This window comes from Carcharhinus amblyrhynchos, chromosome 12, assembly GCF_965287045.1.
Source record: "Carcharhinus amblyrhynchos chromosome 12, sCarAmb.v2.hapA, whole genome shotgun sequence".
NCBI classification, from domain to species: Eukaryota; Metazoa; Chordata; class Chondrichthyes; order Carcharhiniformes; family Carcharhinidae; genus Carcharhinus; species Carcharhinus amblyrhynchos.
In genome coordinates this window covers 7,214,493-7,274,497 of record NC_137335.1, presented here as the reverse complement: position 1 = coordinate 7,274,497, position 60,005 = coordinate 7,214,493, and the positions used below count along the sequence as shown (strand labels likewise).

At 46.2% G+C, this 60,005-nt stretch overlaps 2 protein-coding genes across 2 annotated transcripts; one reads left to right on the top strand and one right to left on the bottom strand.

Annotated features, from left to right (window-relative positions):
* The first annotated feature begins 311 nt into the window (after window positions 1–311).
* On the top strand, window positions 312–11,190 carry LOC145350759 (D-beta-hydroxybutyrate dehydrogenase, mitochondrial). The gene is made up of 4 exons (XM_080200023.1): window positions 312–706; window positions 5,080–5,232; window positions 8,592–8,725; window positions 8,806–11,190. The coding sequence occupies exons 1-4, from the start codon at window positions 331–333 to the stop codon at window positions 9,163–9,165; spliced, it is 1,023 nt and encodes a 340-aa protein (XP_080056149.1). The 5' UTR covers window positions 312–330; the 3' UTR covers window positions 9,166–11,190.
* Window positions 11,191–21,476: 10,286 nt separating this feature from the next.
* ankef1a (ankyrin repeat and EF-hand domain containing 1a) lies at window positions 21,477–55,281 on the bottom strand. Its single transcript, XM_080200024.1, has 10 exons — window positions 54,971–55,281; window positions 51,982–52,373; window positions 38,831–39,030; window positions 37,995–38,144; window positions 34,727–34,850; window positions 30,969–31,791; window positions 28,774–29,000; window positions 25,603–25,778; window positions 23,303–23,437; window positions 21,477–21,751 (listed from the first exon to the last, which is right to left on the bottom strand). Exons 2-10 carry the CDS (start codon window positions 52,328–52,330, stop codon window positions 21,593–21,595), a joined length of 2,343 nt encoding a protein of 780 aa, XP_080056150.1. The 5' UTR covers window positions 52,331–52,373; window positions 54,971–55,281; the 3' UTR covers window positions 21,477–21,592.
* Window positions 55,282–60,005: the final 4,724 nt, after the last annotated feature.

Sequence of the window (60,005 nt, the reverse complement as noted above, 5' to 3'; positions counted from 1 at the left end):
CTGCAGAAACACTCACAACGCCCTAAACTGCCCTTGTGGCTCAAATTTCTCTTGTGCACGCGATTTTTTATTTCACTCAATTGACTGATCTGTGTGTTTGAAAACAAAAAAACCAACTGTTTGCACAAAGGAGGAAGAGCGATCTTTCAGCTCAAGATTGATTAACAGAATAGCTCAGTTGAAAGATTGCAGTACATACCAGGGGATTTTTTTTTATATCGCTGCTGAGTCTTGGACAACCCCTCAAAGACTGGGTAGCACCACGTACACCTGACCCACCGGACGCCGGAAGAAAGTGCAGACGTACACCCAACTTGCGAGCGACTGAGGATGTCCATAGCTGTGCAAATGTGCGCTGTTTCCGTGCTGCTGGGGGCTCTCTATTGGTATGGCTGGCTGACTTTTCCCCTGATCCCTCTTCTGATCTGGGTGGTGTCTCGGAGGCAGACGGCCGCTGGCGTCGAGGGCAAAGGCAGAGCTGTGTTGATCACCGGCTGTGACACTGGCTTTGGGCAACTTTTGGCCAAGCAGCTTGATGGGCTGGGCTTCCGTGTCCTTGCAGGCTGCTTGTTCCCGGACGGAGAAGGGGCGCAGAGCCTCAGGAGGCAATGCTCCCGAGAGTTGAAGGTGCTCAAACTCGATGTCACCCTGGACGAGGATGTGGCCAAAGCGAAGGAATTTGTGGAAGCCAATCTGCCACCTGAAGGTATTTGCTGCAATTGTGATATATTAAAAATTTATAATCTGTTTGTTTTTTTAACGTTGCTATTTGGGAAGGCAATGGCCTTATTTCTAGACTATTGCTGTGACAAGTGGTGTTCCTCAGGGATCAGTGCTGGGACCTTTGCTGTTTGTAATATATATAAATGATTTGCAGGAAAATGTAACTGGTTTGATTAGTAAGTTTGCGGATGACACAAAGGTTGGTGGATTTGCGGATAGCGATGAGGACCATCAGAGGATACAGCAGGATATAGATCAGTTGGAGAGTTGGGCAGCGAGATGGCAGATGGAGTTTAATCCGGACAAATGTGAGGTAATGCATTTTGGAAGGTCTAATATAGATAGGAAATACACAGTAAATGGCAGAACTCAAGAGTATTGATAGGCAAAGGATCTGTGTGTACAGGTACACAGGTCACTGAAAGTGGCACCGCAGGTGGAGAAGATAGTCAAGAAGGCATATGGCATGCTTGCCTTCATCGGCCGAAGCATTGAGTTTAAAAATTGGCAAGTCATGTTGCAGCTTTATAGGACCTTAGTTAGGGCCACACTTGGAATATAGTGTTCAATTCTGGTCGCCACACTACCAGAAGGACGTGGAGGCTTTGGAGAGGGTACAGAAAAGATTTACCAGGACGTTGCCTGGTATGGAGGGCATTAGCTATGAGGAGAGGTTGGAGAAACTTGGTTTGTTCTCACTGGAATGATGGAGGTTGAGGAGGGACCTGATAGAAGTCTACAAGATTGTGAGAGACGTAGACAGAGTGGATAGTCAGAAGCTTTCTCCCAAGGTGGAAGAGTCAATTACTAAGGGGCACAGGTTTAAGGTGCGAGGGGCAAGGTTTAAAGGAGATGTATGAAGCAGATTTTTACATAGAGAGTAGTGGGTGCCTGGAACTCGTTGCCAGGGGAGGTAGTGGAAGTGGATACGGTAGTGATGTTTAAGGGGTGTCTGGACAAATGCATGAATAGGATGGGAATAGAGGGATATGGTCCCTGGAAGGGTAGAGGGTTTTAGTTCAGTTGGGCAGCTTGGAGGACTGAAGAGTCTGTTCCTGTGCTGTAATTTTCTTTGTTCTTTGTATTAATCTAGAAACTCAGCTAATGTTCAGGGACCCGGGTTCGAATCGTGCCACGGCAGATGGTGCAATTCAAATTCGATTAAAAAAAGTCTGGCATTAAGACTCTAATGATGACAATGAAACCATTGTCAGGAAAACTCATCTGGTTCACGAATGTCCTTTTGGGGAAGGAAATCTGCCATCCTTACCTGGTTTGGTCTACATGTAACTCCAGAGCCACAGCAATGTGGTTGACTCTCGTCTGCCTTCTGAAATAGTCATACACTCCGTACAATGCAGAAGGAGGCCATTCAGCCCATTGCATCTGCACTGACTATAATTCCACCCAGTCCCTATCCTCATAACACCTCATATTTACCTTATTAATCCCATGATACTAGGGTCAATTTAACATAGCCAATCCACCTAACCCACACACCTTTGAACTGTGGGAGGAAAACACAGCAGCTGGAGGAAACCCACGCAGACATAGGGAGAATGTGCAAACTCCATTCAGACAGTGATGCAAGCCAGGAATTGAACCTGGATCCCTGGCGCTGTGAGACAGCAGTACTAACCACTGAGCCACAGTGCCACCCCATTGCTTGGGGAAGGAAATTGACGTCTTTATCTGGTCTGGCCTACATGTGACTCTTAGAGCCACAGCAATGGGGTTGACTATCAACTGCTCTCTGAATGAGGACAACTACGAATGGGCAGTACATGCTGGCCAGCCAACAATGACCATGTCCCATGAATGAATTAAAAAAAAAATTTTTTTTGCTTCTTTCTGGCGGTGGGAGTATAAGTAATTAAGGGAGAAAAGCGGACTTGAAATGTTTTTGAGGACAATGTAGTTGACTCTCAACTGCCCTCCAGGGGTAACTAGGGATGGGCAATAAATGCTGGCCAGCCAGCGATGCCCATGTCCCACGAATGAATGAAAAAAAACACATTTCATGTTGCAACACTTCAAAAAATATTTAATTGGTAAGGCATTTTAAAATGCTCATCAGACACAGAATCAGAGAACCCTACAGTGCAGAAAGAGGCCCTTTGGCCCATAAAGACTGCACCGAACACAATCCCACCCAGGCCTCACTCCCATATCCCTACATATTATACCCACTAATCCCTCTAATCTATGCATCCCTGGACACTAAGGGGCAATTTCCTAGCATAGCCAATTAACCTAACCCGTGCATCTTTGGACATGAAAGATGCTGTATAGAATCATAGAATCCCTACAGTGCAGAAGAAAGCCATTCAGCCCATAGAGTCTGCACTGATAACAATCCCACTCAGGCCTCATCACTGCAACCCCACGTATTTACCCCGCTAATCTCTCTAACGTACGCGTCCTGGGGTATGAAGGGTCAATTTAGCATGGCCAATGCACCTAACTCACACATCTTTGGGACTGTGGGCTATATAAATGGGAGCCTTTGTTTTCTTTCTCACATCATTCCTGAATGGCTTGGCTCTGAGTTTAACGGCAATTCAGATGAATTTGAACGCATTTAAATTTTATTAATGGGCTGCCTGCCTGACTTTGCCAGCATTTCCCCCTTTACCCCATCCAGATTCGGTGCAAAACAGATATAGTCGGGGGGGAGGGAAGAGAGAGAAGTGGAGGGGAATGTGGTGGGGTCAGCGGGGGGAGAAGTGGAGGGGAATATGGTGGGGTGGGTTGTGGGGGGGGGGAGTGGAGGTGGAGCGGTGGGTGGGGGTGGAGGTGGACCGATCATTCTCTGGCGGGGGGGAGGGAGGAGAAGGAGGAGGAGGTGGGTATCTCTGGAGGCTGGGGAGCTGGGGGGGAAGAAAAACCAGATCATTTCCCCCCACCTCCCCCCCCCCCCCCTCCCCCCCCCCCCGACAATCATTCTCGGGGTGGGGGAGACCTGATCACTCTCTGGTGGGGTGGGGGAGACCTGATCACTCTCTGGTGGGGGGTGCCCGATCACTCTCTGGTGGGGGGCAGGAGGGGGGGTGGGGGGGAGGTGGGAGTACGCTGCCACTCTGCGGGTGATCGATGGGAGGAAAGGGGGCAGAGGATCGTGATCTGTCTGGGTGGGGAGGGGTAGTGGGTGGATAAGGGGGACAGTTATGTTGTGGGGGTGGAGCGATGTCTGTGGGGGCTAGCACTCCCGCTTTTCACTCCCAGACCGCTTTATCTGGTTTTTGCGATTTGGGAGCGATGTGACAAGGGTGCGTTTTTCAATTTTTTTTCCCCACTGCGCGTGCGCGGTTCAAAGCTCTGATTAGAACAGCGGCGTTTTGGGCGCGATAAGCCCCCCCCTCCCCCCACAGTGCTATTATTTTCTCGCGATTTTTTTTGCAGGATAGGTGTGTATGGGAGTGTCTTGAGAACAGATTTCCAAGTTGGATCTGAATTATGCCTAGATTCAGCACTTCGAATGAAAATGGTAAAATCGGGCCCCTAGTCTCTATCTCTCCTTGTAACAAAGTTTGTACTTTTTTTCATAATTATCCATGGGCAAAAAAATGTGATAAATTTGTCTGGAATTTGGAACTGGCCGTCCTGCTGTGAAAATGTCATGATAAGTTTAATTGTTTCTTGGTTTCAGCGACAATGACATTATCCCTTCTAAACAGACTCACACTAACACTGCCTCTGCACAGCGCCAGGGAACCGCGTTCAATCCCGGTCTCGGGTCACTGTCTGTGCAGAATCTGCACGTTCTCCCCCGTATCTGTGTGTGTTTCCTCCGGGTGCTTTGGTTTCTTCCCACAGTTCGAAAGATGTACGGGTTAGGTGGATTGACCGTGCTAAATTGCCTGTTAGTGCCTGGGGGACTAGCTAGAGTAAATGCATGGGGATAGGGCCTGGGTGTGATTGTGGTCGCTGCAGGTTCGATGGGCCGAATGGCCTCCTTCTGCACTGTAGGATCCTATGATTGAATGATCGTGCACCCAAGCTTGCTCTGGTTTCTTCTCACAGCCCGGAGGACGTGCTGGTTAGGGTGCATTTGCCATGCTAAAACTTACCCTCAGTGTACCTGAAAAGGCGCTGGAGTGTGGTGACTAGGGGATTTTCACAGCAACTTCATTGTAGTGGCACCATGAAAGGTGCAATATAAATGCAAACCTTTCTTTCACCCCCCACCTGTGTACATTTTTTGAAATAATTGATTTTACGATATGAGAAATACCAGCAAAGCAGAATTTACTACATATCCCTAGTTACGTTAAGTGCCCAAAACTTAGTAACTAATAAATAAATTTAAAACAAAAATTAACTGAACTATATTGACATGCTGAGGTCTTGTTTCAGGTCTGTGGGGGTTAGTCAACAATGCTGGCATTTCTGGATGGGGCGAGGTGGAATGGAACAACATTCAAGTCTATCAAAGATATGCTGACGTTAATCTGTGGGGAAGCATCCGGATGGCTCAAACATTCATTCCACTCCTTCGACAGTCTAAAGGTCAGTTCAGATATTGTGGTGCTTTCACTTTCACTCAAACACACATGTTCAAAGTCCCACTGCTTTAATTGAGACCTGTAGGATCACTGTGGTAGCTACGACACTTCACCTAAGTGTTTGGAATTACCCCCTGCCCACCTGATAGCTTGTTAAAAAAGGCTAGTTATCCTTATAGGCAAATATATAGGTGGCACAGTGGTTAGCACTGCTGCCTCACAGCACCAGGGACCCTGGTTCAATTCAGCCCTTGGTGACTGCCTGTGTGGCGTTTGCACGTTCTCCCCGTGTCTGTGTGGATTTCCTCCGGGTACTCTGATTTCCTCCAGCAGAAAAAAGTCTGACAACACCAGGTTTTAGTCCAACCTATTTATTTGACAATATACTCGCAAGCTTTCGGGTTAGCCCCTTCGTCAGGTGAATGGAGAGTTCTGGCCTCAGACCTGAGGCCAGAACTCTCCATTCACCTGACGAAGGGGCTAACCCGAAAGCTTGCGAGTATATTATCAAATAAATAGGTTGGACTAAAACCTGGTGTTGTCAGACTTTTTACTGTGTTTACGCCAGTCCAACGCCGGCATACCCACATCATTCCTCCAGCAGTCCAAAGATGTGCAGGTTATGCGGATTGGCCATGCTAAATTGCCCCTTAGTGCTCAAAGATGTGCAGGTTAGGTGGATTGGCCATGCTAAATTACCCCTTAGTGCCCAAAGATGTGCAGGTTAGGTGGATTGGCCATGCTAAATTACCCCTTAGTGCCCAAAGATGTGCAGGTTAGACGGATTGGCCATGCTAAATTGCCCCCTTAGTGTCAGAAGATGTGTAGGTTAGGGGGATTAGCGGAGTAATTATGTGGGATTATGGGGATAGAGCCTGGATGGGATGTTCTGTCGGAGAGTTGGTGCAGATGCGATGGGCTGAATGACCTCTTTCTGCATTGTCTGGATTCCTTGATTCCTCTTCACAGAAGAGTCACAAGGATTTGAAATGTGAACTATTTTTCTGCCTTCACAGATGTTGCTAGACTTGCTGAGATTTTCCAGCAATTTTTTTAATTCACTCGTGGGACATGAGCATCAATGGCTGGCCAGCATTTATTGCCTGTGTCTAGTTGAGAAGGTGGTGGTGAGCTGCCTTCTTGAAATGCTGATACAACAAAATGGCTTGCTGGGTCATTTCAGAGGGCAGTCAAGCCACATTGCTGTGGCTCTGGAGTCACATGTAGGCCAGACCAGGTAAGGATGGCAGGTTTCCTTCCCTAAAGGACATTAGTGAACCAGATGGGTTTTTCCTACAGTGGCCCCATGGTCATCAGTAGATCCTTAAATCCCACTTTTTAAAATTGAATTCATATTCCATTATCTGCCATGGCAGGATTTGAACCTGAGTCCCCAGAACATTAGCTGCATTTCTGGATTAATAGTCTAGCGATAATACAACTAGGCCATTGCCTGCCTGTTTGGTTTTTATTTCCAGCATCCACAGTATTTTGCTTTCATCTCATCAATAGGTGCATAAGGCACATTGCATTGACCTGAACAGGCACCAGAGTGTGGCAACTAGGGGAATTTCACAGTAACTTCATTGCAGTGTTAATTTAAGCCTCACTTGTAACTAATAAATCAACATAAACTTTTAGAGCAGCACAGTGGTTAGCACTACTGCCTCACGGTACCAGGGACCTGGGTTTGATTCCTGGCTTGGGTCACTGTGCGGAGTCTGCACGTTCTCCCACGTGCCTACATGGGTTTCTTCTGGGTGCTCCGGCTTCCTCCCGCAGTCCGAAAGACGTGCTGGTTTAGGGCGCTTTGGCAGTGCTAAATTCTCCCTCAGTGTACCCGACCAGGCGCTGGAGTGTGGTGACTAGGGAATTTTCACAGTAACTTCAGTGCAGTGTTAATATAAGCCTTTCTTGTGACTAATAAATAAACTTAAACTTATCTGCCAGGATTTCCAGATAGAATAGGACGCCACAAGTGATGTAGGGGAATGCCGGAGAGACAGAAGGATTGCATTTTCCTTCTTCCACTGGATTAGGGCAGTGAGCTAGCAATAGAAGCCTAGTGGAAATAAATCGGTCGTAATATCTTTCTCCTCCCTTGATGTGGAGATGCCGGTGTTGGACTGGAGTGGGCACAGTAAGAAGTCTCACAACACCAACAGTCCAACAGATTTATTTGGTAGCACGAGCTTTCGGAGCGCTGCTCCCCCTTCAGGTGAGGGGAGAATGGGGTTCACAAACTCGGAACCTGTTGGACTTTAACCCAGCACTGTAAGACTTCTAACCCTATGATAGCCAAGTTCTGCACACATGAGGACAGCCTCAACCGGGATCTTGGGTTCATGTCACACTACGCATAACCCCAGCCATTTAGCCTGGGTTTGAGAGAATTCATACCCCTTTAACCTGTGATTATCTCCCTTTCCACTCGCAATCCCTGCAAAGACTTCATTTTCTGTAAAAACTCACATTCCAATTATCTTGCAATTGGGTCTATCTATATCTATCAAGTAGATAAGGTTGTTAAGAAGGCATACAGTGTCTTGGCGTTTATTGGTAGGGGGATTGAATTTAGGAGTTGCAGCGTCATGTTGCAACTGTACACAACTCTGGTGCGGCCGCACTTGGAGTATTGTGTGCAGTTCTGGTCCCCACATTATAGGAAGGATGTGGAGGCTTTGGAGAGGGTGCAGAGGAGGTTTACCAGGATGTTGCCTGGTATGGAGGGGAGGTCCTATGAGGAGAGACTGAGGGATTTGGGGTTGTTTTCGCTAGAAAGAAGGCGGCTAAGAGGGGATCTTATTGAAACATATAAGATGATTAGAGGTTTAGATAGGGTGGATCGTGATAGCCTTTTTCCTCGGATGGAGAAAGCTAGCACGAGGGGGCATGGCTTTAAATTAAGGGGGGGTAGTTATAGGACGGATGTCAGGGGTAGGTTCTTTACCCAGAGGGTGGTGAGGGATTGGAATGCCCTGCCTGCTGCAGTTGTAAATGCGCCTAGTTTGGGGGCGTTTAAGAGATCCGTGGATAGGTTTATGGATGAAAAGGGATTGGTTTAGGTTAGAGGGTCATTGTTTTTTAACTGGTCGGCGCAACATCGTGGGCCGAAGGGCCTGTTCTGCGCTGTAATGTTCTATGTTCTATATGTACCCTGTTTGTGAACCCAACTCTCCACTCACCTGATGAAGGAGCAGCACTCTGAAAGCTTGTGATTCCACATAAACCTGTTGGATTTTAACCTGATGTTTTGAAACTTCTTACTGTTTCCCTTCCCTTGGCACAGCTTTCCTTATTGTACATCCAGACTGTTTACTTCTTGTTATTCTGAGAAGTAACTTTCATTTTAATGCGTTTCAGGTTGCTTGATTTTTATGTCTAGCATGTCTGCATTTATTCACGTTGAAGCTACCAGCGCCTATGTGATCACTAAGTGTGGCATAGAAGCATTTTCAGATTGCCTGAGGCTTGAGATGAAGAAATTTGGAGTGAAGGTAAGCTACCAAGTTTTCAGTTCGGACAACCAGGAAGAGAAAACCAAAGATGTTTTACTAAAGTGCACTATTCCCTCCAGGTTAGTCTCATTGAACCAGGGAACTATGCATCAGCAACAAACATTCTGAAATTACAGACATGTGAGGAGATATGGAATGGGTTAAATGATGCTGCAAAACGTGCCTACAGCCAAGAGTACATCCAGCTCTCCGTTGATTCCGTACAGAAAGCTATGAAAGGCGGTGCCTGCAATCCTATGGAAGTCACAAATACCATCATTGAGGCTTTGGTGTCCCCTAATCCCAAGGCAAGATACCTTGTGGTTTCCATGGTTGAAAGAATCGTTATTTTTTTGTGTGTCCACTTCCCGGCCTGGTTCACGGATGCTTTTTTTCTGTTATGTCGGAGATGTACAAAGCCTTGGTGGCTTCTCAAATGAAAAATTAGGATGAAGCAGCTATGGCGTTTAAAATTGGGTGTTGGAGGTACCAATGTGGTGGGGTTTGGTAAAATCAGTGATAATCTTGTTGTCTTTACTTCAAATTGTGCTTGTACATTTATGTCAAAACTATAAGAAATCTTTTTAAAAATCATGAATAGTTTTCATCAACTTTGCCTTCCTTCAATCACGCCCTATAACTAATTGTTATTCCTACTTATGTTATTTGCTACTTTAAAACCATAGAAAAATGACAGCACAGAAGGAGGCCATTCAGCCCACCTTGTCCATGCCAGCCCAATAACAGCCAGGTGCCCTTTCTAATCCCACTTTCCTTCACCCGGCCCATGGCCCTGTAGTTTACAACACCTAAAGTGCAAATCCCAGGTACTTCTTTTAAAAAAGACTTGAGTCTCTGCATCCACCATCAACATGGCAGCGAATTCCAGACCCCCACCACCCTCTGTGTAAAAAAGTTTTTTCTCGTGTCCCCTCTATCTTGAATCTATGAGCCCTGATTCTAGAATCCTCCCAACAATTTTATCCTGCCCACTCTATCTCTTCCCCTCATAATTTTGTACACCTCTATCAAGTCACCCCTCAGCCTTCCTTGTTCCAAGGAAAATAACTCCAACCTATCCAATCTCTCCTCATGGCTACACTTTTCCATGCCTGGAAAAGTGTAGCTATTCTTGTAACCTTCCTCTGTCTGCACTATCTACAGAGCAATTATGTCCTTCCTGTAATATAGTGACCAGAGCCGCACACAATACTCCAGTTGTGGTCTCACCAGTGTTTTCCAGCTTCCAACATTATATCCTTACTTTTATATTCAATACCTCTGCCAATGAAAGAGAGCATTCCATCTTTACAACCTTTATAAAATATTTTGCAAGACGCTGGAAGTATTTTATTTTTATTATTTTGAGCAGGTAACTAAGGTGGTAGATGATGAAGTATCTAGGAATTTTATTTATATGCATTCCAGAAGGCATTTGATAACTTTGATATAGGAGACTACTGACAAAATAAGTGTGTCTGGAATTACAGTTAATCTGTTGACCGAGACTTAGGATTCATTAAGTAGGAGATATAGAAACAGATTGCAGAATGTGGCTAATCATGTTCTCTAGAGATTGGTACTGGAGCCTCAGTTTTTGCACTATATTTATAAACTATTCCAATGCAAGAATTGCTGTCAAGCACTGCGACCTCACAGTGCCAGGGACCCAGGTTCAATTCCAGTGTTGGGTCACTGTTTGGAGTTTGCATGTTTTCCCAGTGTCTGCGTGGGTTTTTTCCAGGTGGTCCGGTTTCCTCCCACACTCCAAAGATGTGTGGGTTAGGTAGATTGACCATGCTGAATTGACCCTAGTGTCAGGAGGATTAGCAGGGTAAAAATGTGGGGTTACGAGAAGCGGCCTGTGTGGGATTGTGGTCGGTGAAACTCGATGGGCCGAATGACCTCCTTCTGTACTGTAGAGATTCTATGATTCAATGATCCAATTAGGTGACAAGGTAAATAATGTACTAAATCATGCCATATACCAGTTCGATTCCAGGCTTGGGCCATTGTTGTGTGGAATTTGCATATTCTCCCCATGTCTGTGTGGGTTTCCTCCCCTGGTCCAAAGGCGTGCTGGTTAGGGTACATTAGCCATGCTAAATTCTCCCTCAGTGTACCCAAACAGGTGCTGGAGTTTGGCAACTAGGGGATTTTCACATCACTTCGTTGCAGTGTTAATCTAAGCCTACTTGTGACTAATAAATAAATAAACTTTTATAAATAAAATTCGACACCCCTGGGCGTAAGATTACCCCATTTTCTTCTGGCTAAAAATCCTGCCTTTGCCTGCGATCAGAATATAACTCAACCCATATTTTTCTGTTAATAAAAGTCCTCGCTCTGCCTGGATTATAGTATGTTTGAAAATTTCCCACTGCATTGAGGCACATCCACCAGAGGTAGAAGGGCGCAAGTTGATTTTTTTCACATCTACCAAATAGCAATAGTGAAAAAACAAGAAAGTACAAATCCATGTTCCGTGGGAGCATTGAAGAGAGGCTGCGATTTGAGAGTGGAGAGCTGTGGGTGAGTAAAAGCGACTTTTTCTTTTAAAAACTAACTTTATTTTTTAGTGAGTTTAGTGGTTTTTTTTTTATTGTTTTTTTTAAGTTTGACCCCGGAAGTAGTTGCGAGGGCACTCGGGTCGCGTTTTTTTTCCACCCGACTATAAATTAGACCGGAGGGGATTCCCGATACTCTACACGGGTAGAGTATCCCAGCCCTCCCCCCTCCCCTAACCTAAAAAAAAAGAGAGAGAGAGAGAGCTGGTAAGACTGCTTTTGTATTTGTGTGTGCTGTAAGTGCTTTGGCTCACAGGGCCAAAGAGATAAGGTAAGTTGTAAGTTTTTTTTTCCTTTTTTCCTTTGGGTTGCTATAAGGGGTAAATATGAGTGTGAGACCTGTATGTTGTTGCCAATGCAACATGTGGGAGGTCTTGGAGGCTCCTGGCCTGCCAGACATCCACACCTGTGCTCGGTGTGTGGAGTTGCAGGCCCTACGAAACCAGGTTAAGGAGCTGCAAATGCAGCTCGAGGACCTTCGGCTAGTTAGGGAGAGTGAGGAGGTTATAGAAAGGAGCTACCAGCAGGTAGTCACACCAGGGCAACGGGATGATGGCACTTGGGTTACTATTAGGAAGGGGAAAACACGGGTGATGGGGAGCACTCCGGTGGATGTCCCCCTTCAAAATAAGTACTCCGGCCTGAGTACTACTGGGGGGGACAGCTCATCTGAGGGAGGAAGCGATGGCCAGCTCTCTGGAGCTGAGCCAGTGAGCCAAAAAATCAAAAAGGGAAGCAGAAAGGTAGTATTAATAGGGGACTCCACAGTGAGGGGCACGGACAGGCGTTTTTGTGGACGTAGAAGGGAATCGCGGATGGTGGTTTGTCTCCCTGGGGCTGGGATCCGGGATGTCTCTGGGCGGGTCCCAGACATCCTGAAAGGGGAGGGTGAGGAACCGGAGGTAGTAGTACATATAGGTACTACTGATGTAGGTAAGAAGAGGGAGGCACTCGTGAAAAGGGACTATAGGGAACTGGGTAGGCAGCTGAGGAAGAGAAAAGCGAAGGTAGTAATCTCAGGATTGCTGCCTGTGCCAAGGGAGAATGAGGGAAGAAATGAAATGAGGTGGAGGGTGAATGCGTGGCTGAGGGACTGGTGTGGAGGGCAGGGATTTCGGTTCCTAGATCACTGGGACCTCTTTAGGGGTAGGTGGGACCTCTATAGTAAGGACGGGTGGCACTTAAATACCAGGGGGACTAGTATCTTGGCGGGAAGACTGGCTAAGGCTACCGGGGGGACTTTAAACTAGAAAGGATGGGGGGAGGGAACTGTGATGGGGAAACTGGGACGGAGGAGGTTCGCTCCCAGGTAGGGGAGGACCGCAGGCAGTATGGGAGGGAGGTTAGACAGGCGGTGGAGATGGGAAATGCCCAGACTGAGGGGCTGAAGTGTATATATTTTAATGCAAGGAGTATAGTGAATAAGGTAGATGAGCTTAGGGCGTGGATAGCTGTTTGGGATTGTGATGTGGTGGCCATTACAGAGACTTGGATGTCTCAGGGACAGGACTGGGTACTTCAGGTGCCAGGCTTCAGGTGCTTCAGGAAGGACAGGGAGGGTGGCAGAAGGGGTGGTGGCGTGGCACTGTTGATCAGGGATAGTGTCATGGCTACAGAGAAAGAGGATGTCGTGGAGGGATTGTCTACAGAATCTCTGTGGGTGGAAGTTAGGAACAGCAAAGGGTCAAAAACTTTGCTGGGTGTAATCTATAGGCCGCCCAATAGTGACAGGGAAGTTGAAGTGCAAATAGGGAAACAGATTCTGGAGAGATGTTTTAATAACAGAGTTGTCGTGATGGGAGACTTCAATTTCCCAAACATCGACTGGAATATCCCTAGGGTAAGGGGTATAGATGGGGAGGAGTTTGTTAGGTGTGTTCAGGAAACCTTCCTGACGCAGTATGTGGACAAGCCTACGAGGGGAGAGGCTGTACTTGACCTGGTACTGGCAAATGAACCAGGGCAGGTGATGGATCTTTCGGTAGGAGAGCATCTTGGATATGGTGACCATAATTCTATCTCCTTCACAATTGCGTTGGAACGAGATAGGATCAGGCAGGCTAGGAAGGTGTTTGTCTGGGGTAAGGGGAGATATGAAGAAGTCAGGAAGTTACTTGGACAAATAAACTGGAAGGAGGTGTTCTTAGGGAAAAGTACCGAAGGAAGGTGGCAGATATTCAAGGAATGTGTGTCTGGAGCTCTGAATGACAACGTTCCGATGAGACGAGGGGGTTTTGGTGGGTCGAGGGAACCGTGGTGCACAAAGGATGTGTTGAACCTAGTCAGGAAGAAAAGGAAGGTGTACAAGAGGTTCAGGGAATTAGGAGATGTTAAAGATCTTGAGGAGTATAAGGACTGTAGGAGGGAACTTAAAAGGGAAATTAGGAGAGCCAGAAGGGGTCATGAGAAGACCTTGGCGGGTAAGATTAAGGAGAATCCCAAGGCCTTCTATAAATATGTGAAAGGTAAAAGGATAAGAAGAGAAGGGATAGGACCTATAAAAGGTGAGGGGGGAAAGGTTTGTGTGGAACCAGAAGAAATGGCGGAGGTGCTTAACGAGTACTTCGCCTCAGTATTCACGGTGGAAGCCGATCTGGGAGATTTTAAGAACATAAGAAATAGGAGCAGGAGTAGGCCATCTAGCCCTTCGAGCCTGCCCCGCCATTCAATAAGATCATGGCTGATCTGCCGTGGCTCAGTTCCACTTTCCCGCCCTCTCCCCATAACCCTTAATCCCTTCTCTTATCAAAAACCCATCAACCCGCTTCTTAAAAATATTTAGCGAGGCAGCCTCCACCACTTCAACGGGCAGAGAATTCCAGAGATTCACCACCCTTTGAGTGAAGAAGTTCCTCCTCAACTCCGTTCTAAACCGCCTCCCCTTTATCTTGAGGCTGTGCCCCCTAGTCCTACTGTCTTTTTTGAGCGGGAAGAGTCTCTCCACCTCTATCCTATCCATCCCATTCATCATCTTATACGTCTCAATGAGATCTCCCCTCATTCTTCTAAACTCTAACGAGTACAAGCCTAGTTTATTTTGTTATGGATTTGCAGCAGATGGAAAGGATTGAGTACGTGAATATTAAGGAGGAGGATGTGTTGGAACTTTTGAATTCTATCAAGGTAGATAAGTCGCCGGGACCAGATGGGATGTACCCCAGGATACTGTGGGAGGCGAGGGAAGAGATTGCAGAGCCCCTAGCGATGATCTTTGCGTCGTCAATGGAGACGGGAGAGGTTCCAGAGGATTGGAGGATTGCGGATGTAGTTCCTATTTTTAAGAAAGGGAACAGAGATAGCCCGGGAAATTACCGACCGGTGAGTCTGACCTCAGTGGTTGGTAAGCTGATGGAGAGGCTTCTGAGGGACAAGATTTACGAACATTTGGAGAGGTTTGACATGATCAGGAATAGTCAGCATGGATTTGCCTTACAAGCCTAGTTGAGTTCTTCGATAATGTGACTGAACACATTGACGAAGGAAGTGCCGTGGACGTAGTGTACATGGACTTCAGCAAGGCGTTTGATAAGGTCCCCCATGCAAGACTTCTTGAGAAGGTGAGAGGGCATGGGATCCAAGGGCCTTTGGCCTTGTGGATCCAGAACTGGCTTGCCTGCAGAAGGCAGAGAGTGGTTGTGGATGGGGCTTTTTCTGAATGGAGGTCAGTCACCAGCGGAGTGCCTCAAGGATCTGTTCTGGGACCCTTGTTGTTTGTCATTTTCATAAATGACCTGGATGAGGAAGTGGAGGGATGGGTAAGTAAGTTCGCTGATGACACGAAGGTCGGTGGTGTTGTGGATGATCTGGAAGGTTGGCAAAAGTTGCAGCAGGACATAGATAGGATGCAGGACTGGGCGGAGAAGTGGCAGATGGACTTCAACGCGGATAAATGTGTAGTCGTCCATTTTGGCAGAACCAACGGGATGAACGAGTACACTATCAAGGGCAGAAGTCTGAGTAGTGTTGAGGAGCAGAAGGATCTTGGGGTCCGGGTCCACAGGACTCTTAAATCGGCCTCGCAGGTGGAGGAGGTGGTCAAGAAGGCGTATGGTGTACTGGCCTTCATTAATCGAGGGATTGAGTTTAGGAGTCGGGAGGTAATGCTGGAACTTTATAAGACCCTTGTCAGGCCTCATTTGGAGTATTGTGCGCAGTTCTGGTCGCCTCACTATAGGAAAGATGTAGAAGCTATTGAAAGGGTGCAGAGGAGATTTACAAGGATGTTGCCTGGACTGGGAGGCATGCCTTATGAAGTTAGGTTGAGGGAGCTGGGACTCTTTTCCCTGGAGAGACGAAGGTTGAGAGGCGACCTGATAGAAGTTTACAAAATGTTGAGAGGAATAGATAGGGTGGACTCTCAGAGGCTATTTCCCCGGTTTGAAATGGTCGCTACGAGAGGACACAGATTTAAGGTGCGGGGAGGGAGGTTCAGAAGTGATGTTAGGGGTAAGTTTTTCACTCAGAGGGTGGTGAGTGAATGGAATCGGCTGCCGTCAGTGGTGGTGGAGGTGAACTCGCTGGGGTCTTTTAAAAGACTTCTGGATGAGTATATGGGGTTTAATGAGATTGAGGGTTATAGATAGGTCTGTAGGTTGGTGGGTGATGATGTGATCGGCGCAACTTGTGGGCCGAAGGGCCTGTTTGTGCTGTAGTGTTCTATGTTCTATGTTCTAAAGTAGCCTAGCCTACTCGGAGAATCTGAGGTCAGAGCTCTCCTCTCTCTTGGGTACGCAGTCAACAAATTCCCAGTTGAAATCAGAAAAAGTGAGTTGCGAACACAGTGCTGCCTCTCTCCCGAGAGCGAGCTGGGTGTTCCACCCAGCTGGCCGGTGACCGAAGCCAAGGAGCCATCCATCTAAGGCCAGCTCCACTTGTTGAGGGTGTTCATGGGGTGTGGGGCAGCCGGCCCTCCCCACCCGTCTGGGGACTTGGACTTGCTCTCTTCAAACTGACTTGCCATAACCTGCAGAAGTTCGCTCTCACTTTGCTGGGACTGGTGGAAAAAGATTTATATTATTTTGGCACTACTGGCTACTGCGAGGCACCAAAACAAACTGAATTGCTCAAATAATGTTGAAGATATTACACGTCCCCAAAAAAAAGAGTTTAGCTTTGCCATCTTCCCACAAAATAATGTGCAGTGGCTCAGCGATGGGGTAGCAATATTGTCACTGGATTAATAATCCAGAGACCCAGAATAATGACCTAGGGGCTTGATCCCACCATGGCAGATAGTGACATTTTAATTCAATAAAAAATCTGGAGTTAAAAGTCCATGAAACCATTGTCGATGGTTGGGAAAACCCATCTGGTCCTTAAGCAAAGGAAATCCGCAGAGCCACAGCAAAGGGCTAGATGGCCTACTCCTGCTCCTATTTCTTATGTTCTTATGTAATGTGGTTGACTCTTAAATGCTCTCAGGGATGGGTAATAAATGCTGGCCCAGCCAGCGACACCCACATTTCATGAATGAATTAGAAAAAGCAGCTTTTCAGTGTCTCCCAATGGAGATGAGCTTGATTATTACCCTGGTCTCCTGGTTTGCCTCCCACACTCTACTCTCCATAAACTTGATGTCATCTTCTCTTTCACATGTCCTTACTCATTTTGTGTCTTCTTTGCCTGTACTCGCTGATCCATTGACTTTGTAGCCCAATCCATCACGCAAACCAGCCTCCCACCCATTGACTCTGTCTACACTTCCCGCTGCCTCGGAAAAGCAGCCAGCGTAACTAAGGACCCCACACACCCCAGACGTTCTCTCTTCCACCTTCTTCTGTCAGGAAAAAGATATAAAAGTCTGAGGTCATGTACCAACTGACTCAAGGACAGCTTCTTCCCTGCTGCCATCTGACTTTTAAATGGATCTATTTGCACTAAAATGATCTTTATCAACACCCTAGCAATGACTGTAACACTATATTCTACAGTAACACTATACAGTATGCTTTGTCTGTATAGCGTGCAAGAAACAATACTTGTCACTGTATGCTAATACATGTGACTATAATAAATCAAATCAAGTCAACTAGACAGACTCCTGATCAAGCAAAATCTCAATTTGAAAATCCTGATCCATGTTTTTGTATCGGCGTCCTTCTATTTCTGGCCTCTTGTGCTTTCTGGATTTGAATTGCTCCACTCAGGATGACCTTACCCTCAGCTACCATAGCCCACAGCTCTGAATTTCCCTCCCTAATTGGCACAGTAATTAGCACTGCTGCCTCACAGCGCCAGGGACTGGATTCAGTTCCCACCTTGGGTCACTGTCTGTGCTGAGTCTGCAAGTTCTCCCCGTGTCCGCATGGGTTTCTTCCGGGTGCTCTGGTTTCTTCCCATAGTACGAAAGATGAGTGGTTAGGTGGATTGGCTGTGCTAAATTCTTCCTCTGTACCCGAACAGGTGCCGGAGTGTGGCGACTAGGGAAATTTCACAGTAACTTCATTGCAGTGATAATGTAAGCCTACTTTTGACATTAGTAAATAAACAAGTAATCCTCTGAGCTTCTGTATCTTATTTCTGGACCATCTTTAGGACCTATCTGTTCGACCAGTCTTTCTTGTCACTTACCCTAATAGCTCTTTATGGGACTCAAAATCAAAATTTGCTTTATAATAGTTGTTATGAAACACCTTGGGATATTTTATTGCATTCAAAGTGCTAGGGTGACTGCAAATTGCTGTCAAGCGTTGAGAAGTATGGATCCAAAGTGCAAAGTGGGTGGATAGATTTAAAATCAACCATTTTGAATAATTGAACTGGAAGGAGTCTCACAGCACCAGATTAAAGAGCAACGGGTAAGAACATAAGAACAGGTGTATTTGGAATCACAAGCTTTCGGAATGCTGCTCCTTCATCAGGTCAGTCACCTGAGCAGCACAGTGATTAGCACTGCTGCCTCACAAGGCCAGGGACCCAGGTTCAATTCTGGCCTCGGGTGACTGTGTGGAGTTTCTCCCCGTCGGCATGGGTTTCCTCCAGATGCTCCGGTTTCTTCCCACAGTCCAAAGATGTGCCGGTTAGGTGGATTGGCCAAGCTAAATTGTTCCTTTAGTGCCAGGGGACTAGCAGGGTAAATATGTGGGCCTACAGGCATAGAGCCTGGGTGGGATTGTGGTTGGTGCAGACTCGATGGGCTGAATGGCCTCTTTCTGCACTGTAAGGATTCTATGATTCCAAATAAACCTGATGTTGTGAGGGTTCTTACTGTGCCCACTGCAGTCCAACACCAGCATCTCCACATCATGGCTAATTGAATAGGGGAAGATGTGAGAGGTGCTGTATGATCTAATATTTCTATAGCACAATATGCAAATTTATAATGATTTGATTATGCCATGAAAAGTAGTGACAAAATCAATAAAGGAAATAAAAGTTGGAGTTCTGGTATTGTCTTTGACTGATTTTACACTCTCTTTAACTGTGCAACTGTGAAATAATTCAAATATCTGTGCATTTTCTGTAAATGAAAGATAAAGAATAAGAGATCCTTCTTCAACAATTATCTATGATAAATATCTATGATATTTCTGAAATATGCCTCCACTGTTAAGGCACAGCTGAAGGTAAATGCTGACTAAGGTGCCCAAATCCCAAAGGGAAACTTGAGATGTCTGGCGAAATATTGTTTGCAACTTTCACCCTCTGGGTGAGAATCTTTTCTTTCCTCACGTCACAGAGGGGGCGATGGCCTCGTGGTGTTATCACCAGACTATTAACCCAGGAGCTGAGCTAATGTTCTGGAGACCCGGGTTCGAATCCCGCCACAACAGATAGTGGAATTTGATATCTGAAATTAAGAATCTACTGGCCGGCGTGTTGGCGCAGTGGATAGCACTGCTGCCTCACAGCGCCAAGGACCCGTGTTCGGTTCCCAGCTTGGGTCACTGTCTGTGTGGAGTCTGCACGTTCTCCCCGTGTCTGCATAGGTTTCCTCCAAATGCTCCAGTTTTGTCCTGAGACAATCCGAAAAATTTGGCCATGCTAAATTCTCCCTCAGTGTACCTGAACAGGCACCGGAATGTGGCGACTAGGAGATTTTCACAGTAACTTCATTGCAGTGTTAATGACAGCCTACCTGTGACACGAATAAATAAACTCTACCGATGACCATGAAACCATAGTTGGAAAAACCCATCTGATTCACGAATATCCTTTATGGAAGGAAATCTGCCATCCTTACCCGGTCTGGCCTACAAATGACTTCACAGTAATGTGGTTGACTCTCAACTGCCCTCGGGGAACAAGGGAAGGGCTATAAATGCGGGCCAGCCAGTGACACCCATGTCCCACGCATGAATAAAAAAATCACTTTTGTATTGTTAAATTGTGGAGAATCAGCATGTTATATGATTCTAACGAAGACTGCGAGAAACAACTTGATTGTAAATGAGTTGATCGATGGTTAGTTATTCTAATCTCCAAAATCAGTGAAGTTCTTGAAAGCAAAATTCTGCAGGCACTTGAAATCTGATGTAAGAAACAGAAAATGCTGGAAATACTCAACGGGTTAGGCAATACCTGTAGAGATAAGAAAGACAGGTAATGTCAATGATTTTTATGTGTTTTGATATCTGTATGATGGGGTGCAGTCTGTTAGAAGTCAGTCCAAAAGCAAGCCAACTTTCAAGGGCACCCGATGCCTAGAGATAGTTACTGGGGAGTGTTGCCTATTCCTCCTCCTAATTCATCTCACCAACTTCTACACATGCACCATAGAGAGCATTCTTTCTGGTTGTATCACAGCTTGGTATGGCTCCTGATCTGCCCAAGACCGCAAGGGACTACAAAGGGTCGTGAATGATTCCCAGTCCATCATGCAAACTAGCCTCCCATCCATTGACTCTGTCTACACCTCCTGCTGCCTCAGCAAAGCAGCCAGCATAATTGTGGACCCCACGCACCGCGGACATGCTCTCTTCCATCTTCCATCAGGGAAAAAGATACAAATATCTGAGGTCATGCACCAACCGCCTCAAGAACAGCTTCTTCCCTACTACCATCAGACTTTTGAATGGACCTACCTTATATTAAGTTGATCTTTCTCCATGCCCTGGCTGTGTCTGTAACACTACATTCTGCACTCTCTCTCCTCCCCTTTGTACTCTATGAATGGTATGCTTTGTCTGTATACCAGACAAGAAACAATACTTTTCACTACATCCCAATAAATGTGACAATAATAAATCAAATGTTATTTAAGCCTTTCAACTCCTCGTAGGTACCCTCCGAAATCTACATTCTCACTTTGCCCAAATTATTTGGTTTCCCATTGCCTCATTCCCACCGGAATTCTCATACAAAAAAAAATTCCTGTCATTGCTTAAGGATGGCATGGTGGCACAGTGGCTAGCACTGCTGCTGCACAGCGCCAGAGACCTGGGTTCGATTCCTGGCTTTGGGTCACTGTCTTTTGGGATCTGCACATTCTCCCCGCGTCTGCGTGGGTTTCCTTCGGGTGCTCGTGCTTCCTCCCACACTCCAAAGATGTGCAAGTTAGGTGAATTGGCCATGCTAGATTGCCCCTTGGTGTCAGGGGGATTAGCTAGGGTAAATGCATGGGGTTATAGGGATAGGGCCTGGGTGGGATTGTGGTCGGTGCAGACTCGATGGGCCAAGAGGCCCCCTTCTGCACTGTAGGGATTGGTCCTTGGGTTTCCATTTCCCTTTGCTGCATGACTGTCCTCTCGCAGCCGTTTATCCAGGCACTGGACACAGTAGCTTAGGCCTTGCCCGCTACTGACATCAGATACATCTGTATCATTCCTCATTTTGTGGAACATCAAAAGAACTGCATTAGAAAACAGCAAAATTGAATGGTTTTTATTGTGGCTTTCATTTGGCTACATGCTGGGTGGTACAATGTTTGTGTGCATGCAGCAATGACATTGCTGAGCCTATAGGTCTTTCCCAGCATTAACACAATTAATGTATTGAGGGGAAACACTAGGTGCAATGAAAACCTTTGACTGGGACCTTGTCCAGTCGTAGATGAGGGGTCAAAGTCTATAAGGAATAATGCTGGCCAAACAAGCTACTGTGAATCATCACTACTAACGCTCATGAATGACTGTGGGAATGGGAATACACCTTAGATTTCCAATGGGCAGCAGATACTGAAACGTGGCAGAGAACCACGTTTTGAAACGTTCCCAACATTTCACAGTCTTTACAAGTGGGAAATGAAGAGCTTCACAAGTCCTTCTAACAAAAAGAAAACCAATTCTGCAGTATCTGTTTTCTATCCATTCACTTTCCTCTGGTTAACGTTATCTTTCCCAATGTCAGCGTGAGATCCTCCCTATTTGACCGCTGTATTTTCTAATTCTTCCAACTTCTTCTTGAGGTTTTTCTTGAAGGGCATCAAGAAATCATTAAAATCCACCTCGTAACTGAATCGCTCCCGGTTCTCCACTCTCCTCTGAATGAGGTCCCTGGTGGTTGGTGGGTTACCCCATACCTTCAAAACAAAAATGGAAGATGCTCTTAACCCAAATGAAATTTCAATATTACACATTCACAGTGATAACTGACCGTTTTAGAGCAGACCACGTTCGCAGTTGACATCTGCCACCTTCTTATGTTTTATAGAAAGGACAAACAAATCATTACAAGTTGTACTGTGCTAACTTTTGATCCTGATGAAGGCCACCTAAACTCATTACCTGGGATTAATTAATAGTCCTCTGTAACTTATTGTGCAACAAACCACAGGGTAACGTTGGAGGGTTTGCTTTGGTTTAAGCATCTTCCTGATTCCCTGAATTCAGTTGCATAATGTTATATACAGATTAAATGACAGGACTACTTTGGTTGGATTTGACATTATGCGAGAGGTGGCATAGTGGTTTAGCACTGCTGCCTCACAGTGTCAGGGACCTGGGTTCGACTCCGGCCTTGCATCACTGTCTGTGTGGGGTTTTCACATTCTCCCCATGTCCGCATGGGTTTCCTCCGGGTGCTCCGGTTTCCTCCCACACTCCAAAAATGAGTGGGTTAAGAATCTAGAAGCAGGTGTAGGCCATTTGGTCTCTTGAGCCTACTCCACCATTCAATAAGATCGTAGCTGGTTAGGTGGATTGGCCATGCTAAATTCCCCCTTAGGACCCTCAGGCCCTTGAAGTTGGGGGCGGCAGAGAGAGTCGAGCAATATTGAAGGTATGGGGGACATTTTCATAGTCATAATGTGGTGGTGTGAACCACACATTCTTCATGGAACACACTTTGAAGCCAATCCCATATTGCGATTTGTATAGGTTGGGTTGGGTATCAAAACTCAAAAGATTACACCTTATTGAAAAGATTGAAAGGTAATCTCCAGAAACAATAAAGAATATGACATGACTTGACAGGAGTCTTCAGGACTGCGAATGAATTTGGAAGTATAGCTTTCAAGTAGATGTTCCCATTTCTGGGAGAGGGTGGGTACTCGGGCCCTCCTACAGTACAGAAGGAGGCCATTTGGCCCACCAAGTCTGCATCGAACACAATCCCACCCAGGCCCTACCCCTACATATTATACCCACTAATCCCTCTAACCTCCACTACCCTGGACACTAAGGGGCAATTTCTTAGCATGGCCAATCAACCTAACCTGCACATCGTTGGACAGTGGGAGGAAACCAGAGTACCTGAAGGAAACCCACGCAGACACAAGGAGAATGTGCAAACTCCACACAGACAGTGACCCCAGCCGAGAATCGAACCCAGGACCCTGGAGCTGTGAAGCAGCAGTGCTAACCACTGTGCTACTGTGCTGCCCCAAAGCATTAAATTCAGACAAACTGGTAATCTGACCTAACTAAACTCAAGGGGTGGAATTTCCTCATCCCGCCTGCCACGGGAATTGTAGCGGGTGGGACGGACCATACAGAGATTCGTTGACCTCAGACGGGATTTCAAGTCTTGGGGGTGACTGGGATCAGAAAATCCTAACCTAAGAATGCTTGCTGGCTCTTGGATCTTGGAGCATCTTAGCAATTTGCTAAAGAAGCAGAGGATCTGTACTTACATTTTTTGGTACAAAGGTAATGTCAACTTTCTTGGCCATGCCACTATTTAGCATTTCACTCTTCTTTGCTATGCTGTCCTTAAGATGATCTCTCTTTGGTGATCGTGGTTGATGAGTCAGAACTGGGAGTTGCGGCTGTTGGAATAAAGTGTTTTCGAGTCAGAGGGAGGTATTTATTTTAAATGGGGTTTTACCTGTCAAAGGTGAGATTGTATGTTCCAGGATTCGATTAAAGATTTATTTCAGAGAAGCAAATTCACAGAATTAAGACATTATTTGGCCGGAGCTATGAAATCTTACACTTATGTAGAAAATGAGTCACTTAGGCCTGTAGTGCTTACCATTTATAGGAACAGGAGGTCTTTAGCTCCTTGAGCCTGTTCCACCAATCAGTGGGCTCCTGGCTGATCTTTAACCAAACACCATCTATCAAACATCGTCTTAGGGAAGGCACTGGCATAGTGGATTTGTAATCCAAGGACCCAGGGTAATGCTATGGGGACTTGGATTCGAATCCCACCATGGTAGATGGTGTAACTTGAATTCAATAAAAATCTGGGATTAAAAGTCTAATGATTACCACGTCGATTGTTCAAAAGGCCCTTTTGGTTCACTAATGTCCTTCAGGGAAGGAAATCAGCCACCCTTACCTGGTCTGGCCTACATGTGACTCCAGATCCACAGTAAGGTGGTTGACTCTTAATTGATGGACAATAAATGCTCAGTGACATCCGCATCCCATAAACGAATAAAAAAAAACTGGGGACCGAGTGACACACTGGTATTGTCAAGGAATAGTAATCCAGAGCAAGATTCTGGGGACCTGGGTTCGAATCCCACTTCAAGGCAGCTGATGAAACTTGAATTCAATAAAAAAAAAATCTGGACTTAAAAGTTTGATGATGGCCATGAAACTATTGTCAACTGTCATAAAAACCCATCCGGTTCACTAGTGTCCATTTGGGAAGGAAATCTGCCGTCCTTACCTGGTCTGGCCTACATGTGAGTCCAGACGCACAGCAACATGGTTGACTCTCAACTGTCCTCTGAAATGGAGGGCAGGTAGGGACGAGTAGCAGATGCTGGCCCAGCCAGTGACATTTACGTCTCATGAAATGAATAAGGAAAAAATTTTGCCCTGTATTTCCTTTCAAATCTTGGTTAAAGAGATCCATCATTCTCAGATTTAATCGATTGATCTAGCATCAATTGTCATTTGTGAAAGACAATTTCAAACTGCTGCCATCCTTTGTCAAAGCTCAAAAGCGTAGGAATTGCCTTTTAGCTTTTTGACAAAGAGTCATCTGGACTTGAAACGTCAGCTCTTTTCTCTCCTTACAGACGCTGCCAGACCTGCTGAGATTTTCCAGCAATGTGTCTTTTGGTTTGAGATTCCAGCATCCGCAGTAATCATCCACTGCTATCATCCTTTCTGTATAGAAGTCTTAATTATGCTCTTGAAAGCTCTCATTTCCAGACTAAACAATGGGTATAAAACTCTCACTATTTAGCATAGCTGTCCCTTTTTAATCTTTGGAAAAATTTGATCAAAACAACCTTTAATTGTTTAAATTTCAGAAATACACTTTTAGCTCTCCTTGTAATTTAATTATTAGAGTTCAGGTATCCTTCTGGTTAGCTGAGTTGGCCAGAAAGCTAGTTTGTAGATCCAATTGGTGCCAATATCACGGGTTTGATAATGAAAACAGAAAACGCTGGATAAAGTTAGCAGCAGTTTGGGTGGTACGGCGGCACTGCTGCCTCACAGCGCCAGGGACCCGGGTTCGATTCCGGCCCGTGTGGGGTTTGCACATTCTCCCCATGTCTGTGTGGGTTTCCTCCGGCTGCTCCGGTTTCCTCCCACTGTCCAGAGATGTGCAGTTTTGGTGGATTGGCCATGCTAAATTGCCCCTTCATTTCAAGGGATTAGCAGGGTAAATTTGTGGGGTTACGGGAATAAGGCCTAGGTGGGATTGTGGTCGATGCAGACTCGATAGGCCGAATGGCCTCCTTCTGCACTGTAGGGATTCTGTGAGGTCTGTCAGCATCTACGGAAAGAGAAACAAGAGTTAATATTTCACCTCCATATGATCCCTTCTGTAGAACCTGTTCTAGTTGAGACAGATTCCTCCTTGTCCTTTCCATAGCAGGAAATAAGAGTACTTTACTCTGGTTCAGTGAATAATCAACAAGGACTTGCCTTGGGGCAGAGAACTTGAGGCAGAAAGTAGACTGCATTTTCAAAATAAATTGGGCTATCAGAAAGTTGTCAAGAATGATATATATGAGGAGCTGTTTACCATTTCTGCCTGAGAAGATTTAGCTGCTGCAGTCTGAGGCCTAGAAGAGGCAGCACTGCCTCCTTTTGCTGCTTTCTTCTGCTTTTCTTTTTTCGGAAGGCTGTCCAGCTTTTCTTTGACCACTCGGATTATTCTCACGTCCGCATAGGCATTGGCAAGGTCCAAGGCATTTTGCCCTTGTTTTAATGGATACAAGAGAAAAAAATAGCCAGGGTGTAGCGTCATGTTGCAAAAAACGTACTGTGCATTTAAGGATCAGGGTCATCATCCAATGTCAACCAAGTTTTTCCTTCAGGACCAAAGTTAGTTGAGCAAACAAAATTGTGCCAAGGCTTAATATGACTTTATGAACTTCAAAGAGACATTATAAAAATTAGATGACTATGTATATATCTCTCTTAAGAGCTCAAAACATTTCACAGGCAATGAAATATCTTTGAGGTGTAGTCACTGTTGTAATGTCACAAACATGGCAGCTAATTTGTGATGTGGAGATGCCAGCATTGGACTGGGGTAAACACAGTAAGAAGTCTGACAGCACCAGGTTTAAGGGACTTAAACCTGGTATTGTCAGACCTCTTACTAAGCTAATTTGCGCACATTAAGGTGATACAAACGGGAATGAGGTAACTACTTAGCAGTTTTTATTGATGCTTGGTAAGGTATAACTATTGGCCAGAATTTTGGGAGAACTCCTTTGTTCTTCGACTATCGCCACGGGATTTTGTTTTTAAAAATGAGGTTGCAGATAGTTTAATATTTAATTCCAAAGCACCACGTCTAAAAGGCAGCAATGTCTAAGTACTTACGTCACTTGTGAATGAGAAATTCATTTGTTTAACACATAGCACAGTGGCTGTAGATGTGAGCAGCAACCAGAAGACGGGGGGGGGGGGGGGGGCGGGGGGGCGCAGAAGTAGGCCATTCGGCCCATTGGATCTGCTCAGCCACTCAATCAGATCATGACTGATCTGATACGATTAATCTCAACTCCATTTTCCTGCCTTATCCCCATAGTGTTTGATTCCTTTATGCATTTACAAGTTTGCCATTAAAGCATTGTGGTGAGCAGAATTGTTTGACTTTAATAGAACGGCACAACAGCACAGTTGCTATCACTGCTGCCTCACAGCTCCACGGACTCAGTTCAATCCTGGCCTTAGGTGACTGTCTGTGTGGAGTTTGCACATTTTCCCTGTATCTACGTGGGTTTCTTCCGAGTGCTCTGGTTTCATCCCACAGTCCAAAGATGTGCAGGTTAGGTGAATAGGCCATGCTAAATTGCTCCTTCATGTCCAGAGATGTGCAGATTAGATGGATTGGCCATATGAAATTGCCCCTTAATGTCCAAAGATGTGCAGGTTATGTGGATTGGCCATGCTAAATTAGTCCTCAATGTCCAAAGATGTGTTGGTTAGATGGATTAGCCACGGCAATTGTGTGGGATTACGGGGGTAGGGCAGGAGGAGAGGGCCTGAGTAAGATATTCTGTTCGGGAGTAGGTGCAGACTTGACGGGCCAAATGGCCTCTTCTGCACTGTCATGATTCTATGACTCAATGGGCTACATGGCCTTTTTTTTTCCTGACAATTTTTAGAATGACTCTAATTTCACATTAGATGTTGTTTAGGAGAATCTCATAAATGGCAATATCAGGTGTGGCCCAGTGGAACATTGGGCACCGGCCCATTCCAAGGGAATGGAGCGAGACCAGAGTGTGCTGACCAGTGGTGGGGGAGCGGGGGGAGATCTGCTGCCGCTCTGCATTACAATCAGTTGTGGGGGAGGGGGTGATCAACCCTGCCGGGTGATGGGGAGAGGGGAATTGCAAATGGCCACTCAGCTCATTGAATGGCAGAGCAGACTCAATCATGGCTGCTATTTCTCTCATCCCCATTCTCCTGACCTCCTCTTTATTCAAGAACCTATCTATCTCTGTCCTAAAGACACTCAATGACCTGGCCTCCACATCCATCTGCGGCAAAGAGTTCCACAGATTCACCACTCTCTGGCTCAAGAAATTCCTCCTCACATCTGTTTCGAAGGATCGTCCCTTTAGCCTGAGGTTGTGCCCTCTGGTTCTAGTTTTCCCTACTAGTGGAAACATCCTCTCCACGTCCACTCTATCCAGGCCTCGCAGTATCCTGTAAGTTTCAATAAGATCCCCCACATCCTTCTAAAGTCCAACGAGTACAGAGCCAGAGTCCTCAACCATTCATCACACAACAAACTCTTCATTCCAGAGATCAGTCTTGTGAATCTCCTCTGGACCCTTTCCAAGGCCAGCACATCCTTCTTTAGATATGGGGCCCAAAACTGCTCACACTACTCCAAATGGGATCTGACCAGAGCTTTACACAGCCTCAGCAGTACATCCCTACTCTTGTAGTCTAGCCCTCTCGACATGAATGGTAAGATTGCATTTGCCTTCCTAACTGCCGACTGAACCTGCACGTTAACCTTAAGAGAATATTGAACAAGGACTCCCGAGACCCTTTGTGTTTCTGATTTCCTAAGCATTTCCCCATTTAGAAAATACTCTCTGCCTCCATTCCTCCTTCCAAAGTGCATAACCTCACACTTTTCCACATTGTATTCCATCTGCCACTTCTTTGCCCACTCTCCTAACCTGTCCAAGTCCTTCTGCAGCCCCCCCTGCTTCCTCAATACCACCCACCCCTCTACATATTTTTGTATCACCTGAAAACTTAGCAACAGTGCCTTCAGTTCCTTCCTCCAAATTGTTAACATATTTTGTGAAAAGTTGTGGTCCCAGCACTGACCGCTGAGGCACATCGCTAGTCACCAGCTGCCATCCTGAGAAAGACTTCTTTGTCCCCACTCTCTGCCTTCTGCCAGTCAGCCAATCCTCTACCCATGCCAGGACCTTACCCTTAACGCCGTGGGCACTTAACACCGGCATTTCCACATCATTGCTTTAAACTGTCACGACAAGTTCGAATCTGCCCCCCAGTATCTTTTTACAGTAAATGTGGTTATGGGATAGGACTTGGATGGTATTCTAGTCAGTGCAGACCTGATGGGCCGAATGGCCTCCTTCTACACTGGAGGAATCTATGATTCTATTCCAAACAGGAAATGGGGCTTAATATCTCTCTCTGTTTTGGTTCACAACATTTGCAGATCATGTCTCTCAGTGCTAAGCATTACCTTTATTGTTCTCCATGTCAACACGAGCTCCACGGTTAATCAGATACGTTACACAGTCTAATCTGCAGCTTTCAATTGCCCTCATCAGCGGTGTGGCTCCATTTATGGAAGTAGCGTTAATCAACGCGCCATTATTCAGTAACAATTCGACAATGTCCTGCTGTCCTGAATGGCAAGCGTGATGAAGGGGGCTCCACAGTAGATTATCGTATGCATTCACGTTAGCCCTAGGAATACATAAAGATTTACAACTTAACTGTATGAAAGATGATTAGTTTCTAACGCAGCTTTTCACTTTATTTGAGTGTGCATTTTCTCATATTTAACCAGAGGTTAATATGCTTCCTTAGGAAAATATCATACCATATGTCATCTGCTTTGTTAGTGTAGTGATAAATGATTCCCTGAAAATGTTTAAAAAGTTTATTTATTAGTCGTAAGTAGGCTTACATTAACGCTGCAATGAAGTTACTGTGAAAATGCCCTCACTCCTGCACCTGTTCGGGTGCACCGAAGGAGAATTTAGCACGGCCAATGCACCCTAACCGGCACGTCTTTCGGACTGTGGGACGAAACCGGAGCACCCGGAGGAAACCCACAGAGACACGAGGAGAACGAGCAAACTCCACGCAGTGACCCAAGCCGGGAATTGAACCTGGGTCTCTGGCGCTGTGAGGCAGCAGTTCCCATCACTGTGCCACCCGTGTAAAGAATAGCATGGTATGACTGCAAATCTTACGTTTGATGATGTACTTTCCATTCATGCGCCACAACGCAAAGCCAATATTTCCTCAATCCAGAATTGCCCAACCTTAAACACCCAAAATATAACAACAGCAAACAAAGGCAAATGTCTTAAGAAAGGAATTTAAAACAAATGCCAACCATTAAATCTTCAAGTTTCAATCTCATGCTATTTTCTGACGAATTGCAGTTTGAGTTTAACCCAGTAAGCACTCAATTAGAATAGTAGACTTCTGCTGGGAAATATTAAGCCCCATTTCCTGTTTGGAATAGAATCATAGAATCCTCCAGTGTAGAAGGAGGCCATTCGGCCCATCAAGTCTGCACTGACTAGAATACCATCCAAGTCCTATCCCATAACCACATGCATTTATCCTAGCTAGTCCCCCTGACAATAAGGGGTAATGTAGCATGGCCAATCCACCTAACCCACATATCTTTGGACTGTGGGAGGAAACCCACGCAGATACGGGGAGAATGTGCTGGCTCCACACAGTGACCCAAGCCGGAAATCGAATCCGGGTCCCTGGCGCTGTGAGGCAGCAGTGCTAACCACTGTGCCTGTGCCAGTGCAAATAGGAAACTTTCAGCCTAAAATTCCAGCAACATCCATTTTTGGCCATCGAGTATGACCCATCTTTGCCCCATATCCTTTCATGCCTCTGGCTAACAAAAGTTTCAGAATTAAAACTAACAATTGACCCAGCATTAATTGTCACCTGTGGAACGAAATTCCAAAGTTCAATGCCCTATTGAAAAACTGCTTCCTAATTTCACACTGGCTGTATTTCTTTGACCAGCTCTCCGAATCCTAGACTCCCCAACCAATGAATACACTTTCCCCAAATTTGCTCCATCTATTTTCCTTGAAACTTAGCTCAAACAGGGCGGCATGGTGGTTAGCACTGCTGCCTCACAGCACCAGGAACCCAGGTTCAATCTGGCCTTGGGTGTGTGGATTTTTCACATTCTCCCTGTGCCTGCGTGGGTTTCCACTGAGTGCGCTGGTTTCCCCCCACAATCCAAAGATGTGGTGATTAGGTGGATTAGCCATGGTAAAATGCCCCTTAGTGTCTAAAAGATGTGCTGGTTAGGTGGATTGGCCATGCTAAATTGCCCGTTAGTGTCCAAAGATGTGCAAGTCAGATGGATTGGCTGTGCTAAATCGTCCCTTAGTGTTCAAAGATGTGTAGGTTAGATGGGTTAGCCATGTTAAATGTGTGGGATTATGGGAATAGGACAGGGTGGGGCATGTGGGCCTGGGTAAGATGCTCTTTTGGAGAGTCGGTGCAGACCTGATGGGCTGAATGGCCGCCCTCTGCACTGTAGGGATATGATGTTCAATGGCATATAGCCCAAATAGGCAATTTTGCTGAAAAATTGGTACAGCACCGATGACCATGCTAAATTTAAAACGAACGTAACATCATCCAGGATTGAGTAAGACATACTTTGTTTCCACAAGGTATTTGGCAAGTGTAAAATTTCCATCTGCGCAGGCTGCCATCAGCGGAGTTGTGAAGAACTTGTCCTGCACGTTGACCGATACTCCCTGGAAAAATGCTTTCTTTAAGGATTGCATATCTTCTGCTTTTGCCGCGTAGTTAATATTTGTGTACACCTTCTCCGGCTTCTCCAGGTACCACGCGGAGTCGTCCTGCAGGGGATGCTCTGGTGGCTTATCCCGGCTAAATCGATTCCTATCTGTAAAAGTCTTGAAGCTTTCAATCATAAACTCTGGTGGGCCTCCATCTTCACGTCGAGTCATATACTCTTCCGGAAGAGTGCAAATTGGTATTGGGATTGTTAACTTGCCTTTCTTGCCACGTTTGCCTTTCCTGGCCTTTTTCTTCTTTGGCTCATATGAAGACATGAGATAAACCTTCTCAAGGTATTTGGTGCCTCTAAAGAACTCATTGATGTCAATAACTCCAGTCCGGGCCTTGTCATGGGCAACCATTAGCGCAGTTATTTCTTCCTCCTTCATCGGCACATTCTTTTCCATGAGGATTGCGGCAAAGTCCTCCCTGGTCACCGTGCCATCGCCCCGGTCCATTGTGGCAAATAAATTCCGAAGAGCGAGCTCGTGATACAGGGACCAGTCATACAGCCGGATGGCCCAGGGGGCGTTGGGATTCTTCACGTTGGGTTTGGAATATTTAGTGTAGAGGCGCTCGGCCTTACGGAGCTCCTTCGCTGCGGCTTTGTGGCCATTGGCTTTGGCCGCAGCCGTCGGAGTTTTCTGCTGTAGGTTTTTTAGTTTGGGGTTGCTCCCTAAGAGGAACAAAAGCCAAAGAGTCAAATGAGAGAGGAATTTCAAACTGTGCAAGAAACTTCACACTATTTTTGTCATTGCTCCTTACCCTTCTGTTCTGCATTCCTACTGAAAATCAGTAAGTTGCACCATCTTACATAGAAATATAGGAGCAGGAGGAGGCCAAATGGCCCTTTGAGCCTGCTCTGCCGTTCATTACGATCATGGCTGATCATCCAACTCAATGGCCTGATCCTGCTTTCTCCCCATAACCTTTGATCCCATTCACCCCCAAGTGCTATCTCCAGCCGCCTCTTGAATACATTCAATGTTTTGGCACCAACTACTAGCTGTGATAATGAATTCCACTGGCTCACCACTCTTTGGGTGAAGAAATGTCTCCTCATCTCCGTCCTAAATGGTCTACCCTGAATCCTCAGACTGTGCTGGATAATCAATGTAACCGACTCGATGTAAAACTTGCACTTGATGCCATATATTGAAAACTTACGGGCCCCGCAGGATTTTCTAACCATAACCATCTATAACTCCATCTGTAGATAGAAGGGGTGGCACGGTGGCACAGTAGTTAGCACTGCTGCCTCACAGAGCCAGGGACTTGGGTTCGATTCCCGACTTGGGTCATTGTCTGTGCGGAGTTTGCACATTCTCCCCGTATTTGCGTGAGTTTCCTCCGGGTGCTCCGGTTTCCTTCCACAGTCCAAAGGACATGCTGGTTAGATGCAAAGGCCATGCTAAATTCTTCCTCAGTGAACCTGACTATGGGATTTTCACAGTAACTTCATTGCGGTGTTAATGTAAGCCTACTTGTGACACTAATAAACCTTAAACTTTAAGGCACTCCACTGGTGATTGGTATTTCAAACTGGCCTACAATAATCCTGCTAATGAGTGATTGGAATCAATATTTACCTTGCCTGGCAGGAACTGAGCATGGGAGAGGATAAAATGGGTCACTTACTGGTCTGAGATTACACTGGATATCTACTTATAGATCATAGAAGCCCAATAGTGCAGAAGGAGGCCATTTGGCCTATCCAGTATCTTGCCCAGGCCCCCTCCACCATCCTATCCCTGTAACCTCACACATTTACGATGGTTAATCCATCTAACTTACACATCCTGGGACACTAAAGGGCAACTTTATTCTGGACAATCCACCTAGCCCTGGACTGTGAGAGGAAACCAGAGCAACCCCACACAGATACTGGGAGAATGTGCAGACTCCACACAGACAACTACCCGAGGCTGGAATCAAACCCGGGTCTCTGGCGCTGTGAGGCAGCAGTGCGAACCACAGTGCCACCGTGCCAACCTGTCAAAAATGCGGGATTGTGAGGAGGAAGATAGATTCGCCAACTCCTTCACAGGACTGGCACATGCCTGATTGGCCGAACAGACATCTTTTTTATGAAGGTACATTCTCACTCAGCAGCATATTATCATTGCCAACTTTGAGGTCGCACAATTTCAATATGAAGTTCATGGCTTAGTAGTAAATCTGCTACAGGAACCTGCAGAGATTGGCTAGGCTGAGCCAGGTAATGCGCTTTACTACATGGGTGGATGGCTTGGGATCTAGAAAGAACAAGACAACTGCTCTGCACTCCAGGAAAATTCCTGGACTTCCTCTGCCCCAGTTCTCACTACACTGAGATCCCTCCCATTCAGCCAGTATTTACCCTGTGCCAGAATCTAGTTCCTTGTGCTCCCTGTGGCAACTGCTTTCCAATTCACATCTTTGCATCTTGAAATCATCAGGATCTGGAATGCTCTCCTGGAAAAGGCAGTGGAAGCTGATTCAGTTGTAACTTCCAAATGGGAAATTAGGTAAATTCTCGAAGTACAGGCCAGCACGGTGGCACAATGATTAGCACTGCTGCCTCACAGCGGGGTTCGATTCCCGGCTTGTGTTGCTGTCTGTGTGGCGTTTGCATCTTCTCCCTGTGTCTGCGTGGGTTTCCTCTGGGTGCTCCAGTTTCCTTCCACAGTCCAAAGACGTGTGGTTTAGGTTGATTGGCCACGCTAAATTGGCCCTTAGTGTCAGGGGGGATTAGCAAGGTAAATACTTGGGGCTGGGGCTGGGTGGAATTGTGGTCAGTGCTGACTGGATGGCCAAATAGCTTCCTTCTGCACTGTTGGGATTTTATGATTCTGTGAATGGGGTAGGGGAGAGAACTTTGCCAGATTGTGGGGAAAGAATGGTGAAATGTGGGATAGCTCATTCAAAGCAATTGCAACAGGCCGAATAGCCTCGTTCTATACCATGGCACAGTGGTTAGCACTGCTACCTCATAGCAGCAGGGACCCAGGTTCAATTCCGGCCTCGGGTGACTGTCTGTGTGGAGTTTGCACATTCTCCCCATGTCTCCGTGGGTTTCCTTCGGATGCTCCGGTTTCCTCCCACAGTCCAAAGATGTGCAGCCACTCCCATGTGCAGGTTAGGTGGATTGGCCATGCCAAATTGCCCTTTTAGTTTTCCAAGACATGTAGCTTAGATGGATTAGCCTTGGTATATATGTGGGGTTACGGGGATAGGGCAGGATGCTAGGCCTGGGAAAGATGGCCTGTCAGACTTGACGGGTCGAATGGCCTTCTCCTACACTGTAGGGATTCTATGATTCTATAATTCATTCCCACCATTGCTTTGTGGAAATTTCAGATATTAAAATTAGATCAGATAGGCCTCTTGACCTTGTAGATCTCCAGAGGTGCTGCACTTTCCTTGCATATGAAGATGGCCTTGAACCTGAAGCTGACAGATGCCTGACGAGAAGCCAGTCCCTGGAATCAAAGACTCGATGGCACATGGGAAAGTACAGCTTTCTGGGTCTTCTGTGGGCCTCTCCCAGTGCATCAAAAAGTTAAATCTCCAGAAACGAGGAGATTCCGTGAGAAGTGCCGCCTCGGCTTCAAGAACTTAATGACCCTTACCTCTTTGTGCCAAAAACTTGGCCGTATCAACGAAGCCTCCTATTGCTGCCAGATGCAATGGTATGTTTCCATCCAAATTAACAACATTAAGGTCACAATCATGTGCAACCAAGGCTCGAATGACCTGAAAGAAAGATAGGTGTCAGCAAACAGCAATCTCGTTTTTGTGCCTTTCCTTCGTTTACTTTGAGCTCTTCCCATCATTAATGCGTGATGGCGCTATGGAATTTTAGTACAGGCTCAAACAGAGTTTTCTAAGCGGATCATCTCCTTGAGGAATCGTCATGGGCTTTCTCACATAAATAATTTGACCCTGGAAGGCATGACACAAACGAAGGTGGGCATCACTTTGATCAAATATTAACTGCTTTTTACAACAGACTGACATCAAGATTGGTTCCAACACACAAATCGTGCCAAACATAACTGACACTGTAATATTTTCCTGGACTAAATTGTGATTAAATAGATATTTGGAAGTGTCCACAATTTGGGCATTTCAGTGAACACACAAGATACAAGCAAGTTACTGCGACTGAATGTTGTGAAGTGCCAAGTGCTCATCCAGTTTAAGGGATGTGACTCAACCCACCTCCACCACTCCCCAGCCTGACTGTCAACAGCCTTAGTGTTATCTTTGACCCCAAGAGGTGTCCGATCACATTGATGTTATCTCTCTCTCTCTGAGGTCAACGAAATTTGGCATGTCTGCAACGACTCTCACCAACTTCTACAGATGCATCATAGAAAACATTCTTTCTGGTTGTATCACAGCTTGGTATGGCGCCTGCTCTGCCCAAGACTGCAAGAAACTACAAAGGCTCATGAACGTAGCCCAATCCATCACGCAAACCAGCCTCTCATCCATTGACTCTGTCTACACTTCCCGCTGCCTCAGCAAAGCAGGCAGCATAATTAAGGACCCCACGCACCCTGGACATTCTCTTTTCTACCTTCTTCCATTGGGAAACAGAGACAAAAGTCTGAGGTCACGTACCAATCAACTCAAGAACAGCTTCTTCCCTGCTGCCATCAGACTAAGTTGATCTTAAGCACCAAGTTGATCTTTCTCTGCACCTTAACTTTTGACTATAACGCTACATTCTGCACTCTCTCCTTTCCTTCGCTATGCTTTGTCTGTATAACACGCAAGAAACAATACTTTTCACTGTATACTAATATGTGTGACAATAATAAATCAAATCAAATCAAATCTAACTCGTCAAGCCTCTTTTCATAATGTTACCCCTCAATCTTGTTAACATCCCAGTGAATTTAGCAATGAGGAGAGGTTGGAAAAATTTGGTTTGTTCTCACTGGAATGACGGAGGTCGAGGGGCGACCTGATAGAAGTCTACGAGATCATGAGGTACATAGATAGAGTGGATAATCAGAAGCTTTTTCCAGGATGGAAGAGTCAATTACTAGGGGGCACAGGTTTAAGGTGCGAGGGACAAGGTTTAAAGGAGATGTACAAGGCAGATTTTTTTACACAGGGAGTAGTGGGTGTCTGGAACTTGCTGCCGGGGGAGGGAGTTGAAGCAGATATAATAGTGACTTTTAAGAGGTGTTTGGACAAATACATGAATAGGATGGGAATAGAGAAATGTAGTCACTGGAAAAGTAGGGGTTTTAGTTCAGTTGGGCAGCAGGCTTGGAGGGGTGAAGGGCTTGCTCCTGTGCTGTAATTTTCTTTGTTTTCCATTGCTTCCCCCACTGCTCAACCAAAACTGCACACATCATATCGTTCTACTGGGGCAGAGTTAAGAGATGATTCAAAAAGGAAAAAGGATTATTGATGCACATGGGAGAGGACCGTGAGATTAGACCAGGTGGCTTAAGTGAAGAAAGGACCAACAAAAACCAAATGGTTATCTGCTGCATTCCGGCACCTTGGTGATTCAGCAGCATATAGCACGAGTTACATTCAGCCCTCCTATGAAGCAGAATGGTGCTACCAAAATGAAGTTAACACATTTATTATAAAGCAAACAAGAAAGCATGGATTTGAAAATAAACCTCATTGGACTCAGCAGCCATGCACTGGCACTCATTGTTGACCTCAAAGGAATGTATGATATATGTGTACACGTTGGGGTCTAGGGTGTGGACTGCCCCTTCAAGGGTATGAATCAGGTGATCCCCATGTCTGTGTGGGTTTCCTCTGGGTGCTCCGGTTTCCTCCCAGAGATGTGCAGGTTATATGGATTGGCCAAGCTAAATTGCCCCTTAGTATCGGGGGATTAGCAGGGCAAATGCATGGGGAGATATAGGGATAGGACCTGGGTGGGATCGGTGCAGACTCAATGGGCCAAACGACCTCTTTCTGCAATTCTATGACCCCTGGGTAATCAGCTCCTCCCAGTATGGGACACTGTGGGGCTGTCTTAACTAGACTGTGAATCCAGTAAGAAGTCTCACAACACCAGGTTCAAGTCCAACAGGTTTATCTGGAATCATGAGCTTTTGGAGCACTGCTCCTTCATCAGTCCAATGCCGGCATCCCCACATCACGGCAGACTGTGAATGAGTGCACAACTTAAATAACGAGTTCAAAGTATATTTACTAGTGTCACGAGTAGGAGTGAAGCTGATCATTAGTAATTATGAGCGCTGTATTTCGTTAAAAACTCAGTTACACCTCAGTCTACAAAGATATAATCTTGCAAGTGAGACTGAGGTTCAGTGATTTCTGATTTAATGCCTCAACAGTGGACCCACTTGGAGATAACTAGACTAACAGATGCATCTTCTGTGGTTTCTACTCAAGTTTATTTATTCCATTAACACTGCAATGGAGTTACTGTGAAAATCCCCTGGTCACCACACTCCGGCGCCTGTTCGGGTACACCAAGGGAGAATTTAGCACGGACAACACACCCTAACTAGCACATCTTCCAGACTGCAGGAGGAAACCGGAGCACTCAGAGGAAACCAGGGAGAACATGCAGACTCCGCACTGACAGTGACCCAAGCCGGGAATTGAACCTGGGTCCCTAGCGCTGTGAAGCAGCAGTGCTAACCATTGTGTCACCGCTAGGCTCTGTGAGGCAGCAGTTCGAACCACTGTGCCTCTTGTGTGAACTTCAGGAAGTTGCTGTCAGTTTCGGGGAAGGGGTAATGAGGTTGAACGCTTGACACTTTTACTGCCAATGCTCCCAGACAAGTGTATTAAAGATGTGCTGCAGTTCCTGTGACAGACAGAAGAGTAGAATTAATTCAGTGACTAAACTATCAGAGGGTATTTGCGCCATCTCGATTTCCGTACCTCAAAGTGCCCCCCTTGGGCAGCGAAATGTGCAGCGTTGTACCGCTCGTTTTGTAGAACATTAATCTCACACCCTTTCTCCAGTATAGCACAGACAACCTCGATCGCCCCTTCTCGCGACGCTTCCATCAAAGCCGTGTGACCCGTTATCTATTAAGAATCATTAAAGCGAGAAAAGTTTCAGCAAGCCCCATCCACAGAAAAAAAAAGTCAAACTTTGTTACTTGCAGCCAGCAGTGAGGTTAAATTATTAGGCACTGCTGATCTCAAAGGTAGGGATAGGGTTGGGTGAGCAATGTGACACTCCTCAGTATGGTACGGGAAATCTATCAAAGTACAACATCACTGGTCCTCTTTGACCAACTGTAAGACTATAAGACACAGAAGCAGAATTAGGCCACTCAGCCCATCAAATCTGCTCCACCATTCAATCACAGCTGATATTTTTCCCATCCTCATTCTCCTGCCTTTCCCCCAAACCCCTGGTCCCCTTATTAATCAACCAGCCTCCTCTTGCTTCCAGTCCTAAGCAAGAGTGGTTGACAAAAGAGAGGACTTGAGGAAAGGTTTTATTTTTACACAATCTGGAACACACTGTCGGAAGGGCTGTAAATACAACGGAAACATTCAAAACAGAGACTTGTTCAGATGCCTGAAAGGGATTTTTTTCCCATAGGCAACGAGGAAAGAATAGAGGAGTAGGATTCATCGGAAAGTTTTACAAAAGAATCAGCGTGGGCAGAATGGCTGGCTGGCTCCTTCCCGTGTTGTGGCAGCAAGTGTTTCGATGTTGCTACGTATCTATCCTGGTTGGCTTACCCTTGGGACATCCTTACCTCAAACCTAGAGTTTGGATCAGCTCCTTTCTCTAGTATCTGGAGACACATCTCAGTGCAAGCTGCAGCCTGTTCACAGGCGAGCAAAAAGACCGGCTTCCCGTCTTTGGAGCAGTTGTTAACGTCAGCTCCATGTGCAAGCGCGATCTCCAAGCAACGAAGGTGGCGAGTGGTGGGAGCGATGCAGTAATACAGAATGCCTGCATAAAATTAGGGAGAAAATAAGAAAAAAAAAATTCATAGGTGGAAACAATTCGATTCATTCCCCTCCAATCCAATTTTCAAGTTTGCTGACGACACCACCATAGTGGGTGGGATCTCAAACAATGATGAGACAGGATACAGGGATGAGATAGAGAATCTGGTGAACTGGTGCGGCGACAATAATCTCTCCCTCAATGTCAACAAAATGAAGGAGATTGTCATCGATTTCAGGAGGCATAAAGGAGAACGTGCCCCTGTCTACATCAATGAGGATGAAGCAGAAAGGGTCGAGAGCTTCAAGTTTTTAGGTGTCCAGATCATCAACAACTTGGCCTGGTCCCCCCCTCATGCCAACGCTATAGGTAAGAAAGCCCATCAAAGCCCCTACTTTCTGAGAAGACAAAGGAAATTTGGCAGGTCAGCTACAATTCTCACCAACTTTTACAGATGCACCATAGAAAGCATTCTTTCTGATTGTATCACAGCTTGGTATGGGCTCCTGCTCTGCCCAAGACCGCAAGGAACTACAAAAGGTTATGAATGTAGCCCAATCCATCACACAAACCAGTTCCCATCCACTAACTCTCTCTACACTTTTCACTGCCTCAGCAAAGCAGCCAGCATAATCAAGGACCCCATGTACCCCGGACATCCTCTCTTCCACCTTCTTCCTTTGGGAAAAAGATACAAAAGTCTGAGGACACGTACCAACCAACTCAAGAACACCTTCTTCCCTGCTGCCATCAGACTTATGAATGAACTTATCTTGCATTAAGTTGATCTTTCTCTACACCCTAGCTATGACTGTAACACTACATTCTGCACCCTCTCATTTCCTTCTCTATGAGTGGTATGTTTTGTCTGTACAGTGTGCAAGAAACAATACTTTTCACTGTATACTAATACATGTGACAATAATAAATCAAGTCAAATCAAATCAAATTCCACAGCTGATATAATTCTGCATGATACCTAGACACCTAGAAACCTGGATAAAAGCAAATTACTGTGGATGCTGGAATTTTTGCTGAGCACCTTTGGTCTGTGCGCCATTAGTACTCTGACTTTCCGGTTGCTTGCCACTTTAACACACGATCCTGCTTCCGTGGCCTGCTGCAATGTTCCAATGAGGCTCAACGCAAACTGGAAGAACAGCATCTCAGCTTCCAGCTCGGCACATTACAGCCTTCCCGTCTCAACATCGAATTCAACAACTTCAGATGAATTGCCCTACCCCACCGTGACCTGCTTGTTTTCATTCTATTTTATTTAATATTTTTTTTAACTGTTCTCTACCTTTTATTTCTTCATTGTCTTTCTTTCTTTTTCTTCCCTCCCACTCTTTCCTTCCCCTTACTTCATCTCCCTTCCCTTACCTTTTCTCTCCCCTCTTACCCTTTACCACATTCTACCTCTGTCCCATTCCTTTCCCCCTCCCCCAACATCTTAATCTGTCACAGTTTACAGCTTCTCTACCACTTGGCCATTCAGACCCTTTATTCTCTCTGTGGACAGCTAGTAGCACTCTTTTCCCCCCAGTTTCGATGGCTATGACTCTTCTTTCATTCCCTCCCCCTGCAGTATAAATATTTCCCACTTTCTGTATCTTTTGGCTTTGACAAAGGGTCATCTGGACTCGAAACGTCAGCTCTTTTCTCTCCTTACAGATGCTTCCAGACCTGCTGAGATTTTCCAGTGTTTTCTCTTTTGGTACCTCGAAACCGGTTTGCTTTAATTATAGTTTTGTGGTAATGGGTGTGGGCCTTAAAAGAGCGAGGCACTCTACCATATAAACTTCCACTTTTACGAGTGGCTTCAATTCTATTCCCTGTGGGCTGCGGCATATTGGACATTAAACTACAAAATAAAATGTAATTTACTAACACTATTCACTCAATATGAGTTTTGTAAAATTAATTCATGGGATATGGGTATCGCTGACCAGGCCAGTATTTACTGCCCCTCGAGAAAGTGGCAGGTGAGGTGCTTTCTTGAGCCACTTGCAGTCCATGTTTTGTAGGTACCCCCGCAGTGCTGTTAGGGAGGGAGTTCCAAGATTCTGACCCAGCCACAGTGAAGGAACGGTGATATATTTCCAAGTCAGGATGGTGTGTGGGGCCGGGAGAGGAAGTTTACAGAGAGTGGTGTCCCCATGTGTCTGCTGCCCTTGTCCTTCTAGATGGAAGTGGTCGTGGGTTTGGAAGGTGCTGTCTAAGGATCTTTGGTGAATCGCTGCAGTGCATCTTGCAGATGGTACACACTGCTGCTACTGAGCGTTGGTGGTGGAGGGAGTGGATGTTGGTAGATGGGGTGCCAATCAAGTGGGCTGCTTTATCCTGGATTGGTGTCAAGCTTCTTGAGTGTGGTTGGAGCTGCACCCATTCAGGCAAGTGGGGAGTATTCCATCACACTGCTGACTTGTGCCTTGCCGATGGTGGGCAGATACCTGGGGAGCCAGGAGGTGAGTTAATCGCTGCAGGATTCCTAGCCTTTAACCTACTCGTTTCACCATTGTATTTATATTACCAGTCCGGTTCAGCTTCTGATCAATGGTAAACACGCTATTAACATCCTGGGGGACTCAGCAGTGGTAATGCCATTGAGTATCAATGGGAGATGGTTAAGATTCTCTCACGTTAGAGACCGAAATTGCCTGGCACTTGTGTGGTGCAAATGTTACTTGCCACTTAAGAACGCAAGCCTGAATATTGTCCAGGTCTTGCTGCGTATGGACGCAAAGAGTGACTCAAGGATGCCTAGTCTTGAGTTGTTGAGACAAAAACGGAAAGTGCTGGAAAATCTCAGCAGGTCTGACAGCATCTGTGGAGAGAGAGAATAGAGTCAATGTTTCAAGTCTGGATGACCCTTCATCCTCTGACAAAGGGTCACCCAGACTTGAAACGTTGGCTCTATTCTTTGAATTTGATTTGATTTATTATTATCACATGTATTAGTATACGGTGAAAACTATTGTTACTTGTGTGCTATACAGACAAAGCATACCATTCATAGAGAAGAAAAGGAGAGAGTGCAGAACGTTATAGTCATATCCAGGGTGTAGAGAAAGATCAACTTAATGCGAGGTAGGTCCATTCAAAAGTCTGATGGCAGCAGGAAAGAAGCTATTCTTGAGTCAGTTGGTACGTGACCTCAGACTTCTGTATCTTTTTCCCGATGGAAGAAGGTGGAAGAGAGAATGAGCGGGATGCTTTGGGTCCTTGATTATGCTGGCTGCTTTTCCAAGACAGTGGGAAGTGCAGACAAAGTCAATGGATGGGAGGCTGGTTTGAGTGATGGACTGGGCGTCATCCTCTTTCTCTACAGATGCTGTCAGATGTGAGGTTTTCCAGCATTGTCTGTTATTGTTTCAGATTCCAGCATCTGCAGTACTTTGCTTTTATCTTAGTAATCCAGAGACCCAGGGTAGTGTTCCGGGGACCCAAGTTCGAATCCCACCACAGCAAATGGGGATATTTGAATTAAATTAAAAAATCTGGAATTAAAAAAGTCTCCTGATTGTTGCAAAAACCCATCTGGTTCAGTAATGTCTTTTAGGGAAGGAAATTTGCCATTCTTACCTGACCTGGGGAGGCATGATGGCACAGTGGTTAGCACAGTTGCCTCACAACACCAGGGATCCGAGGTTGATTATGGTTTGGGTCACTGTTTGTTTGGAGTCTGCACATTCTCCCCCTGTCTGCATGGGTGCTCCGGTTTCGTCCCACAGTTTCCTCCCAAAGATGTGCAGGTTAGGTGGATTGGCCATGCTAAATTGGCCCTCAGTATCAGGGAAACTAGCTAGGGTAAATGCATGGTGTAATGGGGATAGGGCCTGGGCGGGATTGTGGCCATTGCAAATGTGATGGGCCAAGTGGCCTCCCTCTGTACTTTAGGATTCTATGATCTGGCCTACATGTGACCCCAGACCCACAACAATGTAGCCAACTCTTAACTGCCCTCCAAAATGGGCAATTAGGGGTGGGCAACAAATGTTGGCCCAGCCAGTGACAACCACAGCCCATAAGAAAAGACTCCCAGGTTTGTAATATCTCTAACGTGCAACACAGGAGCAGGAGTAGGCTATTTGGCCCTTTGCGAGCCTTCTCTACCATTCAATAAGATCTGGTTGTTGTCCCTGCTCCACTTTCCTGTCTGCCGTCCCCACTTCCCCACCGTCCCACCTACAATTCTACCTTCAAAGACTTATTACAGTGTATTCAACATGACTTGCCATGAAGGTACTTTATACCTCAAGAAATTCTTTTTTACACAGCAATTCCTTAGACTATCGTCACTGCAAGCTAAGGCATGTTTATCTTTTGTTACAGTGGAGTAACCAGGAGTTAAGTCCTAGATGCGGTAGCTGCAACATGATCAAAATATTGTATTGCCTTTTGAATTGGAGTCTTGTTATGTTGCCACCAGATTATTTCCCAAGTGGCAGTCACTACACTCACTACTGTTATAATTACAGTTTTCAAGTTAGGTGCAAATCCCCCAGGCTGTGTTTATACCTCAGGATGGTTGTAACAACCAGTTCGGCATAAATGCTGCAGATGTTTTGGAAACTGTTCTGTGTACATTGCTGAGCAGTCAGAATATGGGTCCAGTTTGCCACAGTCTAGGCCCGAACGTCCCCATAATTTGAAATTCTCCCTCGTGTTGTTCTGGCCATTAAGCTGTCAGATCTTCCGGCTTCCCCCACTACTTTCAAATTCTCGTCCTTTTGTTCAAATCTGCCCCTCCAATGATCCGACCCCTTTGAAGTTTATTTATTAGTGTCACACAACTAGGCGTACGTTAACACTGCAATGAAGTTACTGTGAAAATCCCCTCGTCGCCACACTCCGGCACTTGTTCGGGTGCACCGAGGGAGAATTTAGCACGGCCGGTGCATCCTAACCAGCACGTCTTTTGCTCTATGGGAGGAAACTGGAGGAAACCCATGCAGACACAGGGAGAACGTGCAGACTCTGCACAGACAATGAGCCAAGCCAGGATTTGAACCTGGGTCCCTGGTACTGTGAGGCAGCAGTGCTAACCACTGTGCCACCCATGAAATTTAGGTCTTTAAATGGTAGTTGATAATTTAGGGTGGTGTTTTAATTTTGCAGTCTCTTTTGGTAGGGTGTTTCTTTCCCCTACCCCCCGTTATTCCTCAAATTTAATTGTGGCATGATCCTTAGAAGCTGCTTTTTCACATCTGGAGTTCACTTTACACAAACCTGTTCCTACAGCACAATTACTTCCTGCAACTTCTGTCAACTGTGCGATTGTCACAATAATAGCACACCAATAAGTGGGAAGATCGTGCCCCCCAAGTTTGCCTCTTGGATCTCGAGCTCACAATATAAGCTGAGATTAGCGAAGGTGTGCTGCACTGTCAGAGGTACCTTCTTCAAGAATGGGGTGTTAAACCAAAGTGTTAGACTTCACTGAAACAGGTCTGCACATTCAAGCAGCCTCCGTGTTTGAATGGAAGGACAGCAAAGAAAGAATCATAGAAAGCCTACAGTGCAGAAAGAGGCCATTCAGCCCATCAAGTCTGCACCGACCACAATCCCACCCAGGCCCTACCCCCATATCCTTACACATTTACCCACTAATCCCTTTGACCATCTCAGGACACTAAGGGGCAATTCTGGCATGGCCAATCAACCTAACCTGCACATCTTTGGACTGTTACTTGGACACCCTATGAGTAATTAAGTGAGAAAAGTTACTGAATTCAGCAGGGGATTTATTGATATTAATTTAATTACGACAGATTGAAATGGAATTGAATCTTTAAAACAAAATCAACGCATTTGGTGTTTGTGAATTGTGTGCTATTTGCCTAATTCACTGGTGTGATATACCAGTGTAGATGGAATATATTCCATAATGAGATCAAGTTACTGCAAACAGACGTCGCTGTTTAAATGTATAAATTTTGTATATTGCAACATTTGGCCATGGTGTGGAATTCTGTTGCTATCTTTGAAGAATTAATTAAAAGGCAGGTTATTTTTGCTTTTCTCTCGACAAACCGACTACTGAAAATAAAAGGTTTCGATGGGAAGTGACGGCAGCGCGCAGGAACATAACACAGCTCCTTCAACAGCACCTGGGACCTTCACTGTTTAGAAGAACAAGGAGCAGCAGACACATGGGAACACCACCGCCCGCAAGTTCCCCTCCAAGCCACTCACTATCATGACTTGGAAATGTGTCACCGTTCTTTCACTGTTGCTGGGTCAGAACCCTGAATCCCAAACCCCCTCACAGCTCTATGGGCAACAGGGGTGGGGAAACAGAGAATCGCGGCCAACATATCAAACCATGAACATCTTTTTTTAATCATAAACTATAAGGAAACAATAGTTATCCCTGGTGTCCAACTGAGTACCTATTTCTCAAGTCAATATCACCGTCAACATCAAAATAGATTATCTGGCCATTCATAGAATCCCTACAGTGCGGTAGGAGGCCACTCGGCCCATTGAGACTGCATCAACCACAATCCCACCTAGTCCCCACCCTCATCATCCCACACATTTATCCTGCTAATCCCCCGACACGAGGGTCAATTCAGCATGGCCAATCAACCAAACCCGCACATCTTTGGACTGTGGGAGGAAACCGGAACACCCCGGAGGAAACCCGAGCAGACACGGGGAGAATGTGCAGACTCTGCACAGACAGTGATCAAAGCTGGGAATCGAACCCAGGTCCCTGGGGCTGAAAAGCAGCAGAGCTTACCACTGTGCCACTGTCTCTCCACATTACTATTAGAGGGATCTTGCTGTGCGACAATTGGCTGCTGCTTTTTCGACGTGACAACAATGACAACACTTCAAAAAGCGTTTCATCAGCTGTAAAGCACCTTGGACATCCTGAGATTGTGAAAGGTACTCTGTGAAGGCAGTCCTTGTCTTACAAGAAGGGTATGCAGAGCAGCACGGTGGCACAGTGTTTAGCACTGCTGCCTCACAGTGCCAGGGACCAGGATTCAATTTCGGCTTGGGCCACCATCTGTGCCGAATTTGCAGTTCCCCCGTGTCTGCGTGGGTTCCCTCTAGGTGCTCCGGTTTCTGCCTACACTCCAGAGATGTGCGGGTTACGGTTGAACTGCTGGGTTAAATTGCCCCTTAACATCAGGGGGATTAGCCGGGTAAATGCATGGGTTACAAGGATAGGGTCTGTGGAGGGGGATTGTTGTTGGTGCAGGCTCAATGGGCCAAATGGTTTCCTTCTGCATTGTATTTTGTTTACTTATTTTGTTTAGTAGTATCACAAGTAGGCTTACGTTAACACCGCAATGAAGTTACTGTGAAAATCCCCTAGTCGCCACGCTCTGGCAACTGTTCGGGTACACGGAGGGAGAATTTAGCATGGCCAATCCACTGAACTAGCACATCTTTGGACTGTGGGAGGAAATCAGAGCACATGGAGAAAACCCACACAGACATGGGGAGAACATGCAGACTCCACACAGACAGTGAGAATCGAACCTGGGTCCCTGGCAGTGTAAGGCAGCAGTGCTAAATACTGTGTCACCGTGCCTATGATTCTATGATATAAGGGCCACAGAAAGCGCACAACAAAGATTCACTAGACTGACAGCAGAAATGGAGGTTATGACTACAGGGAATGATTAAAGCGGATCGAATATAAGCTTTCAAAATTCTGAAAGATTTTCCATGGGCAAATAATCAAAAATTGTTTCCATTCCTTGTCAGATTGCTAACAAGGAGGCACAGGTTAACGTTCAAACAGCACAATAAATTTCACAACAGCTTCTGACAAGCTGCAAACACTTCTAGCCCCAAGATGATCAAACACAAATAGTATCTAAGTGGTCCACCTCCCTTTGAAATATCAGCAGGTAATACAGTCAAATAGGAAATCAGAGGATTGAGTGACGTGCTGCATCCTCACTGCGCGTAACTACCTTATTCTATCTCAACAACAGATCTAAGAGTTAAGCTTTGGAAAGCAAAGGCAAATTATTTAACCCTTCTTACAAAAACAGACCACTTTTTGGATCTCAGTTTGATTCCACTTCAGTGGTCCAGGGCTAATATTGCGTGCTTAAAACTTTCACTGAACAGGATGGCACGGTGGCACAGTGGTTAGCACTGCTGCCTCACAGCGCCAGGGACCCGGGTTCAATTCTAGCCTTGGGTCACTGTCTGTGTCAAGTTTGCACATTCTCTCTGTGTCTGCGTGGGTTTCCTCCCGGTGCTCCGGTTTCCACCCACAGTCCAAAGATGTCTGGGTTAGGTGGATTGGCCATGCTAAATTGCCCCATAGCGTCAGGGGAGGTAGCTGGGCTGATACATAAGGTTTTAGGGACTTGGCCTGGATGGGGAATGTTGTTAGGGTAGATTTAATGAGCCAAATGGCCTCCTTCTGCACCATAAGGATTGTATAAGACATTTGTCAAAGCTTTTCATCTTGCACACATAAGATAAATATAGAAAAAAAACAGTGTCAGGAAAAAACAATATATTCATACTGTATGAAAAGATAGTGCTGATTGGTTGGCAAAAGGATTCTGAAAGGCAGAGGCATTGCAATGGAAAATGCACCAGTTGATGGGAACTGACAGCTAACTGCAAAGCATTGTTTGAAATTTAAACCAGGCTGATTGACTCAGAATTATATTGTTTCCCCGGCATTTTTTTTATGAACTGCCCTAATGGATACAAAGCGAAAGATTTGCCAAACAATGTTAATCTTTCTCAGCAAGTTCTGTACTATTAAACAACAACACGAGAAGTTGCTCCTTATGTATTTTGCAGTTCAGTGGGGTTCGTTTGTGGTTAGATGTGATATCACACCAGGGCTCATGGGGTGCCCTTCACATCTCAAATCCCAAATAGTCGACACTCCTTATAACACAATCATATTACTGGAGAATCAGAAAGCCCATCCACCCAGTGTTGTAAGCTGGAGAGTTGTGGACAACTCTAGATAGATAGGGTGGAGGTAGACAGATTCTTCCCGCTTAGAAAGGATAGCAGAACTAGAGGGCACAGCCTCAAAATAAGGGGAGGGCGGTTTAGAATGGAGTTGAGGAGGAACTTCTTCACTCAAAGGGTGGTGAATCTCTGGAATTCTCTATCCATTGAAGTGGTGGAGGCTACCTTGTTGAATATATTTAAGTCATGGGAAGATAGATTTCTAATAGACAGGGAAATTAAGGGTTATGGGGAGAAAGCGGGCAAGTAGAACTGATCCACTTCAGATCAGCCATGATCTTATTGAATGGCAGGGCAGGCTCGAAGGGCTAGATAGCCTACTCCTGCTCCTATTTTTTATGTTCTTATGACACGTTGCCAGGACTTTTAGTCTATTAATCACTAGCTGAATGCAGCAAATGAGAGACTAAGAGCTAAAATTCCGTGGGGACTTCTTCCACTGATCTGTCATAACATTGGCAGAACCGCCACAGAAATCCTGAAAGCAAAACTCAAACAATGGGGCAGGTTGGTGCAGGAAGAAATAAAGACGTGTTAACAGTTTGGCAAATTTGGAGGTAGAATCATAGGATTCTACAGTGCAGAAGGAGGCCATTTGGCCCATTGAGTCTGTGCTGACCACAATCCCATCCAGGCCCTATCCCCATAACCCCATGCATTCACCATTGCTAATCCCCCTGACACTAAGAGGCAATTTAGCATGGCCAATCCACCTATCCCGCACATCTTTGAATTGTGGAAAGAAAACGGAGCACCCGGACGAAACCCATGCTGACACGGGAAGGACATGCAAGCTCCACACAGACAGTAACTCAAGTGCCAGGAATTGAACCTGGGTCCCTGGCGCTGTGAGGCGGCAGTGCTAGCCACCCTGTTTTTTTTTAGGGGGTGGTGGGGGGGGGGTGCGGGATGCGTTGTTGGAGGAATGGGTTATCTGATTCTGGGGAGGGGTCCGATTTGAGGGTGGGTTTAGGGGAGAGAGAAAAAAGTACTTGTCTCTTCAAGGCAGCAATTCTCACCTTCCCCTAGCCTTCCTCAGGAAACTTGGCTGGTCCAGGTTTAACGCTGGGAGGCAGATAAAGTTTGAGGCATCCAAACATTTTATAAATGAATGATCAACTCAACTCCTGAGAGCGGGTAACTCCTGTCTCAGCTCAGTTAAAAATTGGAAGTGAGTGGGTTGGGAACTGCTTGGGGTCAGGTATGAGAGCTTTAAAAAGTACTTTCATGTCCAACTTGTCAAAAAAAGACTCATTTTTGAAGGTTGTAATTACTCCCGATGGTTTGAGTCACAATATCTGGAAATTGCTGGCCCATTTACTCTGCTCCGCTACTTTGCTTCACGCTTTCACCCTAAGCCATCCCATTATTTTTTTAAGGACTTTATGTTCTGTATAAGGATCATTTGGATCCGAAACATTGGACAGGAATTTCCAGCCGCGCTTGCCCTAATATATTCTTTCTGGTTGTATCACAGCTCGGTATGGCTCCTGCTCTGTCCAAGATCGCAAGAAACTACAAAAGGTCATGAATGAAGCCCAGTCCATCACTTAAACCAGCCTCCCATCCATTGACTCTGTTTACACTTGCTACTGCCTCAGAAAAGCAGCCAACATAATCAAGGACCCTGTGCACCCCGGACATTCTCTCTACCACCTTCTTCCGTCGAGAAAAAGATACAAAAGTCTGTGGTCATGTACCAATCAACTCAAGAACAGCTTCTTCCCTGCTGCCATCAGACTTTTGAATGGACCTACCTCACATTAAGTTGATCTTTCTCTATGCCCTAGCTATGATGGTAACACTACATTCTCCGGTCGCTCCCTTCCTTCTCTATGAACGGTATGCTTTATCTGTCTGGCGAGCAAGGAATAATACTTTTCACTGTACACCACTACATGTGACAATAATAAATTAAATCAAAGTGGAAAATTCCATCTGAGGTGAAGGGACCTTTGAGTGATCCATATCCCCATCTGCTACGATTCCAGGGTCAGGTTGGACGGGAAAATTCTGCACATTAACTGTGTTTCTCTCTACAGATGCTCCCAGACCTGCTGAGTTTACCCTGCATTTTAAGAACTTGTGGATTTGCACATTAATTGACTATTAAGCTTACTGCGGAAATTTAAGTCTGGTAAGCAGCTTTATAACAATGCAATAATTATCAGTGCAGTGCCAGTCTGTTTCAATGAACGGTTTGCAAGGTAAAATCCAGTGTTACAGGGATAGAACCTGGGCGGGATTGTAATTGGTGCAGGTTGGATGGGCCGAATGGCCTCCTTCTGCACTGTAGGGATTCTGTGATACCAGTTGCACCTCGCATTAATTTGCTTGAGAAAGGTGGGGGCGAGGCTTTAATATAAACCAGGGGACAGGAACACAAGACTCTCTTTCATTCCAGATCATTATGAAATGGAATTGGAGAGAAACCGTAGAGAATTGAGATAAGTATTATAAAAGAAAATCTCTCAAGTATCACACTGTCATGATTCTTACTCTGTTGCAATTTTTGATAACCATACCTGTGACTTTTCATGATTTTTATTTTTGCAAATGTTGATTTGCAAACAGGATCTGCAGGCATTTAGAGAGGCAACAACTGAATAGGGGACAGTCAGCATGGCTTTGTGAGCGGAAAATCATGTCTCACAAAGTTGATTGAGTTTTTTGAAGGGGTAATGAAGAAGGTAGATGAGGGCAGTGCAATCGATGTTCTCTACATGGATTTTGGCAAGGTCTTTGACAAAGTATCGATTGGTAGGTTGCATAAGGATGAGGTAGCTAATTGGATACAAAATTGGCCTGACAACATGAGATGGTTGTGGAGGGTTGTTTTTCAAACTGGAGGCCTGTGACCAGCAGTGTGCCTCAGGGATCAGTGCTGGGTCCACTGTTATTTGTCATTTATATTAACGATTTGGATGAAAGTTTAGGAGGCATGGTAGTACGTTGCAGATGACACCAAGATTGGTGATATAGTGGACAGTGAAGAAGGTACCTAGGATTACAACGGGAGCTTGATCAATTGGGCCAGTGGGCTGATGAATGGCAGATGGAGGTTAATTTAGATAAATATGAGATGCATTTTGGTAAATTGAACTAGGGCAGGACTTATTCAGTTAATGGTAGGGCGTTGGGGAGAGTTATAAAGCAAAGAGATTTGGGATAAAGGTTTATAGCTCCTTGAAAGTGCAGTCACAGGTGAACAGGATTGAGAAGAAGGCATTTGGCATGCTTGGTTTCATTGGTCAGAGCACTGAAAAAGGGAGTTGGGATGTCTTGTTGAAGTTGTACAAGGCAATGACAAGGCCAAACTTGGAATACTGTGTACAGTTCTGTCATCCTATTATAGAAAGGATATTATTAAACTGAAAGAGTGCAGAAAAGATTTATTAGGATGCTCCTGGGACTTGGTGGTTTAAGTTATAAGGAGAGGCTGGATAGGCTGGGACTTATTTCTCTGGAGCGTAGAAAGCTGACGGGTGATCTTATTGAGGTCTATAAAATAATGAGGGGCATAGGTAAGGGAGATAGTCAATATCTTTTTCCAAAGGTGGGGGAGTCTAAAACTAGAGGGCATAGGTTTAAGGTGCGAGGGGAGAGATACAAAAGTGTCTAGAGGGGCAATTGTTTCACACGGAGGGTAGTGAGTGTCTGGAACAAGCTGCCAGAGGTAGTAGTCGAGGCAGATACAATTTTGTCTTTTAAAAAGTAGTTACATGGATAAGATGGGTATAGACGGATATTGGCCAAATGCGGCCAATTGGAATTAGCTTAGTGGTTAAAAAGGAGTGGCATGAATGAGTTGGGCCGAAGGACCTGTTTCCGTTCTGTAAACCTCTATGACTCTGTTGTATTTTTACAACGATAAATCCATGATCTAAGAAATTACCACCATAACTTTGCAGCCTTGTTCATGCACAATGCATGCCACACAAAACATTGGAACCATCCAAGTGTTTGTGATCACACTCTCACCTTTGCCATTCTTGTCCACCAGGGTCATATCTGCGTTTGCCTCTGCCAGAACCTCCAGAGTTTTGTCGTGTCCCGCTTCAGCTGCGATCATCGCAGCAGTGCGCCCGTCCTTATCCACCACATTGGGCTCAGCCCCCAGTGAGAGCAGCAGCTTACAAATCTCCACATCGTTGGCTACTGAGGCCAGGTGTAGGGCATATTCCTCCTGGCAGGGTTCGCTCAGATTCACCAAGTGCGGCACTCCAAGAGCCAGCAGCTTCTCGATCTCGGCTTTATCCCGCTGCCGGACGAATTGGATCAGTTTGTAAACCTGCAGGATCTGAAGGCGCCCCTCGGCTATGCCTGTCATCTCACCATTGCCAGCTCAGCGCCTCCTCTCACACTGCAGTCTTCTAAATTCATTAAAAAAAATCAAATATTCAGTGATCACAATCACAACCCTCTCCCTCCCTTGCCCTCCCTCCCTCACGGTCCCTCCCTTACCCCTCTCCCTCCCTCACCCGCCCTCCCTCACCCCCTCTCTCAACCCCCTTCCCCTTAACCCCTCCCATACCCTCCTCCCCCTCCCTCATCCTTCTCCCTCCCTCACCCCCTCCATCCCTCGCCCTCCATCCCTCCCTTACCCTCCCACACCTTTGTTCACCCCTGTCCCTGCCTCAACCCCCTCCCTCATCCCCCTCCCTCATCCCTCTCTTTCTCCCTCACTCTCTTTCTCCTTCCTCAATCCTCTCCATCCCTCATCCCCTCCCTCCCTCCCCTGCCCCTTTTCCTCCCTCCCTCACCCCCCATCCCTCTCCCTCCCTCACCCCCCATCCCTCTCCCTCCCTCACCCCCCATCCCTCTCCCTCCCTCACCCCCCATCCCTCTCCCTCCCTCACCCCCCATCCCTCTCCCTCCCTCACCCCCCATCCCTCTCCCTCCCTCACCCCCCATCCCTCTCCCTCCCTCACCCCCCATCCCTCTCCCTCCCTCACCCCCCATCCCTCTCTGCCATCTCCCACCATTCGTCTTCTTCCCCCTTTCTCCTCCTCTCCTGCTCTCCACCCCCACCCTTCCACCCTTCCACCCCCATCCTTCCACCTCCTCCTGCCACTTTGCATTTGGCCCATATCCCTCGATACCCATCTTATCCATGTAACTGTCTAAGTGCTTTTTAAAAGACGAAATTCTACCCGCTTCGACTACTGGCAGCTCGTTCCAGACACTCACTACCCTCGATGAACAGATTCCTCCTTTGGACCTTTTGTATCTCTCCCTTCTCACCTTAAATCTATGCCCTCTAGTTTTAGGTTCCCCTACCTTTGGGAAAAGATGTTGACTATCTACCTGATCTGTGCCCCTCATTATTTTCTAGACCTCTATAAGATCACCCCTAAGCCTCCTATGCTCCAGGGCAAAAAGTCTTAGTCTATCTAGCCTCCCATTATAACTCAAACCATCAATAGCCAGGAGCATCCCAGGAAATCTTTCATGCACTCTTTCTAGTTTAATAATATCCTTTCTATAATAGGGTGACCAGAACCATACAGAGTATTCCAAGTGCAGCTTTACCAATATTTTGTACAACGTCAGTAAGATGCCCCAACTCCTGTATTCAATGTTCTGAGTGATGAAACCAAGCATGCCGAATGCCTTCTTCACCACTCTGTCCACCTGTGACTTCACTTTCAAGGAGCTATGAACATGTACCCCGAGATCTCTTTGTTCTGTAACTCGCCTCAACGTCCTACCATTAACTGAGTAAGTCCTGTCCTGGTTCGATCGACCACAATGCATCACTTTGCATTTATCTAAATTAAACTCCATCTGCCATTCATCACTCTTCCCCCTCCACCCCCTCATTCCACTCCCTCCAACAGCCCTTCGCTTCACCCCATCACTCTCCCCCTCTCTCCACCCCCTCACTTTCCCCCTCACTCTCCGCCCCTCCCTCCACCCCCTCACCCTCCGCCCCTCCCTCCACCCCCTCACCCTCCGCCCCTCCCTCCACCCCTCACCCTCCACCCCCTCACCCTCCGCCCTTCCCTCCACCCCCTCACCCTCCGCCCTTCCCTCCACCCCCTCACCCTCCGCCCTTCCCTCCACCCCCTCACCCTCCGCCCTTCCCTCCACCCCCTCACCCTCCGCCCTTCCCTCCACCCCCTCACCCTCCGCCCTTCCCTCCACCCCCTCACCCTCCGCCCTTCCCTCCACCCCCTCACTCTCCGCCCTTCCCTCCACCCCCTCACTCTCCGCCCTTCCCTCCACCCCCTCACTCTCCGCCCTTCCCTCCACCCCCTCACTCTCCGCCCTTCCCTCCACCCCCTCACTCTCCGCCCCTCCCTCCACCCCCTCACTCTCCACCCCTCCCTCCACCCCCTCACTCTCCACCCCTCCCTCTCCCCCCTCACTCTCCACCCCTCCCTCTACCCCCTCACTCTCCCAGTCCCTCTCCCCCTCTCTCCACCACCCTCACTCTCCTCGTCCCTCCACCCCCTCACTCCCTCTACCCCCTCACTCCGCACCCTTCCCCTCCCTCCACCTCCTGATCCCTCATTCCTCTCCCTACCCCTTCCCTCCACGTCCTGACCCCTCAGTCCTGTCTCTCCCCACCCCTCTTCCTGATCCCTCATATCTGTTTGGGTTATCTGGCTGCTGTCACACATTCTCTCTCTCTACACTCCACAACTTGGGAATGAAGGGGACGGGATGTCTATTCAACAACCTAAAGATAAAACACCGCGGAAGCTGAGGATCTGAAACAAAAACATTTGAGAAAGTGCTGGGTCTATCCCAGCGGGTCTGCTGGCATCTGGAGAGAGAAACACAGTTAACACCGTGTCCAACATGACTCATTCCTACACCTGTCCACGATCATTTACTGGAAGCGACGCAATTTCAGCCGCCCCCCCCAAAAAAAAGATGCAGACCAATCAATTTAATCCCCAACCCGACAAAACTGTAGATAATAAGAGTCGTAAGTGGGGTGGGTGTTAATTAAAACACTTACAAGCAACCAGACAGTGAGGAGATCCCAGTTACAGCAGTGGGGGAGGTCAAGGGATAGAAGTTGGCAAAAGAATGAAGGATATGTCCAGGGGTATCCCCACTGCCGCTACTTCTCCAGTCAGCTGGAAACACCAGAGGGAAACACAAAGAGAGTGTAGCGAGTTTTGGAACCAAAGCACATCGGCTGCCATGGCAACAGAACGCGGCGACATTACCAGTAACAAGGAAATGGAAGGGCTTCCACGCCACGTGGGAGGAAGCATTGTAAAGGACTCCTCAACTCGGGGCGACTGTTGGAGCAGATATTTGTTGCTGGAGGGTTGTTTGTGTGGGGTTTATTTTGTGTCTTTTTTTAAACTGCTTTTTTTTTAACCCGAGACGCGACAGGGATACAGCTGGGCTGCGAGTCTCTGGGGAGGTCTCAGGTGCCCCGTTCCAACAGTCTCCCCCTCCCCCCGGCAGGTTAGCAATCCTTAAATTGCCTCTTAGTATCACAAAGATGGGCTGGTTAGGTGAATTCGCCATGCTTAAATTGTGCAGGTTAGGTGGGTCGGCCATGCTAAGTTGCCCCTCACTATCCAAAGACGTTTAGGTTAGGTGGATTGGCCATGCTAAATTGCCCCTAAGTGTCCAAAGATGTGCAGGTTAGGTAGATTGGCCATGCTAAATTGCCCCTTAGTGTCCCAAAGATATGCAGGTTAGGTGGATTGGCCATGCTAAATTGCTCCTTAGTGTCCAAAGATGTGCAGATTGGGTGGATTGGCCATGCTAAATTGCCTCTTAGTGTCACAGAGATGTGAGGGTTGGGGGATTAGCCATGGTAAATGCTCAGGTGGTGGTGGGCCTGGTTAACATGCTTTTTTTTTGGAGAGTCGAATGGTCTCATTCTGCACCATAGGGATTCTGGGGAAGGGAGCCATGTCGGGTAGGATACGGTTAACCTTCCAGGCTGATGTTGACCTTTCATCAGAACGGCAAAATGTTCACATATTTGTACAGTTTTGGGTGCAAGTGGGCACTTGGGGTTGGGAAGTCACACCCAGCAGTGAGGACAATGGTTGAGTCTCAGGATACAGGGTGGGCCATTTAGGACTGAGATGAGGAGAAATTTCTTCACTTACGAGGTTAGTGAACCTGTGGAATTCCTTACCACTGAGGATTGTAGAAGCCAGGTCACTAAAATATTCAAGAAGGAAATAGATAGACATCTAGTCTCTGGAGACAGTGCGGGGAGAGCACGCAGTACAGTATTGAGATGGAGGATCAGCCATGATCATATTGAATGGTGGTGCAGGCTTGAAGGGCCGAATGGACCACTGCTCCTGTTCTTTATATTTTTCTAAGGTGGTGAATCTGATGCAGAGGGGAGAGGCAGGTATGGAAGTGGGAGGGTTGGCAAGAGCAGATTTTTAAAAAATGCATGTCGAATCAGCTCCCTGATGTACTCTGACGTCAGTGCCTTTTCAGCAGAGGGTGGATAATTTATCTGCAATTTGGAACAGTTGTGTGATTCAGTCAGCAACGCTCTGAATTGTAAGGGTTTTGGGCACAAAAAGCTGAGGCTGATCCTCCATTGCCCTTCTGAGGGTGTGCAACACCAGCAGAGGTGCTGTCTTTTGAGGTCCTGTCTGCCTCCAAAGATGATCCCATGGCACTGTCTCAAAGGGTGAGAGGGAAGCAGATTATTTGGCCTTTTATCATATTGCTACAGTCCCAACGATTTGCAGGTTAGGGTGCATTGGCCACGTTAAATTCTCCCTCAGTGTACCCGAACAGGTGCCGGAGTGTGGCAACTGGAGGATTTTCACAGTAACTTCATTGCAGTGTTAACGTAAGTCTACTTGTGACTCTAATAAATAAACTTATTTGTAGGAGTGCCCTGTTTCCTGAATAACAATAGTGAGTACACTTATTGGCTAGTGCTTTGAAAACACCCAGTGGTCACGAGAAGTGCTATATAAATGTAAGTTTTTCCTTTAATTGAGTAGAGTGGATTTTGTGAATGACATTCAGGCACCCTGCTGTGTCAGAGCCCCTGCAGGTAAGAGGAGGGCAGCACCACAAGGAGGAGGTCAGGGTTTTGTTAGTGTCCAGGTTTTGGAGGCTCTCAGCAGCAGCAAATGGTGCATTTCATTGAAGTTAACCTGTCAATTCTCGGCCTTTTAGCTAAGATCCAGTGTAGTCTTGCTGTCTAGCACTTGGTTGAAGTCATGAAGTAACACTGAGGCTTCATTTGAAGCATCATCGAGGCCTTTTGGCTAAGATGCAAATGAGATCAAGCCTTGGAGGAGGTGCAATACCTGCTCCAATCAGCCTGGATCATGTAGATTTAACCCAAGACAGGAAGTGATGAGCCTGTCTTGTCAGCTTGGATCGGGAATGTCTCACTTGCTGAGACTTTGATTGGATTGAATTGGATATTTTAAAAAATCAATTCTGAGCAATGATGATTCAGCAGTTAGATCATGTAGTGTGAGATTTCTATTTTAAACCCATGAGAAACATGTGTGGAAGAAAGTTAATCATGCATGAGTGTGTGGCTAGAGTGACAAGTGAGTCAAAGGATCAGTTTCTTAAGTCTTCCTGCTCATTTTCTAAGAGCTAAGGGCTATTACTTACAATGAAATTATCTTCCACGATACTAGAGCCTTATTTATAAGTTACATCATCAAAGGCCTGGAAAAAGAACAAAAATAATTACTTTTGATTACTTTTATCAATATGTTATTTGATTTATTATTGTCACATGTATTAGTATACAATGAAAAGTATTGTTTCTTGCATGCTATACAGACAAGGCATACCTTTCACAGAGAAGGAAAAGAGAGTGCAGAATGTAGTGTTACAGTCATAGCTCGGGTGTAGGGAAAGATCAACTTAATGTGAGGTAAGTCCATTCAAAAGTCTAACAGCAGCAGGGCAGAAACTGTTCTTGAGTTGGTTGGTACGTGACCTCAGACTTTTGTATCTTTTTCCCGACGGAAGAAAGTGGAAGAGGGTACGTGGAGTCCTTAATTACGTTGGCTGCTTTGCCGAGGCAGCAGGAAGTGTAGACAGAGTCAATGGATGGGAGACTGGTCTACTTTCACAACCCTTTGTAGTTTCTTGAGGTCTTGGTCAGGAGCTATACCAAGCTGTGATACAACCAGGAAGAATGCTTTCTATGGTGCATCTGTAAAAGAGGCATTCAAAATTTTGAGGATCATGTTCCGAGTACATAGAGGAAAACTGTTTCCATCAATGGAAGGAACAGGAGCCTGACAGAAGTGAATGGCAAAAGAAGTGAAGGAGTCATGAAGAATAATGTTTCACACAGCAAGTGTTAGAATCTGGAATGCACTGCCTGAGAGTGTGGTGGATGTTTACTGTTGCTGTGAAGTTTGCACGTTCTCTCCATGCCTGCTTGGGTTTCCTTCAGGGGCTTCGGTTTCCTCCCGCACTCCAAAGATGTGCAGGTTAGGTGGATTGGCCATGCTAAATTGTCCCTTAGTGTCCCAAAACGGGTGGGTTAGGGGGATTAGTGGGGTAAATATGTGTGGTTATGGGATAAAGTCTGGGTAAGATGCTCTGTTAGAGAGCTGGTGCTGATCTGATGGGCCAAATGGCATCCTTCTGCACTGTGGCAATTGTATGATCCTATCTTCAGACCCCCTAACCTGCCCCAAAGAGTTGAGGGAAAAGGGGTGGGGGGGGGGGGGTAGTCATTCTTCATGATGTCTCTGGGTGCCTGCCTCCAGGCTGTTAAGCTGCCACTCTCTGTTGGTTTGGGAGACTGCAGCTTGAGTGGAAAATCCCAGATGGCCTCCTTTAGGAGCTGTTAAGAAGGCTCTTAATGATTCTAATCAGCTGGCTGCCATGTCGGGGTACAGGTAGCTGTCGCCAGTCCTGAACCCCCTTTGACAAAAGTGACTGGTGCCAGAAACAGGGCACTGACGCCCAGCCACAAGCTCCTGGCAAAGCTGCCAGCGTTCCTTTTACTAAGGTGTCTTTTCTTTTTGATCAGGCCTCTGTGAGACACTTTCATATGTTGAAGGTGAAGAACATTGATTAATGATTTAACTGAACCACATATTGGAGATAGCATTCCAAGTACGATCCGCTCACCCACTCTGCATATCATGTGAATGTAGTAACGTGTCAAGTTATCACTCAGAACAGACTGTGCCTCCTGTGCGTCCGTTTTTTAATTGCAGCTGCGTAACCAAAAGAATGTATTTGGTGAAAATATTGCCTCTAGGGTTTTGCTTTGGAAAAATGCCCAGAGCTGTAACACGACAAAGGCTGGATAGTGCTAACAACATAACACACCCATAGAGAGTGACACTGGGTTAAGATGATTGTCATTTAAAAGAATCATAGGATTGTACAGTGTGGAAGGAGGCCATTCGGCCCATCAAGTCTGCACCGACCACAATCCCACTGAGGCCCTATCCCTATAACCCCATGCATTTGCCTTCCTAATCCCCCAATACTTAAGGGGCAAGTTAGAATGGCCAATCCACCTAACGTGCCCATCTATGGAGTGTGGGAGGAAACCAGAGGGTACCCATGCAGACATGGGGAGAACATGCAAATTCCACACAGAAAAATCACCAAACCCTGGTGTTTGTGAAGCAGCAGTGCTGACCACTGTGCTACTACCATTGCTGCCCTAGAAAAATGTAGACTTGGCATCCAATATCCCTTGGGAACTTCTCATAGAATCGTATGACTTTGCAGTGCCGAAGGAGGCCATTTGGCCCATCATGCCTGTGTTAGCTCTTTGAAAGAGTAGTTGTGGTGAGATCTATATCCCTTCTCCTGTCTATAACAACAGCTGGTATTTATATAGGAGTAAAAATACAGTTTTGAAGGCTAGCGGTCTGCCTCACACAATAATTCTTTTATCTTTAAAGGCAGAAACAGGAGGATAGAGGCTATATTTTGATTGCTTTTGACTCCAAAAGTAGCACAGAAATTGCAAGGCTTGACTGCTGTTAACGCAAGTATGGGACAATATTGTAGCCTCGTTTCTGATCTGTTCACATCCAGCAAGG

What these genes read in the sequence shown, in the direction of transcription:
- LOC145350759 (XM_080200023.1), top strand. Translation starts at nt 331, where the DNA reads ATGTCCATAGCTGTGCAAATGTGCGCTGTTTCCGTGCTGCTGGGGGCT. An exon ending in AGCCAATCTGCCACCTGAAG is followed by an intron (nt 707 to 5,079) that starts GTATTTGCTGCA and finishes GTCTTGTTTCAG; the next exon opens with GTCTGTGGGGGTTAGTCAAC. An exon ending in TGAAGAAATTTGGAGTGAAG is followed by an intron (nt 8,726 to 8,805) that starts GTAAGCTACCAA and finishes TATTCCCTCCAG; the next exon opens with GTTAGTCTCATTGAACCAGG.
- ankef1a (XM_080200024.1), bottom strand. Translation starts at nt 52,330, where the DNA reads ATGACAGGCATAGCCGAGGGGCGCCTTCAGATCCTGCAGGTTTACAAA. An exon ending in CAAGTTTTTGGCACAAAGAG is followed by an intron (nt 31,792 to 34,726) that starts GTAAGGGTCATT and finishes TGTTCCTCTTAG; the next exon opens with GGAGCAACCCCAAACTAAAA. An exon ending in TGACATGGAGAACAATAAAG is followed by an intron (nt 25,779 to 28,773) that starts GTAATGCTTAGC and finishes CATTAAAACAAG; the next exon opens with GGCAAAATGCCTTGGACCTT.